General features: G+C 42.6%; 3 protein-coding genes across 10 annotated transcripts; 1 reads left to right on the top strand and 2 right to left on the bottom strand.

Moving 5' to 3' along the window:
- Positions 1–19,361: 19,361 nt before the first annotated feature.
- Positions 19,362–28,992, bottom strand: COQ6 (coenzyme Q6, monooxygenase; the record flags this gene model as incomplete). Of its 4 annotated transcripts, XM_084239572.1 has the most annotated exons (12): positions 19,362–19,391; positions 19,806–19,972; positions 20,142–20,257; positions 20,337–20,539; positions 21,432–21,539; positions 21,750–21,812; positions 21,893–22,000; positions 22,638–22,768; positions 24,665–24,788; positions 25,073–25,131; positions 25,919–26,053; positions 28,701–28,992. In XM_084239572.1, the coding sequence occupies 12 exons, from the start codon at positions 28,858–28,860 to the stop codon at positions 19,362–19,364; spliced, it is 1,404 nt and encodes a 467-aa protein (XP_084095698.1). The 4 variants fall into 4 exon arrangements, with proteins under 4 accessions (XP_084095698.1, XP_084095699.1, XP_084095700.1 ...); XM_084239573.1 differs by lacking the exon at positions 21,432–21,539; XM_084239574.1 differs by lacking the exons at positions 22,638–22,768; positions 24,665–24,788.
- Positions 28,993–29,195: 203 nt separating this feature from the next.
- On the top strand, positions 29,196–40,344 carry FAM161B (FAM161 centrosomal protein B; the record flags this gene model as incomplete). The annotated part of the gene is made up of 9 exons (XM_084241326.1): positions 29,196–29,249; positions 31,594–31,910; positions 32,662–33,212; positions 35,072–35,418; positions 35,864–35,991; positions 37,450–37,614; positions 37,855–37,954; positions 39,298–39,440; positions 40,206–40,344. The coding sequence occupies 9 exons, from the start codon at positions 29,196–29,198 to the stop codon at positions 40,342–40,344; spliced, it is 1,944 nt and encodes a 647-aa protein (XP_084097452.1).
- A 2,238-nt stretch (positions 40,345–42,582) lies between these two features.
- On the bottom strand, positions 42,583–68,740 carry ZNF410 (zinc finger protein 410; the record flags this gene model as incomplete). Of its 5 annotated transcripts, none has more annotated exons than XM_084241042.1 (11): positions 42,583–42,621; positions 48,352–48,479; positions 49,885–50,025; positions 50,733–50,858; positions 52,561–52,650; positions 58,632–58,813; positions 59,286–59,436; positions 62,544–62,735; positions 64,372–64,590; positions 67,977–68,112; positions 68,708–68,740. In XM_084241042.1, the coding sequence occupies 11 exons, from the start codon at positions 68,738–68,740 to the stop codon at positions 42,583–42,585; spliced, it is 1,437 nt and encodes a 478-aa protein (XP_084097168.1). The 5 variants fall into 5 exon arrangements, with proteins under 5 accessions (XP_084097168.1, XP_084097170.1, XP_084097171.1 ...); XM_084241043.1 differs by lacking the exon at positions 42,583–42,621 and adding an exon at positions 42,632–42,643; XM_084241044.1 differs by lacking the exon at positions 49,885–50,025.
- Between the last annotated feature and the right edge of the window lie 2,967 nt (positions 68,741–71,707).

The following is a 71,707-nucleotide window of genomic DNA, read 5'->3' as shown; positions in this document are numbered from 1 at the left end:
CAGGGAGCTACCCACATGGTGCAGCAGACCCCTCCTGATTCGCCAGCGACTCCCCTCAGCAGTGTACTTCACTCAATCTGCCTGTTCTGTTCCCGGCTGTGTCTCTGGTGAATCTTCACCCCCCCCCCCAACCCACTGGCCTGTATCCCAGTTCTTGTATGCATAAATAAATCTTTAAAAAATAAAAAAATATGAAGTCAACTCATGAGGTAGTTTCCAGGTGTGAAATTCCCCTTCCGGGCTCTGAGTGGCCACATCAGCTGTGCGACAGGGAAGTGAGGCCTCAGCCCTCAGATGTGGGCCCAGGCCCAGCAGGGGCAGACCCTCAGACCCCGTGAGAAAAGCAGAGCCCCAGGCCCATGCAGCCCACTGGTCAGAGCCTGCACCCCGGGAGACTGGACACGGCTCGGCCTCCTGCCTGCTGGACCAGGGGCGGGAGGGGGATGGGCCCCAGGAAAGTGGAAAACCCATTCCCCAAACTGCACTGTAGACTGCGGGGATGGAAACGCGCAGGCGGGCGGGGGATGGAGGGCCCAGGAAGGGAGCAGGGGCCGCAGAAGGGAGCAAACGCCTCGGAAAGCAGCGGGGCCACGTGCAGGAGGGAACCGGACCCCTGCGTCCTGCCGGCCCCAAAATGAACCCCCAAAGCCTCAGTTCTCCACATCCAGCCCCGCGCTGGGGCCGCCCCAGCCCTCGCGCCTTCCCACCCTCAGACTCACCCGTCCACTCCAACGCCCCCAGCTCCCCAGGTCAAAGGGCAGTGGCGCCCCCACGGGGTTCCTGAAGGACAAGGCTCACCCCAGCCGGAACCTCACCCAGAGTCGGGGGCCAGCAGTGCCAGGGACAGGGCCTGGGCGAGCGCGCATGCGCGGTGCAGCCAGGTGGGGGGGCGGGGGCAGGAGGCCACGCCCACCCTGCCGCAGGCGATGCTGGGACTGTTCGCAAATAAACAGTGAGAGGCAGACAAAAGTCTCCTCCTCGCCCAAAACACTCTGACCCTAAGTTATCCGCTAGTCACTAAAATGGCAAACAAGGTTGCTTGAATTTCTGGGAAAGATTATTTTTTTAAAATCATTCTTAAAAATCCCCTTACCTGAAGCTGACAAAAAGCATGCCTCGGGGCGCCTTGGTGGTGCAGGGATTAAGCACCGCACTGTGAAGCCATCAGCAGCCTCTGGAGTGCCAGTTCCTTACCCAGCCAGGAAAGGTGACCCACAGGCCCCCTGCAGACCTCTCCTGTCTCCCTGCAGCTCCCCTCAGCAACGGATTTCAGTCAGTCCACTGTTCTGTTCCCCACTCTGTCTCTGGTGAATCCCCTTATCCCCACCGTTTCACCTCTGGCCTGCACCCCAGCTTTTGTAGTCATAAGTAAATAAATCTGTAAAAAAATAAAATAAAATAAAATGAAAGCATGACTAAAATGTCATTTACCTGAAGATCCTGAATGGATCCTATTGCAAACATTAAAAAGCAGCTGTTATTCAAAATACATTATGAGAAAAATGAAGGCTCTCGGCTCCACATATGTTTCCCTCTGCACATCATGGTGCAGTACAATACACTGTGGCCCAGACTTTGACATCACCCAGTCTGTTCTGTGGTTTGGTGGTTAGGGGTTGGAGTCAGGCCAAGCTGCAGAGATTGGGGCTGGATACTCTCCTCTTTTCAGCAGTGATGAATGAATGAGTCAAAAAAAAAAAAAGAAAGAAAGAAAAAAGAACAGACCCCTGCCAAACTGCAATTACAAACATGTCTCAAATTTAGTTTCCTACCTTGGAAGAATTGATGAAGGACAAGAGTGAAAAACCTGGAAAGGGAGTGCCCCGAGACCAGAAACTGACTCACACAAGGGTGTGGGGGTGGAGGGAAGTAACAGGACCATTAACCCCAGGAGAAATCCAGGGTCAGGCGCAGTGCCTTATCACAAGGTATAAGGCCCAAGCAGAATCAGATGCTCTAGGGAGTGGAGCACAGGCCTGAAGGTAAAGATATGGAGATTGGGTCCATTCTGGAACCTGTCGCCCCTTTCTAGTTTTGTCAAGTTATCCAACATCAGCAACAAACAGGCCACTCCACAGAGAAGTGACGCCTCCCAAAGAGAAAAGGACAATACCCATGCAGTCTCTGCCCTGTCAAGGGGCAGCTGTCCCTCTGCCCACCCGTGACTATGCAGGTGCTTCCTGTCACCAACTCTCTCCTTCTGCAGGGCAGCAGTGGAAGTTCAAATTGTAGAGTTATAAATGAAACAATTTCATATACTAGAGGTTTGGTTTGTTATTGTTTTGTTTTGTTTTGTTTTGTTTTTGTCTAGGACAAGGGAAAGGAAAATCAATGAAGGTGCTTGCCTGGGGAACAAAGTTACTTCTTTTAAGGGGAAGAAATAGTGGGTTAGTCTTTTGAAAAACAATTTTATCAAAAAGCAGTCCGTGTATAAACAAAACCACATTTATCTCTGTTAACACAGACCAGGTCAATAACTTTTATTTAGTTAAAAAAAATTATTTATTCATACTTAGAAGAACTGGGGCACAGGCCAGATGTGCGGGAGGGTGAGAGGATTCAGTAGAGAGAGTGGGGAACAGAACAGGTAGACTGACTGAAATACACTGCTGAGGGGAGCAGCAGTGGAGACAGGAGAGGTCTGGGAGACAGGAGAGGTCTGCCGTGCCATGTGGGTATCTCAGCGGCGGGCTGGGATAGAATCCACACTGCAGAGGCTGTGGATAGCTTTAGAGCGCTCCACTCAACTACCTGTGCCACCAGGGAGGCCCTCAATAACTCTTTTTGAAAACTCCAAGCTTTTTTTTTCCTAATTAAACACATTTAAACATATAATAAAATTATTAATTCCCAAAATTATAGATTTAAGACATTTATGCTGTCATTAAACCATTACATTTTTTAAAATTTTTGACTGAAATACACTGCTGAGGGGAGCAGCGGACGAGCCAGGAGAGGCCTGCTGCGCCATGTGGGTTGCTCCCTGGCCTGGGATCAAACTTGAGCTGTAGAGGCTGCAGACAGCTTCATAGGTTGCCTTTCAACCCCTTGCACCACCAGGGAGGCCCCTAATCATTTTAAAACATCTAGAGCCCAAGATTGGAAGCATCTTAAAGACAAGCATAGAAAATTCAAATGGCTTTGCAAAGTTCTGGTTTCTGTTTGACCTCACAGAGGAGGCCTGGTCCTAAGAAAGATAAAAGATACCCTCTACCTGGGGCCAGAGAAGGACAGAAGAGGCATATTAAGATCTTACTTTGCAGTTTGTTTGTTCTTAGACTCTTATCAGAAATTTGACAAGGAATATCATTAACAGAAACCTACTCTGTAGTTTTTGATGACTAAATTGACTATTTTAAATAAGAAACTTAGATTTTTAATGAAACCTGTCACTTTTAATGGCCAATAAGTTTAAACATTTTCCAACCATCTGGCAAGCTTCCTTTATAGCTGACTAGAAAGTAATTTTGATAAAACCAACTGAGGCTGGGCCTCCTCTGGTGGCACAGGAGGTTGAACGCAGCGCTGTGAAGCTGTCTGCAGCCTCTGCAGCACAGGTTCGATCCCAGCCAGCCAGCAAGGGTCCCACATGGCACAGCACCCTCTCCTGTCACTGCTCCCCTCAGCAATGTATTTCGTCAGGCTGCCTGTTCTGTTCCCTGCTCTGTCTCTGGTGAATCCTCTCAGTATCCCATGCATGTAGCCTGCACCACAGTTCTTGTATGCCTAAATAAATAAATCTTTAAAAAAAAAAAAAACCAACTGAGCCTGATCCCAGAAGAGGCCAGTGAATTCAGAGGAAGAAAAGGCCTCCTTCAAGTGGAGAATACTCTCTTCAGCTTCCTTGACTTCCCATTTGCATAGTGACTGGTAGATGCTGAATTTGCTGTCTGACTAAATACACAAAAATAAGAAAAATACCAAACTTTTAATAACCAAGACCCGATGCCAGATACTTGCTTGAATTCCTTACACAGGCACAACATTCAGATTCACAGAGCTATTTGCACAGTGAGGACCGAGTAAGGGAAGTAGAAGCCCCTGTCCAGGCTCACTGCTCCCATGGGGACAACCCAGCCCTTCCAGCCACCTACCAGTGTCCACAGAGTCATGGTTGTCCTAGGTTGCCCACAGCCAAAGTGCCTAAACTTACCCTGGATGTCAGGGGGAGACTGTGGAAGAGGATCGTCACAAGAAACTCATGCCTGAGCCAGCCAGTGTGGAAAAGGAGCACACACTGCCTGGCTTTTGTGTTAGGAAAGCACCTGTCTGTTCCCCACTGTCAGCTGCTCCTGGGCTCCTGCAGGAAAGAGTGACAGGAGCTGCTTCTTAGACATGGGTTGGCAGCTACAGGTCCCCAGCTCAGTTAATACTGTCCCCAAGGGGCTATCAGATGAAACAAATACGGCGCACATCTCACCATTTTAACCACATCCCTGGCTTTCAAAAATGAACAGGAAACTCCAAATACCAGATACCCAATGAAAATACCCAATGTTCCCCAATTCCCACTCACCCAGGCCTGACACACCACAGGAATCCCAAATCGAGGGAGACTCATAGACTCCCTCCCAAACTGAGGGGAACTGGACCTCCTCCCAGACAGGGACTCCATTCCCAGTTTTCCACCCTGGTTGCATCTCCTCCAAGGTGAATCCAGGGAGCAGAGAAGGGCTGGGCCTCTCCTGAGGAGGACTTGGCATGTTCCCTGGAGGAAAAACCCCACAGCTGCTGGGACTCTCCCTCCCCCTGGAGAGAGGGCACTCCCTCTGGGGGGTGGTGTCAGGCAGCCCCCAGGGATGCTCAGGCCATGGGGGTGGCCTGGCATGACACCACTGAGGGCAACTGCTCCATCCCTGGGAAGTCAGAGTTTGAGCTGGCAGAGCCCAAGGGGCAGGGCGGGCAGGAGGCCCGGCCCGGGTGAGGCTCCTGGCCCCGGCGAACCCAGACTCTCCGCGCTCTCTGGGCTGGCGCGGCGCGGGCGGGCCGGGGGCTGGGGATGTGGGGCTGAGGTGGGGTGGGGGTGCTGAAGGGCTGGCAACCCCCCCCCCCCCAGCGCCCGGGGGATCTGGACTCTCTCGGGGCTCCCTCCGGCTTCCCGCGGGGTCTCCTCCTGTCCCGGCCGCTGAGGCCCGCGCCCGCCCGGCCACGGAGACGCCGCCTTATATGCCGCGCCCCGGCGCCCAGGTGTGCGCGCTCGCCCGCCCCGCGCCTCCCGCGCCCAGGGCCCCGGTGATGCCGCAGAGGCCCCGGCGCCCGAGCCCGAGCGGCTGCCTGGACGCCACAGACCCCGCTCTGGCCCTGAGCCCCACCCCGGTGCGCGCCCCGGATCTGCTCGGGGCCGCCCCGCAAAGGATAGCAGCTTCTTGTGTGTTTCAGGAGAGACGCTGGAAAACTAACTGACCCTCCGGTGGCTGCAAACGCGCGGGAGACTTTCTCAGCAGCTCAGGGGCGCCCCATGTCACTCTCGGAACCCGCCTCGTGGCCGAGTTAACCTCACCTGCAGCACTCCGCGGGTTCTCACCACAGGCCTCCATTTTGCATTTAACCAAAATATGCCAGGGACCCAGCACGTCGCCCCCCAAAATAAATCATCTCGGTTCCCATGTGGAATCCAATCCCCTGGCATATTTCAACCGTCAACGCCTGCTCCCCCTGGGTGAGAGCCTCTGCTTCCCTCTGATCGACTTTTCTCTTTGGCAACTGTTCCCGACAAGGCTCCTCCTTTTCACAACCATGACAGTTTTAGTGTTTGCACAGTGGGGTATGTGTGTGGGGAGTGGGGGCAGTTTTTCTTTTTTTTCCCCCAAGAGTTATTTATTGTGTACACAAGCACTGGGGTGTAGACCAGAGGTGGGGGGAGGGGAATCGTAGAGGATGCTCCAGAGAGAGTGGCGGTCAGAACAGGGGGGTCTACTGAAATAACCTGGTGAGGGGAGCAGGGGGTGAGATAGGAGGGGGGTAGAGGGTCCAGGGCAGGTAGAGGGTCCTGACGGGGGGGTAGATGGTTGGGGGGCGGGTAGAGGGTACGGGGGTTAAAGGGTCGGGGGTATAGGTTCGGGAGGGGGTAGAGGGTCGGAGGAGGTTGAGGGTCAGGAGGGGTAGAGGGTCCAGGGGGTAGAGGGTCCAGGGGGCAGAGGGTCCCGGTTGGCCCGCCTTCGCCCTGGTGGGACCTGGCGCCCCCTACCGACGCTTCTGGCGGCGTCAATTTTTGTTTCTGCCCCCGGGAGGAGGGCGGGGCTACTTCCAGCCCCTGGGGCCGCTCCTGGCGGCTTCTCCTTTCAGCTGTCAGGTGAGGGCTTTTTCCCATCAGGGGTGCGGGTTGCCGCGGTAAAGAAAAGGAGAGCCAGGCTACATTTCTCAAAGGGAGGGAAAGTTTATTGCGCCCGGGCGGACCTCACGCACCCAAGGCGGGGGTCAGTGAAGCCGCGCGCGCGTTGTTAGGGGGAAGCAGGGTTTTATAGGGCGAGGAGAGGTCAGGTGGGTAGTTGGGCTCGTATGGCGGCAAAAGTTTGTAGGGCAGGTAGAGGTTCTTTGTCTGAGATGAGACTCATAGGGGAAGGGGGGAGGCTCATTGTCTGAGTCCTCCAGGCAGGTATCCGCATTCCTGCCCCCCAGGTGGGCTTCCGGGTAGGCTTTTGCATTCCGGCCTGCTGCATGGACCTTTCATACCAGCCTTTTGTTGATAGGAAAAGGGGCAACGGTTCTTTCTTTGGCTACTTCCTGCTGAAAAGGGGCGAAGACCAAGGGGGTGGCTCTGGCCTGGTTATGAGGGTCTTCTGCAGGGATGCGAGAATATGGGTGGAGAAGGAGTTGGTTAAAGGTGGTAGGAGACATTTCCCGAATGCGAGCCTGTATGAATTTTAGGAGGCAAGGAGCGAAAAGAAAAAATAAGGTTATTATTAGTATTGGCCCCAAGAGTGGGAGGAGCCATAACACTATAGGATTTTGAAACCATGCGCGCCTGCTGGGGAGTCGGGTGGAGTGATGTGCTCTTCCTGGCAGTGGGCCCTCCCGAGTGCCGCGACCCCGCCTCCGGCCCCGCGCCCTCCCCCCGCAGAGAGCCAGGCTGGGGAAGGCGAGCCTGTGACCGGGGCGCACTGAGGCGGTACCCCCTCGTGTCTGCTCACCCCGTCCTGCTCCAGGGCTGGGGCTTGTAGACAAGGGAGTAATAAAAGGGGGAGAAGGCGAGTGTCGGCCACTCCAGGGGGTGCTAAGAGTTCAGCGAGTCCCGGTGATGCGGCAGCTGGAGATCTGGGGAGGCCGGGCAGGGTGGGTGCTTTTCCCCAAACTCGGTCTCCTTTCACTAGGTCACCTTCCTGGCTGGCTGCGGATGGCTTCACAGTGCGGTGCTTAACCCCTGCGCCACCAGGGTGGCCCCTAGTCTTGCTTTTATGTCAGCTTCAGGTAAGGGGATTTTTGTGAATGATTTAAAAAAATAATGTTTCCCAGAAACTGAAGCAACCTTCTTTGCCTTTTTAATAACTAGCGAATAATTTAGGGTCACAGTATTTTGCGCGAGGATGAGATATAATTGTCCGCATCTCTATTTGCGAACCGTCGGGCCATCGCCTTTGGCCTTGTGGGCGTGGCCTCCGGGAGCCCCTGCGTGTTCCGCAGCCCCACCCAGTCCACCTGGCTGCACCTGCAGACACGCGCGCATGCGCTCTCTCCAAGGCCCGCCCCCTGGCCGTTCTCGCCCCCTTGCTGGAGTGAGGCTTAGGCTGGGGTGAGCCTGGTCTTTCAGGAACCCTGTGAGTGTGCCAGTGCCCTTTGACCTGGGGAGCCGGGGGCGTTGGAGGGGACAGGTGAGGCAGAGGGAGGGAAGGTGCGAGCATCTCCTGGCGGCGGCGACTGCGAGGGCTCAGGGAGGCCCCAGTGCGGCGGGCTGCATGTGGAGAACTGGGGCTTTTGGGGTTCATTTTGGGACCGGCAGGACGCAGGGGTCCAGTTCCCTCCTGCACATGGCCCCGCTGCTTTCCGAGCGTTTGCTCCCGACTGCGGCCCGCGAGGCCGCGTCGGCGGGTTCTGGGCCCTCGGTTCCCCACGCCAGCCTGTACATTTTCATCCCCGCGGGTTTACAGTGTAGTTTGGGGAACAGGTTTTCCGCTTTCCTGGGGCCGACCTCCCCCTCCGCCCCTGGTCCAGCAGGCAGGAGGCCAGCCGTGTCCCAGTCTCCGGGGAATGCAGGTTCTGACCAGTGGGCTGCATGGCACCTGGGACTCTGCATTTCTCACAGGATCTGTGGTGCTGCCCGTGCTGGTCCTGGGCCCACATCTAAGGGCTGAGGCGTCACTTAGCTGTTGCACAGCTGATGTGCCCATTCAGAGCCTGGAAGGGAAAGTTTGACACATGGAAACTGCCTCATGAGGTGACTTCAGACTCTCCCTTGAATAGAATCCAGGCTTTCCTGAGCCTTGAGTGACCAGGAGCCACAGGGCCCCCGCACTCTGGCTGCACATCTCTGGTTTTCTAAAATGGGTTATTATTAACCAACTTAGTGTCATGAGAGCAGTGACCCTCTCTACGTCACTAAAGGACCCACCCGAGAAACACAGCAGGTGAAGATGGGTGCTGTCACCAAGAGGGTGTGGAAAGTTCTTCATGGGGGATAATCTGAGACACTGAACTTCCTGAGCTCTTCAGATCTTTTCTCTATGACACCTGGTGCCAAGAGGATTCATCCTATTTCAGGGGCTGCATAAGCCACAGTGACTCATTCACCTGGGAACTGGGCATTTTGTAGATAATCCACTTTGCCTCTTAACCGTTCTAATGAGTTAAACTTTTGTTACCTCCTTCCTCGCAACCCCCTGTTATAAGTTCGGCTCCTCAGGGAAGGAGAAAGGAATTGCGTTTACTGAGCACCTGCTGGAGGTGACCTGAGGCCCTGCAATGCATGCATGACTGAAGTGAGTGATCTCCATTAATGACACTATAGAGATGTCACTCCTACTCTGTGGTGGAGAACCCTAATGTTGGCGTGTTACGGCTCCTTCACATGGCTCTGGTTATTCCCAGATGTGTTTTTCCTTCCTCATTATTTCATTGGAGTCTTAGCACACAAATAATTGAAGATGCTTCTGGCTTCATAGGGATGGCAAGGCTGCCCAGAAGTCAGCCCACGGCTGCAGTTCCACAAAAGTGGAACTCTATGTTGTTGCCACCATCTTTCTTATTGACTGTGGAATCTCTGCTACCAGCATCAGGATCTGAGCTTTAGGAGGAGACAGAAAATGACAGTGTGCCGTTGGCCGGCCCCTGGGGATGGCTATAAATGTGGGGTGAGTTGATCTGGAACACAGGAATTTCATTCCCTATGTTCCTATTCTTTTTGTGGTTTGTTTTTTTGGTAAAGCCAATGAACTGGGCAGAGGGATGATCTCTCAGTTATTTCAAATCTTGTTTGATGAAACGTCATGGCTCCATTTGTCATTTGGTCTTTTTCCTTCCATAGGTATGTACAGCTTTCAGAACGCTGTACTGGAAAGCTCAAAGGATCTGAACTTTCAATGAGTGTCCTATTGTCTCTCTTTTTTAATCAAAGCAATATAAAGCTTGTGAGTTAAGCAGAATACATTTCTAAATTTAAAATTTTTTTAAAAGGCAAAATGTGTTTGTTTGGATTTACAAATGAGCAGGGGCCTAGATTCGGGCCAGAAACCCAAACCCCCTCACTAATATCAGTGAGGTGACCTTGACATTCACTCCAAGTGAATCTGCTCTGCCCACACCTGCCTGACTGGCAGGAGGGCCATAGTTTCACCCTTAAAGTACTTCTTCTGTGACCACAATAGAATGATTCACTTTGAAAATAATTTGACAGGTTCCTTTCCACCTGCCAAGGGATCAGGGATATAAATGCACAGGTGAGTTTTCATGAACTAGAGTTGACTGGTTCTGATTCTCAGAGAGCTGTGTACATTCTAGGAAATTTCAACCGTAGGTGAAAATAAAATGACCTTTGGCCAATGATGATCTTTCATCCACAGAGAAACACTTTTATGAGTTAGCTGACTTTCTTCCCGGTGATTTCCATTATTTTGAATTGTGACCTAGAACACCCATGTATAAGGGCAGTTCAGATCCATGTAGAGTTTCAGAATCACAACATGGACTCCCATGAACTGGGGGAAGAAACATACCATCACATGTCACCATCTTCCTGAGTTTGCACCAATAGGTGACCTTTACAATAACAATTCCCCATCTCTTCACGACACGTTCTCTCATAATGGTGTATTATGAAATGAAGCATGAAAACATAATTTTCATTTTGTCTGGCATGTGAAATAGAAATCAATCCTCTTCGGCTCATTTTCTATGAAGACTCTTTCAACAAGGTGTGGGCAAGATGATCCCCGGGATTGGCTGCAGCTAGAGCCTCCTGCTGTCACTGCTGTATCGTATTCCACTGGACACCAAGTCCATTCTTGTCCACATGCACACTAGGTAAGTTCCTTCCTGTTTTCTGTCCATGCTGGAATAACACTATCTAGAATTTTATATTCCACTTTCTTAACTGAACACGGTCACATTTGATATATCTGTGAGTTAGAGTGGATTGTTTCCTGGGGTTTTCATTGAGATGGTTTCCAATCATTTCTTCCTGTAAATAAAGAGCTAGGGGACATTTTCATGAATCAAGATTTCTTTTAAAGATTTATTTATATATGTACACAAGAACTGGGATGTAGGGCAGAGGTGTGTGTGAGGTGGGGTAGGGGTAGGCGGATGGTTAGAAGATCCACCAGAGACAGCAGCAGAGTGGGCAGCAGAGCAGGTCACTGAATGAAATACACTGCTGAGGGAAGCAGCCTACGGCTGGAAATTTGGGCTGCATTTTGGAATGGTCTCATAATTGGGAGCCGATGCCTCTACAAAGAGGTCAGTACTGGCTCTGGGATTGATTTTTGATTTCTGAAAAACAATTTTTTCATCTGATGAATCCTGATCACTTTTCCTAGTACTGCAGGCTATTTTTTTTTCTTTTACTTTTGGTTTTGCATCTTTTGTTTTGCCTCCAGCCTGGCAAAAACAACCTATCTGTTCAGGCAATTGTTTTGTTAATACCTGGCTGTCAGCTGAGGATTTTTTGATGTCCTCTAAGGATAAAGAAATACCAGGTGCAGACAGCTGTAATTTTCTTAGTTTTTTATTTATTTTTTCTAATTCAGACCCTTGATCTAGCATATCTTGCAGCACGCCCCACAGTGAAAAGGCACCTATGGGGACCTTCTCAGGTCCATGGAGAGTATAATAGGTTGTCATTTCTTCTCCTACTCTGGCCCAAGTTTTTACATCCAGAGTACCGTCCCTTGGAAACCAACGACAACACATTTTAACAAAATTTAGGAAGCTAGCCAATTGTGCATGAGAGGTCTTAAGGCCTCTCTTAGCAAATGTATACTTAACTATATCAATAAAGAGTCCTCTTTCCCTAGATTCAATATGGCCTACAACTTCTCAATACTAATAAGACACCCACTCACCTTATTAGGTTCTGAATTACTGCTCTTCTTAATCCTGCTTAGTCTTTCCAGGGGGGTATGCTCATTACCCACTAGCAGATCCTAGCCGTCCCCTAAAGGGAAAGAAGGAGTACCTTCCAAGTCCCTGTTCGGGCGCTACTTACCAGGGACCAGCCTCCAGCAAAATGTCGTGTCAGGGGTTCCTGAAAGGATGAGACGGCGTCGGCGAAAACGAAAGGGCTAAAGGGAAGGGGATGAGGTAGTGGGGAGATACTGACACTCGATGAGGTGCAAGTATCTTCTACTGAGGGGCTCAGCAGGTTCTTTATTTATACTTTTTTTTTTAGCAAGCTGTGAGATTACATTATCATGTGCATAGAAACAAAGCAGAAACAATCAGTGTATCCCTTTTCCCATAGACTTTTGGCCACTATGTGCTTTCAGCAAGAAGGCAACCTTCAGGTTAATAAAAAACTAAGCCTTACACTAGAACTCATTGTTTTAGATAAACAATAACCTAAGACAGTAGATAGCCACCAGTACATCCCTATCAGCTAAAGCCTAAGCAAGAAAAGACTTCTCTTATTCACATGGCCTTCAGCCAGAGACCAGCTGCTTCTCAGCTATCAGAACTTTTTCTACCTAGAAACTACTTAACACAGTTAACTTTATTTAAAAACTTTCCCAAGAAACTTCAAGAGAAGGCAAAAGGACCTACTATAACTATTGTGTTGTAATGCTTGTCAGGCATGCTCAATAAATTGTCTCCCATTGTCAGGTAGGCCAAATTGTTTAATACTAATTTCTAAACAGATAATTTTCCGTGCCATTTACTTACAGTATGCTGATACATATAATTCATTGCCTAAAATACTTTCTGATAAATTTTTCTCTTTTTATTACCAAGAACAAAAAACAAAGGGATGTTAGATCTTCAGCCCCACGGTGTGAGGCCCTTTCTCTTAGCTGCTTGTCAGTATCCTATCTGGCTGGGGCAACAAGGCCCCCTGCAGCAGTGGGGAGACAGGCGAGGTCTGCTGCACCATGTGGCTCAGCTCCCTGGCCAGGTATTGCATTCAGCACATGGTGGCTGTGGATAGATTCACAGTGCTGACTGTACCCCTTCTGCCACCAGGAAGGCCCCTCGTTTGTGCTCTTTGGGCAGATCCCTAGGAGTGGAATTGCTAGGTCATGTGGAGGATCCATTTTCAGTCTTTTGAGGAATGTCCACACTTCTTTCCATAGTGTCTGGACTAGTTTACACATCCACTCACTGTGTAAGAGGGTCCTTTTCTCCACATCCTTGCCATCATTTACTGTGTGTTTTTTAACTATGGGCCATTCTCACAGTTGTGAGGTCATGTGTCATTATGGTTTGGTTTTCATTTCCCTGATTATAAATGATAGAATTTTTTCAAGTGCCTGTTGGCCATCTGTATGTCTTCTTTGGCGAAGTGGCTGTTTAGATCCTTTTCCCACTTTTTAAAAAGATTTATTTATTTTTATATAAGAACCACATGCGCAGGAGGGTGAGAGGATTCACCGGAGACAGAGCGGGGAATAGAATAGGCAGACTGACGAAATACACTGCTGAGGGGAGCAGCGGGCAAGACAGGGGAGGTCTGCACGCCATGTGGGGCCCTCACAGGCCAGCCGAGATCAAACCGGTGCTGCAGAGGCTGCGGACAGCTTCACAGTGCAGCACTCAACCGCCTGCGCCACAAGGGAGGTCCCTTTTCCCATTTTTAAAAAAGATTTATGTATACAAGAGCTGGGGGACAGGCCAGAGGTGTCGGGGCTAAGACGATTCACCAGAGAGAGAGTGGGGAGCAGAACAGGCAGATTGACCAAAATACACTACTGAGGGGAGCAGCGGGAGAGTCAGGAGAGGTCTGCTGTGCCATGTGTGTTGCTCCTTGGCTGGGGATCAAACTCGTGCTGCAATGGCTGACAACAGCTTCATGGGTTGCATCTTAACCCCTTGCGCCACCAGGGAGGCCCTTTAGTTGATTTTTGTGCACAGTGAGAGGTAGTGGTAGTTTCATTTTTTTGCATGTGGAGGCCCGGTTTTCCCACACCATTTATTGAACAAACTGTCGATGTTCCATTGCATATCCTTTGCTCCTCTGTCAAAGATTAGCTGTCCATATAAGTGTGGCTTTATTTCTGGGCTTTATTCGGTTCCACTTGTCTGCATGTCTGTTTTTGTTCCAATACCAAACTGTTTTTATTATTATGGCTTTATAGTATAATTTGAAGTTTGGACGTGTGATACCTCCTTTCTCTTTTGTTTTCATCAGTAGGGCTTTGGCTAGTCACGTTTTTGTTTTTTGTTTTTTTTTTTTCTTTGTGGTTCCATATGAATTTCATCAGTATTTGTTCTATTTCCTTGAAGAATGTCATTGAGATTTTTACTGGAATAGCATTGAATCTGTATATTGCTTTTGGTAGTCTGGCCATTTTAATAATGTTAATTCTTCCAATCCATGAGCAGGGCATGTCTTTCCATTTCTTTGTATCTTCTATTTCTTTTACCAGTGTTTTATAATTTTCTTTGTATAGGCCCTTCACCTCTTTTGTTAGGTTTATTCCCAAGTATTTCATTTTTTTTGTTTCAATTATAAAAGGGATGGGTCTCTTGATTTCTTCTTCAGACTGACTGTGTATAGGAAGGCTACTGATTTTTTTGTGTGTTGATTTTGTATACTGCTACTTTACTAAATTGGTTGATTATTTTGATAGTTTTTCTGTGGGGCTTTTAGGGTTCTCTATGTATATTATATCTTCTAAAAAGTCATAGTTTTACTTCTTCTTTCCCTATTTGGATTCCTTATGTCTTTCTCTTGTCTTATGGCTCTGGCTAGGACCTCCAGTATTATATTGAAGAGCAGTGGTAAGAGACGACATCCTTGTCTTGTTTCTATCTCAAAGGAAAGGCCTTCAGCTTTTTACCATTGAGAATATTGGCTGTGGGTCTGCCATATATGGCTTTTATCATGTTAAGGTATGTTTCTTCTATCCCAAGAATTTCAAGGGCGTTCATCATAAATGGATGTTGGACTTTGTCAAATGCTTTCTCAGGATCTATTGCTATGATCATATGGCTTTTATTTTTCTTTTTGTTGATGTGTTGGATTACACTGATCTATTTTTGTCTGTTGAACCATTCCTGTGCCCCTGGGATGAATCCCACTTGATCATAGTATATTATCCCTTTGATGCATTGTTAGATTCTGTTAGCAAGGATTTTGTTGAGGATTTTTGCATCAGTGTTCTTTAGGGAGATTGGCCTTTAATTTTCTTTGTGCTGTCTTTGGTTTTGGTATTAGTGTAATGTTGGCTTTGTAGAACGTATCTGGTAGTATTCCTTCAATTTTTTGAAGAAGTTTGTGTAGGTCACTGCTGAACATTTGGTAGAATTCATTTGTGAAGCCTTCTAGGCCTGGGCTTTTATTTTTGGGGAGTGCGTTGATTACTGCCTCAATTTCACTGCTTGTATGGTATATTTAGTTGTTTTATTTTTTTAAAAAAAGATGTAGTTTCTATGTTTGCTTACTTTTTTTTTTTTAAAGATTTATTTATTTATACAAGCACTGGGTACAGTCAGAAGCACAAAAGGGTGAGAGAATTCACCAGAGCGGGGAACAGAACAGACAGACCAACAAAATACATTACTAAGGGGAGCAGCGGGCGCAGCAGGAGAGGTCTGCACGCCATGTGGGACCCTCGCTGGCGGCCCGGCATCGAACCGGTGCTGCAGAGGCTGTAGGCAGCTTTGCAGCCCAGCACTCAACCACTGCCCCACCAGGGGAGGCCCTATTTCTTCTTTATCCAGCTTTGGATGATTATATCTCTCTAGGAATTTGTCTATCTCTTCTAGATTGAATGTTTGCATATAAATGTTCATAGTAATCTCTGATTATTCTTTTGATTTTTACTGAGTTGGTCGTGATTTCTCCTCTTCCATTTATAATCCTATTTATGTGTGTTTTCTCCCGTTCTTTCTTTGTGAGCCTGGCTAGAGGTTTGTCTACTTGGTTATTTTTTCAAAGTACCAACTTTTGGTTTCTGTGATCTTTTGGATTTTTTATTTTAATTTCTATTTTGTTTATTTCTGCTTTGATTTTTTTTTTTAATTTCCTTTCTTCTACTGGCTTTAGGGGTTATTTTTTTGTTGTTGTTATTCTTTTTCTAGCTCTTTGAGATGCGAGATTAGGTTGTTTCTTTGAGTTCTTTCTTGTTTCTTGTTGTGAGCCTGTATTGCTATATATTTTCCTCTTATTACTGCTTTTGCTGCATCCCATACATTCTGGAAAGTGGTGTGCTTCTTGTCATTCAACTAAGATTCCTTTATTTAGGCATACAAGAGCTGGGGTACAGGCCAGAGATGCGGGGGGTGAGATGACTCACCAGAGACAGTGGGGAACAGAACAGGCAGACTAAGTACAATGCTGAGGGGAGCAGTGGGCAAGTCAGGAGAGGCATGCTGTGCCATGTGGGCTGCTCCCTGGCCAACCAGGGATCAAACTCATGCTGCAGAGGCTGTGGATTGCTTCATAGTGCAGTGTTTAATCCCTTGTGCCGCCAGGGAGGCCCAACTCAAAGTATTTTTTTTTAAATATTTCTTTTTTTGTTTGTTTAAGATTATTTATTTATACAAGCACTGGGTACAGTCAGAAGCGCAGGAGGGTGAGAGAATTCACCAGAGCCAGAGAGGAGAGCAGAACAGGCAGAGTGATGAAGTACACTGCTGAGGGGAGCAGCGGGCGGCAGGAGAGGTCTGCACGCCATGTGGGACTCTCCTCCGGTGTCTGGGGAGCTGCCGGGGATCGAACCGGCACTGCAAAGACTGCGGGCAGCTTCGCAACCCAGCGCTCAACCGCTGCGCCACAGGGGAGGCCCTCAAAGTGTTTTTTAATTTCTTCTTTGATCTCATTAGTCGAGTGGTCTTCCAGTAGTATGGATTTCAATCTCCATGAAGTGGGAGGGTTCCTTGTTTTCTTTTCATGGTTTATTTCTAGTTTGATGCCTTTATGATCAGATAGTTGAAATGATTTTGGTCTTCATGTATCTGTTGATGTTTGTCTTGTGACCCATTATGTGATTTATTCTGGAGAATGATCTGTGTGCACTTGAGAAAAATGTGTACTCAGAATTTCTTGGGTGCAGTGTCCTATAGATATGTTAAGTCCATGAATTCTATGTCATTATTTAGGGCTCTAGTATCTTTATTTTTTTGTCTTGTTGATCTGTCCATTGGTAAGAGTGGAGTGTTGAAGTCTCCCACTATATATGTATTTTCCTTAATGTCCATTTTCAGAACTGATAATTGTCTAATATATTTTGGTGCTCCTTCATTTGGTGAGTATATGTTGATGAGTGTTACATCTTCCTGATGTATGTCTACTTGACCATGTCGTGTCCACCTATGTCTCTTTACTTTTTAAATTTTATTAAACATGTAGTGGGGACCCATTTTTTAAAAATTTATTTACATAATCACTGGGGTATAGACCAGAGGTGCAGGAGGGTGAGCGAATTCACCAAAGACAGAGCAGGGAGCAGAACAGGCAGAAGGACCAAAGTACACTGCTGAGGAGAGCAGCAGGCGAGACAGGAGAGGTTTGCCTCACTATGTGGGAATCTCCCTGGCCGGCTGGGAATCGAACCTGCGCTGCAGAGAATGCAGACAGCTTCACAGCACTGCGCTCAACCCACTGTGCCACCAAGGAGGCCCTCTTTTTACCTTTTTTAATTTGAAGTCTATTTCATCTGATATAACTGTTCCTGCCTTCTTTTTTGGTCTATATACTTGTAGGATTGTTTTCCAACCTTTTACTATCTTTTGTGTTTAAATGTGTTCCCTGGAGACAGCAGAAGGTTGGATTTTGTTTTTTAATCTTGCCTACTATGGTCTTTTTATTAGTAAGTTTAATCCATTTAGAGTTAATATTGATAGGTTGGCATCTGTATTTGCCATTTTGCTTGTCTTTTTTGTGATTTTATTCCTCACTTTATTCTGTTCTTCTTGATCATTCCTGTTGGTTTTTTGGAGTGGGGAGTTAGTTATAATGAATGTCTGGAATTTTTGTCTGTCTGAGGTGGTCATTTTTGCTTCATAAAGGAGAATTTTGCAGGGTATTCTTGGTTGCCATTTGCTGTCTTAAAGTTTGTAGAATATGTTCCTCCATTCTCTTCTTGCCCGTAGTGTTTCTTTGAGAAGTCTGAGGCTAACCTGATTGATTTTCCCTTATAAGTTATCTGTTTCTTCCCCCTTGCCAGTTTCATTATTTTTCCTTGTCTTGGACTCTTGCAAGCTTTACTATTATGTGTCTTGCTGTAGTTTTCCTTTTTCTAACAGAGGCCAATGTCCTTCAGCAGACTCTTGTCATCCCAAATATGTTCAGAGCTCTTGAGTAGGTACATTATAACACCAGAAATATATCCATATATTCTAGTAACCTTGACTAGAACATCTGAAGAATGAACTACTTTAGGAGAAATCTGGAATGAGAATTTTTCTTAGAAAAAAAGATGACTTTCTGTCCCCCTTTGTGTTCCTTTTGGGTCTCATATTAAGGGGGCCTACGAAGTCTGAGAATTTTAAGTTTCCTTTCTGTTAATATGTCTATGTACTTCAAATACTTGTGATCACAAAATGGATGTTGAGTGTGTTATATGAAAAACATTCTGGTTATGGAGGTCCTTGCAAGGTGTGCCTTAAAATTCTTCATGTTTAGGCCTGATTTTGTTTGCATACTTTTGAGGGTCCATACCTTTGTTTGCATACTTTTGTTTGCACACTCTTTACCTGGGCTACCTTTCCAATTTTGGATGAAAGATGACATTGTTTTCCCCTACAGTAACTTTCTGGACTGTGCTGGTAGTCAACACAGCTTTTGTCATTAGCTGCCATCCTTGATTCTAGGCACATTTTCCCAAAAATCCAGGAAGGTTTATAACACTGTCACTTTTTTATTCTGGTATCATAAATTTTCCACATTTTCTCTAAAAGCTCCCCTGTGGTAACAAATAATTTTCTTCAAAAATTATTCCCCAAAATAGCTTAGCTTGATGCAGAAAGACTGTTTCTTCTCGTTTTATCTTTAAATCAGATTTTTGGCAAGATGTGTAAAAAAAAACAAGATGTCTCTTAAAGACATATCTCTGGTATTGTGAAGTGAGCTCTTTTAAAAAACCCACACCAAACCACCACCACCAGGGAGCCACCAGACATGAACAAATTTGCTGCTAATCAGATTTCCCCCTTTAACCTGGTTCCTGAGTGTTTTAAAACTGTGCAATGAAATTATTTATTGTTTTATTACCAGACAGTAGTATCCCAGAGAGGAACCATAAGTAAAACTGAAATCTGGTGCTATGACGAGAAACAACTAGCATTAATAAGATCTGATTTTCTTTTCAGTAAATCCAGTGTACCTGTAACAAAAGTTTATGCTATTTATGCTTAATTTGCAGTTTGTTATTAATTTTAAAATAATAATTGATGACATTGTTATAATTGCTAATTCTTTATCAAAATATCTGTGTAAGTTTATGACCAGCTTAAAAAAAAATTATATACATCTTCTCTTTAGAAAGGGTTAACAAGTGAAAAAGCAAAAAGCGAATGAGACAGTACCCCAGTGACTTTTGTTTTAGTAATAAAAAGCTCTTTTCAACCAAATCATGATTATGCTCCTTTGGAGTTTCTTCCTGGCTTGGTTGATTCCCCCTCTTAAGTTACTATTTATTATTTGGGCTCCAAAGGCATGTTAAAGATTATAATAGAAAAGTCTAATATAAATTTATTAAATTAAATCTGGAAAATATGTGATGGTCTTAGGAAAGGATGTTCTCTTTTCATCAACATAACCACCAGAGGAGCACTCATTTGCTTGCAAAGGCCATAATCTGTTCCTAGAGAAAAACAAAACAGAGTAAGTGATATTCTGACACTTTAAGGTGTGAGGGCAAGTGAAGAAGAAAATACTTTGATTAAAGCAAAAGCTTAGCAGAAGTCTCAGATATTCTGCCCAGGAGTCGCTCCAAAGTGTTTTTAAAAGGAAATTTCTCAGGAAAGAGCTGGCCAACCAACAAAAGGAGGTTAAGCACATCTTCAAAAGTCCCTATACACTATTTTAAGCTCTTTCTTATATAAAGTTATTGCATAGAAGTGGGTTCTAGAACCAATAAGCCTAGCAAGGACTTTTTTCCTTAAAACCCCTGGGGAAGGTAGACAAGATAATTTTATAGCCAAGAAAATTCAAAGAAATTAAGAGTCACAGGCAGGTCGTTCCTCAGTAAGCAAAAAAAGAGCCGTAAGTGTCTTACTTTGAGTGGTGATACTGCATTTGTGGCCTGCAAGCCCCATGTCCTGAGCAGCACAAGTGGAGTGGCCCTGGTGGAATAGAGCCTTTTGAGGAGGTCAGTAGCAGCCAGAAGAGCAATGTTGTGACGCTGTCTGTCTGTTTCATAACCTGTGAGGTGGCTCATGGAACCTGGAGTAAAGAGGAATGTTACATCCTTAATCCAACAGTAATGCTCCTCTCCTAGCAAAAAGGGTACATTTATGTTCACCACATCTGGCTATTAAGGGTCATTTCAGGGTCCTGATCTTCACTAACTACATGAGTTCTGGACACCTCTCTAAGGTACCTCAATCCTTACCCAAGTCCTTCCCACTGAAGGCTGCAGTACTGAGGTGCTGAAGCAAACTGGAGACATCCCCAAAGCCCATGTTGACACCTTGTCCTGCAAGTGGATGGACTCTGTGGGCTGCATCCCTAAGAACAGAGCACAGTTCAGGTGTGGCTTCCAGCAGCAAGAGAAGAGGGGAGCGGCCTCGCTCTCTTCTTAACTTACCCAATGAGAGCCAGGCGAGGCCGCACGTACTCAGCAGCATGTCCCAACCCGAGAGGAAACAACACTCGGCTTTTGGCATCGACCCTGGCCACACTTGGGGGCAGCTGGCGAGCTGAGACCTTAGTAGGCTTCAGAAAGTCAAAGGCATATTGCAGCATGGAGCCAGCTGAGTCGATGAAGTCCGTGTGGTTAGCATCACTCCACTGAGGAGCACCAGCCACAAAATAACACAAAGTAAACTTTCATCAGTGACTAGCAGGGAGTTAAAGTTCAACAAGGAAACACATGATAACCAAAGCCAAGGGTAATGCTACCTGACATGTCTAAACTGATGGAGGACAAGTGACAAGCCCTTCAAACAAATGCAACTTCCCATCAGGTTTTAGCATCAAGCCAAAATGCCCTGGCCTAACCTACAGGATTCACCTTTTACTGTCCCACCCTCAATAACATGCATCAGTCACAGTGAGCTATTATTGTACAACGTTCTCTAGACTCCAGGACTCACTTCTGCTTACAATGTCTCTCACTTCCAGTTCATCAGGACAACCCATCAGAGCATTCAGAAACCGTCACCTCTTTTTGTATACTTTCCTCCAAACCCTCATGTGTGCATTGTCCTGCTTTATGCTCCCACAGCATCCCAGGCATACTTCTACCACTGCACTGAAATTGTCATTTATGTGTCTTTCTCACTCAACTGACTGTGAGTTTCCTGAACTGTCATTTGTCTATGTCCAGAGCCATCTACATACACATAGTTATTGCTGAGTAGATGCACTATAAAGGCCCATGCCATGAATATATGCAAAATGCCCACTGATCTTTGCAGTCACTGTACTATGTTCAGTTCCTTGATTATTCTTGGTTCCTACAGAGCAGTGGACTATAAGCACTTCAGTATACACCAGGGTGAAATCATTAGTGAGGTGGTAGAAGTTGATAGTTACAAGCAGAGATGCGAATTAAAAATACACATGTAACTGTGAGCTATAGTTACAGAGGGGCAGCCGTTTGGTTATTTTTCTTTAGTCAAAACCCCCTTTCTGTATCTATCCCCACAACCAATCACCAGCTGGACAAGCTGATACTCACAAAGGCAGAGTTGATGGCATCCACAAACTCTTCCTCATCCATGCTCACCAACTCTGCTGCATGTTTGTGGGACGTGGACCAAACCAAGGAACTTAAGGTGTCTGAGAGCTGTGTCAAAACAAGGACATTAACACCGAGGGCAAAAACTTTTGCTCTTGGGAGTTCTTCAGCATAAATTAGGAAGATAAGGGGAAACAAAGCTAGCCTGGACATACTTCCCTGAAACCAGAGAAAGACTAAGAAAGTGATGTCCTAAGTGAGGAGGGATGGACGTTTAAGCAGAATAGCCAGAAGGATTTCTTACGAAGGATTTCTTACCGGGAGCAAAGCAATGGGCCCAGAGGGAAGAAATCGCTGCCAAGCAACATTGTTTTCTGTGGCCTATGGTAGAGAAGAATGCTTGTGAGTTACCTACTACTGATTAAACATAAGCACGGTCCCCAGTGGGCTCAGGATCTTACCTCTGATAAATGCAGAGTAGCTACCACAGCAGACTGGTCATAGTTCCAGCTAACATTCTGGATCCCAGCAGCCTGTCGTACTCTGGAGTTGTGACCATCTGCACCAATCTGCATGGAGACAAGAACCTGTTCAGTTGTATAACTGCTTAAAAAATGAAACTTTTCCAGAAGTCTGCCTTTTCCTGTAGTTCCAACTGCTAGCAAACCTATCTGTGGCAGGCAACTCCAAGTCCCCAGAGGTAGCCCTATGTGAGCCCAGCCTTAGTTAACAGGTTAAAGTTAGACATCTGAATCAAAAGCTGGCAGCCATTGGTTAAACTCAAATTCTCTTACTATCTGAAGTAGAAAACATTAAAGAAAGTTTGGATATGAGGCAGGCAGTGGAGTTGAATAATCCTGATTTAAGGTTAGGAATGGCTGCCATGGAGAGAGAAAACAGATGAGCAAAGAGAGAAAAAAATGGGAGATGCAAGGGGATGAGTGACCACAGGACTCCCGACAGGAAAAGCAGCCTCGATTTGACATGGTTCCTGCCCTTCTGGGTCCAGCAATCCTTTGCTTCCTGTACAAGATTTACAAGCCCATTTAAGACCACTGAGCTGACTTGAAGGGTACTGGTCCTTATACCAAGTGCCTTGCCTAAAATTAACTTCAACAGTAACTTAGATCTGAAACTAGAAGCCCTAGAATCCAGGATAAGATGTGAATATGCAAAACCCCTGGCAAAATAAGAATCTTCAACTACCAACAATTTGGTCTGGAGGGTGCTGCCATCACCTAGGGTAATGTGAACCCAAGGGCTGGAGTCTGCCATGGGGAATGGATAAGGCCAGGTATAGCCGACTGCTTTGCTCTTGTAGAGAACTGTCACTCGGTCTGGAGAGGTCAGAAAAGAAAAAGCAGAACATTAGAAAGGCGGCTCACACAGGCTGAGAAATATTTTGTCACTAAACCTGAGGTTTCAGGACAGCTCTCTCTTGTCATCCACTCCTAAACAAGAAAGTAAGAGCTAAAACATAACTCTAGTAATCGATGCTATGGTATGAGAGCTGACATATCAGAGAGCTGTAGGGATGAATCAGTGTAAAGAAATCCAAATATTTAAGCTCTCACTAAACTTATCAGCTGCACCAGGCACTATGTCACTCTCTCTTTCTATCCTCAAGCTCCCGCTTCTCCAGTTTCACTTATGAGCCCACGTGTGCTTCCAGAGTAGTGGGTGGGGACACCGTGGGCTCAAAAAAATTCTAGATTTCATATGATTTTTCCTCCCACTGAAAATCATTTTACTTTTCTGATCATAAAAATGGTACATTCAAAATATGAACAACAAAGAAAGGTTTAAAAGCTGGGAATTGTCACCTTTAATCATACCACTCAGAGACAACAGGTAAAGCCTTATTGCACAGCCTTCCTAAGTGTTTATATGCATACTTCTGCCCCCACACACAAGTGGGGTCACAAATATTAGGGACATGTTTCTAAGTGACTAAATCTAAATTATTTTTATAAAAGCTGCATGGACATTCATTACCTGGATTAACTATCTCACATCAAAGAACACTTAAGATGCTTCCAATTTTTCTTTCTAGAACAACCCCGAGTTATTTGCAAATCATGTATCTAATAAAGAATACATCTGCAGAATATATAAAGAATTCTGATATTTCAAAAAAAAAAAAAAGAAAAAATCTAATTTTAAAATGGGCAAAAGATTTTGAATACGTATTTCCCCAATGAAGATATACAAATAGTCAACAAGCACATGAAAAGATGTTCAATGTTATTGGTCATTAGGGAAATACAATCAAAGCTGTAAGATGAGACTATTTCATGCTATTAGGATGGCTGCAATATTTTTAAAAAGGAAATGACACAGGGCCTCCCCTGGTGGCGCAGCGGTTGAGCGCTGGGCTGCAAGGCTGCCCACAGCCTCTGCAACGCCGGTTCAATCCCCGGCCACCGGCGAGGGTCCCACAAAAAAAAAAAAAAAAAAAAAGGGAAATGACACATGTTGGTGAGGATGTGGAGAAATTAGAACCTTCATATTGTTGGTGAAAAGTGAAAGAGTGCCGTTTCGCTGGAAAGCAGCTTGGCAATTTCCGAAAATGTTAAACACAGAATTACTCTATGACCCAGCAATCCCACTCCTAAATATCAACCCACGAGAAAAGAAAACATGTCCACACAAGAACTTGTACATAAATGTTCAGAGCATCATTCACAATTATCCAAAAGCAGAAACCCAAATGTCCATCAACTGATGAGTGGATAAGGACAAAAGGGTGTGTTCACATAAGGAAACACAAGGCAGCAGTAATGAAGAATGGAGTATTGATCAGATCACTACATGAAGGACTCTCAAAAATATGTTCAGTGAGAGAAGTCAGATACAAATGAATATGTATTGCACAATCTCTCTATAATGGTAAGACCCAATATACAGAAACAACAGGGTTGAGGGTGGGGAAAGGGAAAGTTTCCTTTTGAAGTGATGGAAATGTTCTAAAATGATACCGTGATGGTAATAATGATGCAACTCTATATATATATTAACAAAAGTGTACTTAAATGGGTGAATTTTATGGTATATAAAATTGTGCCTGAATAAAGTTGCACACAAGACAAAACAAAACCACACTGCGATAACCATCAGAGGGTTTCTTTGTGGTGGACAGTCAAGATCTGTAAAAGGGATCCCTTCTTCCAATAAGTCCTAGGATAATTTTAAAGCAAGTCTCCTCAAGCGTGTGAAAGAAATGGATGCCTCACCTGACATGGCGTCCAGCTGCTTAGTGAGAGCATGCATGATGACATCGTTCTCCACGATATAGCCCATGTCATCTAAGTTATCCTTATCAAACATTATCAGGGCCTCTGAGCAGGCATCCCATACCTGGAAACACAAAAGGAAAGTTTGTGTCACCCAAGGAACAGGAAGCATTACTCCAGTGAGAAGCTGACTAATGCTCTCCCAAGTGATGGATCAGAAAATCTGTCAGCCACTCTGGTAAGAGACATACAGTGAGAAGAAAATTCTCAGGAATGCTTCCCCCCCGACTACCTTATACTGAGTATGAACTTTGCCAGTTCGTCCCATATTCACAGAAAACTCGGAGAATGTGCACTTCAGTATCTTAATGTAACCAAAATATCTCGCCAAAAGTGATAAGGAAGCACCTGCATTCGCCGAAATGCTCTGTATCTCATGTTGCAGATGTGGTTCCAGGCACCAAAACCTATAAAAGAAAGGATCTGTAGACCAGAGTGACCTCATGGAACCTACATCCCCCTCCTAGGCTGCCCTCCCTTCACTGTGTTTAAGTTAGAGGTAGTGTCAGTCTTCCCCCAATAATAAACAAATACCTTTCACTTCTGCCCTGTTTAGTGGTAGGAGTCAAACTACTCTTTCTCTGGTTCTAGATTACATAGCATGAAAAAAGATCCAGCTTTCATGATTAAAAGCTCAAATCACATTAAAATAGTGGAAATAAAAAAATGAAAACAAACCCAAATTATCCTTCATTTTTTCTCAAGCTACTGAAGTTACAAACTCTCTAGATACTATTTTTATTATTTTTTTGTCTTGTAACTCCTCTTGGCACTGAACAGATACATTATGTGCCAAATATATTTTGAGCATAAAGTGGGAAACCAAACAAAGTCCCTATCCTGCTGTTTGTATGATAGTTGGGAAAATAGGCAATAAAAAAACATATATAATATATGTCCGGTAGTAGTTGCAGAGCTTGATTATACAGTTTCTGTTCCACAAATTCATAATGACCCAACATCACAAACAAAAATCTGCATTCTGGACCCATATGACCCAAAAATGTCTTCCTCTGACTAGGACCTGACACATTTCAGGGATCATCTTCAACTATGTACCAGACTAGCAACCCCACCCCCACTCCTCATCCTCTGTAGGCTCCTTTCCCATGAGGAGCTCTATTGACTGCCCTGTGGACACACTGGAAAGTCAAGAGATAGGAGACAGGTTCTATGAGTAGATCTTCAACTCACTGCTGAGAAGGGTTGCAGAGCCAGGGGATATGGAGCTGACTCTGTTGCTGTAAGTTTCTGGCAATTTCTCCAATACTTTCCTTGGACCTGCCTCTAGCAACAGGATTTTCTTGTCATGAAAGTGAATATCATAGCCTTAAAAAAAAAAAAAAAAAAGGCTATATTATATATCATTAGGAAAGGTCAGAATTTGTTCCCTTTCTCATTTCTAAGAGAAACAACAAATTACCTAATTCCTTCATCCTTAGGGTACAAATTTCTCACAAGGCACCCAAAAAGGAAACACCACATAGAGTCCTAAGCAATAACATACCACCACTGCAGCCAGGCAACCCGCCCCACACACAAAAGTGAGGCTTCTCCAGACTGCCCAACACCTGCCATGGACAATAACGAGCCAATAAAATGTCCTACAAAAGCAAGCATGATGTTTAAAAGGAAGGCTGTAATCACTACACACCAGATATTTTCAATCTTCAAAGTATTAAGTCACTAAAAGTTATAAATCCTGTTCAACAAAAAATGGATTTAATAAGCAAAATTCCTGAGGCCTCAAGACTAAATCAAGGATAAAAAATTAATACATAAAACAAAAGGGGGGTCAAGAAACACATCAATTATGCCGACCCATCTAGACTTAAGGCATCTGCAGAGAGAAGGAGAAAGGGGACTTGGGTGACTACAGAGTAGATGCAGTCCCTCAGTGTCTGAAGTCACAGGAGAAAGATAAGTGGTGAGTTGTGGCCACCACCAAAAGAAGGAAAATGTGTTAGGATTACAAAAGAATTGACAGTATAGGATTTACCTAGTGATGGTGAAAGAAAACCCACAAACCTTTATGCTCTTTTTCTTCATATTTTGGACTCTAAATGAAAAGAGGCACCAAAGAGTGTGAAAAGCAGCCCCCCCCCAGAGCACCTGCACTAAGTGGCATCAGGGCAGGCCCACACTCGTTGCACAGGACAGCAGCCACCCGACGCCAACACCCACCTGTCCCCTCCATGGAAGGGGCTACCTGCTCAAGCCTCACCTCCCAGCCGTTGAGACCACCGCAGTTCTCCCTCCAGGACAGGACAGTTGGCTTGTTCCTCTAGAGGAGCTTTCGCTTTGTCCTTCCTTTTATTTACAAATCCTTCTCCTTTGCTAGATTCTAAATTCCTTGGGGGCAGAGATCATTTCTTATATCCCTAGCAACAAATGTTATAGCTCCTCAATCCATAAAATATGTCTTAATGTCTTAACAGAGAGACCAAGAAACTAACAGAATTAGATTTCCAAACATTATAAAAATATAGCCAGGTTCAGTATCATTTTTAGTTACTTAATGTAACATTTTGTAAAACTCATTCCAGGAAAAAATACTAGAGAATACAATTTACAGATAACAACATGAGAGGAAAACATAGATGTTTCAAGCCTGAAATGCAAACTAGTTATGCATGAAAAAGAGAAGAATCAAGGAAAACATAAATTGACTTATGGGGAAATATAAAGAGCCCACTGGAAAGTCCTCACTTTTAAAGTGGCTGCTTAAGTGGATGCTGAAATGAAAAAGGTCCATCGCATATAAACTATTGACAATGAATATCCTTTGAGTTGCATGCTGTGCCAACCAAGAACAAGCATTGTACTTGATGCAACAGTAGAAAACAGCCCTGCACCAGTCCTGCCGAGAGAAAGCTGAGAGGATTCCACCCAAGTACAAAGTCTCCATCCATATTGTTCCGTCTCAGTAATTTTACAGGAAAACAGCAGTGGCTTGCTCACTGGATAGGTTGTCTGAAAGATTCCCCAGCCCTCCAGATTGTCACTTTCATACTATTTTTTTTTTATTTTCATACTTTGACATTCAGTATTTTCTCTGACCATTTTTAGGAAATGAGCCAGCATGTGAATGCTGAGATTTAGTAGAGCAGTGATTCTCAAAACCCGGGGTGCCCTTGACCCATGACTTTGCTTTTGCAAATTTCAACAGTGAATTCTATATTGTAACTGTCTGTTTAAAGTCAATTCTGACTTAAGAATTTGTACTTCCATGGAGGACACAGGATAATAAGCACCTGTAATTTGGAATTTGCAATATAAGAGAAAGCACTGCTGCTTTCCCCTCTTGGTGGGGTTGGGGGAAGAGGGTGAGAAAAAGAACAAAATAAGAAGGAAATCAAGTAATGCAAAGAGGGTAACAAAACACCAAACACGGAAGTTTTACTAAGACTGGCAAACCTTTCGGATAGTATCATAAGGGATTGCCTTAAAAGCTAACAGGTGAAGTCAAGACAAAGCAATTAAGCTCTTCTCAGGATTTCTCATTCTCAAAGCAGGTCGCCAGATCTTGCGCACCCAGGGCCAGAAGTATTTATTCAAAATTTAGGCTCCTGGGTGCTACCTGGACAATCAGTCAGTCACCTGGAATCTTCTTTTTAAAAGTATGTCCCATAAACTGGCACAATGATTACCTTTGCGAATTGCATAGCTAAACTGTATGCTTTAAAATGTAGCATGCAAATTATCTCAAAAAGTAGTTTTAAAACCTCTTATCCCTAAGACGCAATGCTTTCTAAGTGTGCCCATAATTAACCCTGGGAAGGTCTGTTTCCCACAGCGCTGGTATGACTCCTAAGGCCCCTCCCACTTTTGACCCCTTTGAACCCCAAAGACTCAAACGCTCCCTCTGGGGCAGCTGTGGGCAGGAATGGACCACGTGGTCCGCAGCTGGGGTACTGGGGGTGTCCCTCGGTCCTCATAACTCTCCACTGCCCAGCTCCCCTGGGTATGCGCTTACCCAAGGCACAGGCCATGGCAGCTCCGACCAGGCCTCCGCCCGACACCACCACATCATAGACGGTGTCTGCCGAGTGGTCGGACCACCGCCGGCGGGAGCCCAGAGGAGTTCTGCGAGAAGCTGCAGCACCGTACCGGCTCCCAAGCAGCCAGGCCGCCATGCTGCCGACCCGCGCCTAGCCTGGAGGCGCGCAGGGCAGACCTTGGGAAGCACTTCCGGAGCACGGCCCGCCAATCACTGCTACCGGAAGTCCCGGCCCCGGAGCCGGAAATAGAACGCCAGAGGAAATAGACCAATAAGAAAAAGGTTCTTGGGCGGGACGGGCTAGAGGGTGCACGGGGAATGGGTCATGAATCGGCCTGGGAGCCAACCAGAAACCCAAACTGCAAAGGGGCGGTGCCCGGCCCGACAGCGAGCTCCGCCGCCGCAGCGCCTGCCGCTGTCCCCAGCCCCTGCAGCTGTCCGCGCCGCCTCCGGCTCTGTCCCGCCGAGAAGATGACAGTGGGGAGGCCTGCGGGAGCCTCTGGCAGCTCTCAGTGTAGCCATCCGGTAAGGAGAGAAAGGAAAGGGGAGGGATCGGGACTGCGGCACGGGAAAGGCGAGCCCAAGAAAAATGTTTGACGTTGCCTTGGAGACAGACGGCAGGGGCGTGTCTTGGAGGGGCGTGGAACTAAAACCCGCTGCTTTTCGGAACCACTCCTTGAGCCTGACGTCAGGCTCTTCATAGAATCGTAGCAGTGGGCTTCAGTTTTCGCTTATCCCCTCAACTCCTCTAGGGCTAATAGTACGATTGTTGTCTCCATTTTGTAGAAGAGAAACTGAGGCACCGAGAGATACTAAATTTGCCCCCAAATCCATGCCGACAGATTGGTGGTTGCTTAGGGCTGGTGGAGTTAGAGGGTGTGCTGGGGGAGAGTTGAAAGGGTGAAGGAAATAAGGAGTGACTGCTGGAGGGTGTGGGGCTTTTTGGGGGGGATGATTAAAATGATCCAAAATTGATTGTGGTGCACAATTGTATGGTTGCACAATTCTGCGGCTACCCTAGAACCTAATGAATTGGATACTTGTTAAATGGATTGTATGACTTGTGTGTGGATTCAATCTCGTATCATTTTTTAAAAGAAATTTCCCCAAGGGCCTCCCCTGGTCGCGCAGCGGTTGAGCGCTGGGCTGCGAAGCTGCCCACAGCCTCTGCAGCACCCGTTCCATCCCCGGTTCCATCCCCGGCCACCGGCGAGGGTCCCACATGGCGCGCAGACCTCTCCTGCCGCGCCCGCTGCTTCCCTCAGCAGTGTACTTCATCGGTCTGTCTGTTCAGTTCCCCACTCTGGCTCTGGTGAATTCTCTCACCCTCCCGCGCTTCTGACTGTACCCAGTGCTTATATAAATAAATAAATAAAAATCTTTAAAAAAAAAAAAAAAAAAAGAAATTTCCCCAAGATCACACATGCACAGTAGCAGAGTCAGAGCTAGAGCACATGCATACCTCTGACTCAGAATCCAGCGTTCTTTCTAGCATTAGAACTGGACCTCGGAGAACCCAGTAAAACCATTACCAAGTGTCACTGCTTCCCAACTGGTTTCCAGCTAGTCACTCATCGTCCGCAGTGTCATCCTGGCCCCACACCTGTGTAAGGCAATCTTGTGACACTGTGCTCCAGCCAGAGACTCACCAAGAGTCAAATTCGTTCCTGCTTCAAGGCCTTTGCATTTGCTGTTCCTTGAACCAGAAACCTTCTTACCCCTGATCTTTAGCAAGGCTGACATTTCATCAGTCAGAATTCCTCCAACCCTGAGAAAGCACAAATCAGCTCAGACCTGAGAAAGTGTAATTCAGACTGTAACAGGTAAAACCAGCAGTAGGATCAGCAAAGTGTTTCTTACAAGGCCACACTGTACCTGCAAAATTACTCCAGACCCCTCTAATACTTGCTTATCAATTACTGGTGGAGCCCCACTTTGTTCTTGTAACCTTTTGAATAAAAATTGCTCACTCACTAAACTGCTATTAGTGGTAGCATTCACCCAGAATTGATTCTGCTTCCCTAGCCTCTCTCAGAATCATTCATGACAAATCAACCCTAGAAAAAGGCCCCCTCTATCCCCCACCCTGCCAACTTTTCCTACATTTTCCATAGCGGACTGTAGCAAATTAATAAACCTAAATATGATTATAAGCACATTCCTAATGGTGTTTATTTGATGGGCTTTTAGCAAAGGAAAAGTTTCCCATAGCCACTCCCATCACTATATAGTCAATTTTATGACTTTGAGTTAATTTGTTATCATCTTATATTGTCTGTCTCCCTTCACTAGAATGGAAGCTTCACGAGAGTAGGTACCTTGTCTTATTCTCAGTCTAATGCTCAGTATGCATTAGGCACACAATAAATAGTGAATGAAGTGTTAAATTCAGTCGAGTTTCTCACTTTCTAGACATTGCCCTTTCAGCCAGACCACATTTTCTTTTCTGTTATCCATTCCTAATGACGAAGTGGAAATTAGCTAGACTCTGAGGAAAGCAGTGGATGCAGGGAAAGGACAACTGGCAATAAGCAGGTAAAACCATACAGGGCAGGGCCCAGAATGTGGCTAGGGCCATGGGAAAGGTTCCTGGAGTGCCAGGGGAAGAATGATTGGGCCAGAGTAGGTGCTCTGTAAAAGTTCACCACACTGCATGCACCAACTTTAGCTCTTTGCTTCCCTGTCCTGCCCTTCAACAAAGCACACTCCATTTGCCAATTTGTGAAATTTCTTCAGAGCAAGAAACACATTTTCCTTGTCCTCCATATCCCCTAATATTCTAAAGTTTATTCAGGGTGAAATTAATAGTTATGTTTTGAATAAATTTGAAATTATAGTTTGATCCATAGTCTACTGTATTTTGTCTTAGATATTTCCCCCCAAATCCTCCTCAGACACGGAGGCAGAAGAGGAGCTATCTGGAGATGGACTGGTGTTGCCTCGGGCTGGCAAACTTGATGAGTTCCTCAGCCTGGAGGAGACAGATTCTGTTTCTGACTCAGTTGGGAGCTTTTTCGAGACCCTGCAGGTACTACAGCAGAAGGGCCAGTGGTCCCTGTTGGAATCCCTCTACCTGTCTGATCCAGACAGTGATGAAAACCTCTCTGAAGATGATGAGGACCTGGAGAGTTTCTTCCAAGACAAAGGCAGGGGGAAGCCACGGGTCCAGTCCCTCGCGTCTCTGAGGTAAAACACTGCAGCTCAGTTGCTGCCTCACTGCATCATTCTGGCCAAGTCACATCCTAACTCTGGGCCTCTTCTTCTGTAAGGCAAAGACCACTTCTGCAAGTTGCCACTCACCCAGATTCCAGCTAAGAATCAGCTTTCCCATCCACACATGTGTTCTGATTCCCACCCAGCAGTCCTAAGTCACTCTGAGTAATGCTTAGTCACCTAAACACTGGGACCGATTAAGGGATGTTTCCTGAACACACCGCCTCCTGACAGCCAGGTATAGCTACCCTGGCTAAACCCAGTTATGTGCATGTACATTTAATATTTACTTTCTTCTCCCAATACCCTGAAAGCAGATACGACTTTCACTATTCTACACATGAAAAAGTTGAGGTTCTGAGAGAACCTTGCCCAAGATCACACAGCTGGTAACTACATGAAGTAAGATTTCAATCTGGGTCTGATGCTAAAGCTCTGCTCTGCACTACATTTCCTCCCCTTTTAAAAAATTAAGAGTGCAAAGTGCAGTGCTTGGATACATTCTGAGAAGAGACTTCCCAGCAGAAGATGCAGCTAGGATGACCTGCAGGAAGGAGGGAGGCCTGGTGGAGAAAGGTATAGGCTTAGAGGCCTTTGGGACTATGATGTGAGGTTGAGAAGATGCTGTGATCTGCTAGAGGGAGGACTGGGGGTGAGTGGAGGACAGGAGCTGGGCCTCCTGGCTGCCCCATCCCCCATGCACAGACCTGCTTTCTCTCCCCAGGTATGGCTCCACGAGGCGCTGCAGCTCCCTGAGCAGCCTTCCTTCTGACACTCCCAAGATTCATTCCCAGCCATACTCAGGTTCCAGGCCTCCATCCCAGCGTAGAAGTGTCAGCTCCTGGGCATCATCCATCACTGTCCCACAGCCTTTCCGCATGACACTAAGAGAGGCCCGGAAGAAGGCCCAGTGGTTGGCCTCACCTGCCTCCTTTGAGCATGAGAGGCAGCAGGCCCAGAAACAGGGCCAGGAGGAGGCCGAGTGCCACCGGCAATTCCGGGCACAACCTGTGCCGGCCCATGTCTACCTCCCCCTCTACCAGGAGATCATGGAGCGCAAGGAGGCCCGCAGGCAGGCAGGGATCCAGAAAAGGAAAGAAGTACTCCTCTCTTCCTTGAAGCCCTTCAGCTTCCTGGAGAAGGATGAGCAAAGAAAAGAAGCTGCCCAACAGAGGGCGTTGACTGCCACAGCTAAGGCCAAGATCCCGAAGCAGAAGGCCACCAGAAAGATCCCCAAGTCCATTCTGGAGCCAGCCCTTGGGGACAAACTCCAGGGTAAAGACGTCTTTTCCACCTCAGTGCTTCCTGCCTGGGCGTATCAAGGTGCTGTGGGAATTTAGTCAGGCTCAAGGGGCAGCCTGGCTTGGAGTTGAGCTCTTGGGATAGACCTGCTAGAGGACACACTTAGGGCAGGCCACAGGGTAGTTTTGGGTCTATATACGCAATAGGAGAGTCTTGTAAGGAGTGAGGTGTGGGAGATCTGGCAGCACCCCTCACATTTGTCCCGTTCACCTCTTAGTAAGTGGATGCGAAGGTCTCTGCAGCAGTATAGGCAAGAGCAGAGAACTGATGAGATATCCTAGGACTAGTTGGGTAGTGCCACCACTAGGAAAGCTGCGACCCATCCCTCATCCTTGTGAGGGAGACATTTCAAGAACTGTAGCTCCATGAAAGGGACTGAGGCTTTACTGGCTTATTCAGTAACTGCCAGGCCCCTACCGTGTTCTAAGGTAAACAGGGAATTTGTGGACTTGGGAGTAAGACAGACAAATAATCACAAATGTAATGAGTCATTTGCAGGAGTTTAAGGGAAAAACTTGGGGACCTATGGAGCATACAGCAGAGGAAACTATCTTAGGGTGTGGTAAATGGGTGGAAAGGTCCCCAGAGAAAGTAAGCACTAAGCCTGATCCTGAAGGATCAACCATGGCTAATTTAATGAAGAGAAAGAGTGTACCAGCCAGAGCTATGGCATGGCATGGAGGTAAAGAGGAAGCTGAGCACATTCAAGGGATGGAAAAGTAGAGGATAGAGAGAAGAATGAGAAGTCACAGGCCAGACCCAGGGGAGATTTCCCTCCATATGAGAGAATCTGGACTTCATCCCAAAGGCATTGAGAAGCCACTGAAGAGTTTTAAGTAGGGTGGATCTTGACCAGACATGCAATTCAGAATATCACTCTAATTGCTGTATAGATAGTAAAAAGGAAAGAAGCAAGACAGGAGAATATTCATCATACTGGAAGCTGTTTCAACAATTCTGTTAAGAAATTATGAAACTAGGGCCACCCCTGGTGGCGCAGGCGGTTGAGCGCAGTGCTGTGAAGCTGTCTGCAGCCTCTGCAGCGCCGGTTCGATCCCGGCCAGCCGGAGAGGGTCCCACATGGCACGGCAAACCTCTCCTGTCTCACCAGCTGCTCCCCTCAGCAGTGTATTTCCTCAGGCTGCCTGTTCTCTTCCCCGCTCTGTCTCTGGTGAATCTTCTCACCCACCTGCACATTTGGCAAGTACCCCCGTTCTTGTATAAATAAATAAATAAATAAATCTTTAAAAAAAAAAAAGAAATTATGAAACTAGTAGCAGGGCAGGTGAAAAGAGGCTGTACTAGAAATTCAGTAGAAGGCAGAACTTGTGAATGATGAGTTGAGAGAGGGAGGAGTCAAGAATGGTTTGGGCAATGGATTTAGTTCAGTGGGGTGAATGGTGGGGCCGTCCTCTAAGTTAGGAAGAGCTGGGAGAGTGGGTACCTGGACCACTCTCCTGCTCCGTATCTGCCCCACATCTGAAGAAGGAACTGAAGAAAGCTAGTGAGCTAGTATAAATGGAATCTGCTTCTGCATGCTGATCAGGTCAAGGCGGTAGTATCCTGGTCAAGGCTTATTAGTGAGCTATACAGACAAAAAAAGAAAAAGCAGCAAGCTGATTTGTTGCATTTGCCTTTTTTAATGGTATGGATAATCCTATTATGCCAATTTCAGCCTTCCCACATGCCATTAACTGGCTCATAAAATTCCTGAAAAATTAACAGTTGGCTCCAACACACTATTGTTAGTATTTAAAAGAGGAAAAATTCTCCTATTTTGGCATAAAGCTTGGTCCCCTCTCACCCATCACACCTTGACTTTTTCTCCACAGAAGCAGAGCTCTTCAGGAAAATTCGCATCCAGATGAGAGCTCTGGACATGCTCCAGATGGCTTCGTCCCCCCTCACCTCCTCCAGAAGCCGGGCTGACACACAGCCCCGCACAGCCTCTCGAACCCAAGAGAAGCAGCTTGGCTTTCTGCACACTGACTTTGGATTCCAGCCTCGGGTGAATCCTTCTGTCCCCGACTATGAGGGTCTTTACAAGGCCTTCCAGAGGAGAGCTGCCAAGAGACGGGACACCAGAGAGGTGACTCGTAACAAGCCCTTCTCACTGAGAACCACCAGCCTGCGTCGCATTCAGCGGCCCTGCGATGCCACTGCCTCTGGAGAGAGGAGGGTGAGAGCCCAGGGAGCTGCAGAAGGGTCAGGTCTCAGTGGAAGGCACTTCTCCTAACATTTTTCTGACTTTCTTATAAATACCAGCTCGGTTATAAGCAAATCCACAATGCTTATAAACTTTTAAGCCCAAAAGAACGCTTCCTTTCCTTCCCTTTCTAGAGAGATTTTGTAGAACTACATCCAAGCAGGTCAGGAAGGCAGGCATTGGGATCAATTGCTGTGTCCCTATACCAGTTTGACAGAACTCTTCTCATTTGATTAAAAACTTTAGGATTGATATCCAAGTCTTGATCTGGTTACTAAACTTGAGATCACATTAACCTTGCCTAATACCAGTAGAAAAAATTAAGACTCAGTCTGACTAGCCCTACATTGAAATTGAATCCTAGTTAAAACAGAAACTAACCACCCATGCAGCAAAACCAGCCTTTGTTTCTTCTTAGGAGCCTCCACAGCTGCCTGCTACACCCCTGCCAAGGAGTCGTTCCCTGAGTGGCCTTGCTTCCCTCTCTGCCAACACCCTTCCTGTGCACATCACAGATGCCACCAGGAAGAGGGAATCTGCAGTCAGGTGAGTGGTCAGGCTGCATAAGACCTATAATGCTCAGGTTATGGTCCAAATGATGGAAACCACTCTGCTGCTGGGCCTGCTCTTCTGCATCAGAGACCTAAAGGGGAGAAGGGAATTCTCTGATCCTGACAGGAATGCCTTTGGCCCTCTGTGTGCTGGAGAACACAGCCGTCATTTGGCAAATGTCCATGGGGGACTTACTCTGTGCCAGGCCTAATGTGAATCCTGGAGATACCTGATGGAGCCCATAGTTTAACATCTAGTCAGAAATACAGAAATGCAATGAAGCAACTACCACATTTTGTAAGTACTGCAATGATGGGGGACTTAGGGTCTGTGAGGGTACTGGGCAGAACAGGGCTGCGGTCTCATAATAAATGTCTAAGGTGAAACCTGGAATAAGGAGTTAGTCAAATGCTAGAGGGAAATGTTCCAAACAGAAGAGAATGATACAGGTTATAGATGAAAGAGGAAGGAAACCATTAGGAACAGGAATTCAGAGGAGCCCGACAGCAGGTGGTAGACCTGCCACTGAGAAGATGTATTTCTTGCACAGATCTGAGATTCTCTGAGACTCACCATGGGGCACTATCTATCAACAGCAGGAGCCTTCTCATTTTTAACTTTCCCTGACCAGACTCTGTCGTCGTTGTTCTCATTGAACTGGAGTTCTGCTAAGTCTCTGAGCTTAAGTCAGTAGAAGAGACTGTGGTCTAACGAGCAACCTAGCACTGGGAGACAACTCCACACTTTCTGTGGAGCTCAGAGGAATACTTAGAACATACTTGGCTCTTTAAAATCACAACAGATATTTAAAAAATATATTTAGGATCCAAGGGATATTTCCTTTTTCCTCAAATTACACAGAACTACTAAATCAGTATCATAGAGGCCTCAGGAAGCAGAGGCTGGCCCATCTATAAAGGATCTCCACATCTGCCCACTCTCAAGAGTGGGACTTTGGGTGTCAGACATCCTGGTTCTAATCTTGGCTTTTCCGGTGGTCTGCTGGGTATTGAGCATCCTCTCTAAGGGGGTTTATACTCCTGACTACACAGGGAAATTATGAAGATTACACCTGATAATGAATATAAAACACTTGCCGGCTGCTGCACTTGGTTTAGGGTAGGAAGTGCGGCAAATGGTAGATATTAGTAAAATTTTGTTTCCAGATAGGCAAGAACTCTAAGTATTTGGCTATTTAAGTAAGAATACCTTAACTCACATGTTTTCCAGTTCAAGTAATGAACTTTTCCTTGGATAGAAAATCACTGTGTTTGCAGTGCTGGGTAGGCGGCATCTGCCAGGCATTTAATCCTAGAATCTTAATCTTTCTGAAATGGTAAATTATCCACCCCATTTGTAGAAAATGCTAAATTAATTTCTAAAGAAGTTACTAAGAATGCTGTTAAGTATGAACTCAAGTTTGTCATCTATATTCTTTTTTGCCTCCTTTAGAAATTCACTTGAAAAAAAAGACAAAGCAGATCAGAGTGCTCAGTGGTTGGAGATGCACAAAAAGAAGTGTCAAGCTATGTCTAAATCGGTGACCTTGCGAGCAAAAGCCATGGATCCTCACAAAAGCCTGGAGGAGGTATTCAAAGCAAAGCTGAAAGAGAATCGGTCAGTGTCCTCCATATGTCAAAGGGGGCCTGTTTTGGGATCCCACAGATCATTGGCCTTGAAAGCAGCAAAATAGTTATTAGGATAGACTCCTGTAATTGCCCAGAGTCAGGGGTTTTACCAGGCGTTTCTTACATTAGGAATTTATAATGTCCATGGGAATTATGCTGCTTAATTGAAATAAAGGATATTCTCAATTGCAAAAAGAAAATTCATTTTTTAAAATCTCATTAATTCTAGGAACAATGACCGTAAAAGAACAAAAGAGTATAAGAAAGAACTGGAGGAAATGAAGAAGAGAATACAAACAAGACCCTATCTCTTTGAACAAGTCACCACGGTAGAAACTACACCATTATTCATTCATTTTCTGTCTTGGAGAGGAAAATAAAGGGGAGGGTTTTTTTTTTTTAAATTATGGAAGTTTAATATCTGGGTATTAAACATTGAGACTCCGAAAGATTTTAAATTGGGCCCATTTCATTTCATGGGGTTTTCAATATAGTCTAGCTTTCAGTCAAATTAGAGTCAGAGTTAGATCCCAGACACAGTGAAAGAGTTTGGCTATGTTAGAAAGAGTATTTTTAACTTACTGCTATGACTGAAATCGTCTTCTGTCCGGAGTCACTGTATTGCTGGGATGATCTGTCTCCTGCAGGCCTGGTTATCTGGGCATCCACAGCCACTAGCACTGTGGCCACTGACATTACCAAGGCTTGGAATGCTCACAAAGCACTCCAAAAGGACTTTCCAGATTTAAGTGCCTTTCAGGCTTAAGAATCATTTTAAAATGTTCTCTAGATTTAAGGAACTTGGATTCAGTTAAGATCTCCCTAAGGAGACTCTGGAGTACTTGAACAGCCTAAGCAATACCACCATCCCAGGCAATATTTTATCCCTTTCCTCTCCAGTTTCAGACAAAAATTAGGGTTCCCTATGCCCTGGTTCCAATTCTGGGTGTTATTTCTGTCTTATAGCAAGGTGTTATCTCAGCATTTCCTAGGTGTACACTTCCAACTCCCTGACATATTGCACACATATCACATGCCTTAGAATGTCTTGGATTTACTTACCAAGCTGCACTGGTTGAAATTTCTCATGTTGACCTTTCCGTAATTTTTTCAAGCATGCTCACTCTCAAATCTCCACAGATGGGAAAAATACAAAGCATTCCATATTGACTGTACTCTTGAACATTTACGACAAAGTATGTTTTTCTGGTCCACATGAGGACTGTCTATTGTTAAGTGTTACAGTGCAGCTTATTGTCTATTTGTTACATTTTAGTGTTCCTTATGATGGTTTGGTTGCTTTATTCCATCTTTCTTTATCTTTCTTCATCTGGGCTTCACCTGGTCTTCCAAAATCTAAGTCCTTGCTTCTCAATTCCCAAATTAACAGTTGGCATCTCTGGGGAGTGTCAGAAATACAGAATTGCAGGCCCCATCTGAGTCCTACCAAATAAGAACCTGCATTTTTAACAAGATCTTCAGAAAGCGCCTATGCACTGTAAGGCTTAAAAACAAGGTTCTAAGTAATTTTCCTGCAAATCTGTATGCAACACTAATGGGTGGCCTGCAGTGAGCAAGAATGTAAGGATATGGACTAAGCAAATACATACAGATTAAGCAAGTAACTTAGAAATATCTGGAAGTTCAGCCACAGCAGATTTCCTTTTTACAGGACCTTGCCAAGAAAGAAGCAGAGCAACGGTATCGAGACACCCTGAAGCAGGCTGGGCTTGATGAAGACTTTGTGAGAACCAAGGGTCAGGGCACCCGGGCTGTGCAATGGAAGGATCAGTCAGTAGTTGATGATTGTCACAGGTAATAAGATGCTGCTATCATTATGCAGCTAATTTGCCATACCCAGTAATGCCACTGGGAAGAAACTTTAGACCAGCTGCTCATATTTTGAGGTCATAATCCTGTATTTATAGACTACTAATCCAGGGATCTCCAAGTAATACACTGGAATGTGGAAGGACCAGTGTGAATAAAGTGTAACTTTGTGTATCAGGTTTAGATTCCTTTCCTAAAATTTGAAACATCATTTTTCCAATTCCAGCAGTTATTTCCTTCAGTTTTAAAGAAAAGTCATGTATATTTTTACTTCCTATAAAACTTTCTCTAGCACTCTTCAAAAAAATAACTCCTTAGCACCATCTCCTCCACTGGTATTAAAACAAAAAGTGAGGGCCTCCCTGGTGGCACAGTGGTTGAGCACTGGGTTGCGAAGCTGCCAGCAGCCTCTGCAGCGCCAGTTGGATCCCCGGCCGCCGGGCGAGGGTCCCAGACCTCTCCTGCCGCCCACTGCTCCCCTCAGCAGTGTATCATCAGTCTGTTCCCCGCTCTGGCTCTGATGAATTCTCTCACCCTCCCGCGCTTCTGACTGTACCCAGTGCTTGTATAAATAAATAAATAAATCTTTAAAAAAAAAAAAGTGAGAAAAGCATCTATTATTCTAAATTTTAAGTGCTAGTGGCCCCTTCCTCTAATTTCTATCCCAGTTTTCCCCGCACAAAATAATGAAAATGTTAGTATTTTCTTTCATTAAAAATGTATTTCATAATGCTTTAATTTATTCTGCAGCACCCATGAAACTACAAAATTTGGCATCAGAAATCCACAGAAGGATTTAGAAGACTCTCTAGAACTGCCTACAGACCCCAAGAAAGAACTGGGGGAGCTGCCGTATGAACTGCTAGATAATCTCAAACCTCTTGCTTAATATACTTAAAATTGCTGCTTTTCAATAATAGTAAGCAGCTAACTTGGGGTTGAGTTAAGTCAGGAGGCAAAACTTGGATTTTGAGTCATGGTCTGTTGGAGAATGGGGAAATGAAAAGTTAGCAGGTAGCTGGAATGGTCTGAATAAATCAAAGTGGAGCAGCAAGGGTGGAGTGATCAAATCAAGTTCAAAGTTCTTGCCTTGTGTCTCACATTTAAGAGTAAAAAACAGGGCACATACCCAATGTGGAAACTAGTGGATCTAAGAGATAGTAGGGACTGGCGTTATAAACCCTGCTGAGTACAAGCCCAAAACTGCCAGGTCAACTGCTTTTTCAACAGAAGCCAGAAATTTGCATGCTGGTGACTAATTTAAAAACTACAAGAAAATACTGTGTGACCAAAACACCTATAGGATGACAGGATGACAGGTTTGCAACTTCTAGTTCAGTGTTTCTTTATATATATATATATATATATATATTTTTTTTTTTTTTTTTTTTTGGTATAGTGCTTAACCTCTGCACTACTGAAATTTTTGGCCAGATATCTTTGTTGGGTGTTGGGAGAAGGAACTGGCTGGTACATTGTAGGATGTTTAGCAGCATCCCTGGCCTCCACCTCATGCCAGTAAGCACCTTTTCCCCCAGTTATGACAACCAAAATTATCTCCAGATATTGCCAGGTATCCTGAGGGGAGAGGAAGAGTGGCAAAAAATGCCTTGTGTTGAAAAGTACTGCTCTCATATAAAAGGTTACAGGAAGTAAAAACTGGCATTTTAAGAATACAATTGAGGGCCTCCCCTGGTGGCCCAGAGGTTACGCGCTGGGCTACGAGGCTGCCTGCAGGATCATTCCCTGGCCGCTGGTGAGGATACCACCAAAAAAAAAAAAAAAAAAAAAAAATACAATTGACATGAGCTCGCTCTACATAGCATAGGTTGACTATGCACATCATTAACAAATTAAGACCTATAATTACTTTATTTAAAACAGCAGTTAATTATTTCCTGTTATCTGTTTAGAATGTGCCATTGTGTGTGTCAACATGAAGTTCATTTTAAACAAATTTAAAACTTCTCTGTCATGATTTTCTACTAGTAAGATCCTTGGAATACTTTCCTTCTCACCCACAATTACATAATCTCCCTCAGTAGCTGTAGAGATAGAAAAGCAATAGTGCCTGCTCTAACAAAAGTGCCTTTCTCATGTTTTTAAAATGATTTTTCTGGAAAGATCCGAAAGTAGCTGTTGTCATCACCATTTCCCCAGACTCATACACTGTCCTTTCTAGTGATAACAGAGTGATTATGTTAGTAACTATCACCTGGGTTTGCTTGTTAGAGCTATAGATGCTCACATCATGTTCCCAGACTCCTGAGCTGCATGGAATTCTAAGGGTAATTCTAAGGGTCCTATCTGAAAGGGAAAGACTAAGCTATTTTTCCTTAGTCTTCGCTTTAAGAAAATTAATTTTGTCCAAAACAAGGAGCCAAAGAACTGACTGGGCTATTCTGTTTATTTAAAGGGAAAACAATTGAAGCACTGAATCGTGATTTTTAACTTAAAAAAAAAAGACCCTTTCACATGCTACCATATGTTCAGAAACAAAGAAAGCAAAGTAGCCAATTAGAGGTGTATAGGACAAGATAGTACCTCAGCCTGGGTCAAGTAGGGATTCAAGTAATTTATTTTTTTTTTGCAGCCCAGTGGCAGAGACTCTCTTACTCAGGTTGCTAAAGGGAGAATGTCACAACAAAATTGATATCACTCCCTTCTCAAAGCAACAAGGCATCTTGAAAGCTCAACTTCTTGATGAAGTTTCATGGTTGGTGGCAGGACTTAATTCATCCATGTGAAAAGACAGCTGAGTCCGGAATGAAAAAATCTTCAAAGGAAAACCTCCTCTCAGTAGTCATACTGAGAAATGTCAGCCAACTCATCATCAAATTCTCTTTTGGGAGAAGTCCATCCCAAAATTTTGCAGTGGTTAGAGAGGTAGGTATAGTTACCCAGCCCACATTCACTGCTTTCCTCCTTGTCTGGATCCAATGGTAGTTTGAAGAGAAGCTCTCCTATATCCATCTTCTATACCAGGAAAGATGTACAGAGGCAAAGTGGGACTTGTCCTTCCAGATTCATTTTGGTTCTGGCAGATGGTGAGCAACATGCATCGTTTTCCCACCACAAGCACTCTGGGATTAGAAAGAGCTGCTCTTCCAGGAGTTAGCACCCACATTCATGTACGTCTTTCTGTTAAATCTCCTTGGTTTAGTAACTGTAAAAGATTAAAACCAAATCTGGAGTAGATTACCAGATAATAGGAAAAATAATTCATGGTAAGTAAAAGATTTACAAGCGGGAGCAAGGAACGCAGGGGTGAGTCAAGGATATCTACTTCCAAAAGGAAGCACAGACTGAGATCTCAATTTATATACTGGCCTTGGGATAGCACTCCGGCCACTTCAAGATGCTGGCATTTCATTATGGCAATAAAATATACTGAGTCTATAAGCCAAACTTGTTTGTGCAGTCACATACTCAGTAATCAGAGATAGAGGAATCTGTTAGTTACAGGGAAATCAGAAATAATACAAACAAAATCTTACATTGGTCAGTGCTAGCCCAAGTCTAGGCTAAAGACTCAAAGCAGAAGAAAAAGGAATGGGAGGTTACTCCCAATGAATTCTATATGACAGCTCAATTCCACTGAGTGAAGAAAAAAAAAAAAAAAATTGACGGATTACCTAGGCTTAAAATACCTTTCCTATGGGAAGGCAGACAAACCTGGGAGACTACTACAAGGTGCAACTAACACATATTCTCTACTGTTGAAAGGGAGTTTTATAGAATAGTTGATGAATTTTGCTTCTATTTTATTATGGAAACAAGATGGAAATAGTACATTCAATTTCAGAATAAAGAGTTGGTAACTTCTTGAGCTACAAGATATATTTACTTCGTGATCTTAATTTGGGTGAAGGTAATTTATATAGAATTTGATAAGGAACTTAAAGAAAAATTTTAAAAATTAAACCGGGCCTCCCTGGTGGCACAAGGGGTTAAGATGCAACCTATGAGGCTGGCTGCAGCCACTGCAACATGAGTTCGATTCCCAACCAGGGAGCTTCCCACATGGTGCAGCAGACTTCTCCTGACTCGCCCTCTGCTCCCCTCAGCAGTGTATTTCAGTCAATCTGCCTGTTCTGTTCCCCACTCTGTCTCTGGTAAATCCTCTCACCCCCCACACCTCTGGCCTGTATCCCAGTTCTTGTATGCATAAATAAATACATCTTATAAAAATACATAAGGGGACCTCCCTGGTGGTGTAAGGGGTTAAGCACCGCACTATGAAGCAATCCACAGCCTCTGTAGCATGAGTTCGATCCCCAGCCAGCCAGGGAGCAACCCACATGGCGCAACAGACCTCTCCTGACTTACCCGCTGCTCTTCTCAGCAGTGTACTTCAGTTAATCTGCCTGTTCTGTTCCCCCTCTGTCTCTGATGAATCCTCTCAACCCCCGCATCTCTGGCCTGTACCCCAGCTCTTGTATGCATAAATAAATCTTTAAAAAAATACATAATTAAACCACAGATTTCATTTGATGCTCTGTAGTAGGAATATAAGAATGGCATGTTTTAATCTAGGCCAAGATCCAGATGTTTGCACTCAAACTTAGCAATGGCTCTTAAATGTTAAAGAATTTATAATTTCTCTTTGTTTTATTTGGGAAACACTGTAAGATAAAGTCAAAGCGAGCTGGCAATCACTTATATGGTCTTTAAGTCAACAACGTGACCTCAAATGTGACTATGGGATGCCATTTAGGGTGAACTTTATTTGGCAGCACTGAGGTCTCAATTGGGTCTGTACAATGAGTTCTCTATGTAATTCTTGGAGACCTGGCATTAATGAGGGAAAATATAAATCATCTGATCTGAAATGCCCAAATGAGAGTTAACTTGTAATTCCGCTGTATTTTCCATAGTAATTTCTGATACCTGACTTGTTGTTATCTGAAATTCTAATGCTATTTTTATTTTTGGAGCATATTTACAGGCATCCAGCTGTAAGTACATAAGTAGTTTCTTACAGGTCTGATCTACAATGATCTACTTACAGGTCTGATCTCCAAAAACAACTTGGAATGGGCATGTATTATTTTAAGAATTGCGAATAGCCTTCTCCTCTGGCATCTGAGAAAATGGTTAGTTTGGATGATGAAGAGGACTAAGCCTGGAGTCCTGAGAGGACTGCAGTTTGATAAAAGTAAAGGCATTGGGGGATGTAATAAGCCATATCCTGAGAAGGAAGGGAGATGAGCAGTGGAAATGCCTTTGATAAAAGGAAGATAGTAATGGTACTAGTGAAGGAAACACAAAAGAAGTGAGGTTCAGACAGAAGATGTTTGAAAAGTGACAATACAGGATTTTCTATTTTTGTGTTTTCCCCTTTGTAGTAACAATTTTTTAATAAGTGTCTGAAGCGTCCATTATGAAATTAGGTACTTAGGGCCCAGAGATCCTTAGTGTCCACTGGAAGTTTTCTTTTGTTTTTTATGAAGTCTGGGCTATTGGGTCTTTGGCTGTGAGTGGGCACCGCTGAGAGAATGATACTCTGAAGTCAATTCCAAGACTCATGTACCTGGCTTCAAGAGAAATGTGCTATTACTAGACTTTCTGCATCTCCAAATCTGACCATGTCATATGCTGCTGAAAACCAGGAGTGGTTCCCCATTTTCCCCCGGACAAAAATCATTTCCTCTAAGAACCAGTTTACCTTTCCTGCTCTCACTTTTCTATTGTACACCCATCTTCCCATTCCATGTCCCATCATACTCAACCCTTATAGCTCCACAGTTGTGCTCTGCTTCTTCCTCTTACCTTTTGCCTTTGTACACATTACTACCTTTCCTCTAATCTCTCCCAGTTCTCCATCAAGTGATTGCTAGTCATTCCTCAGGTCTCAACTTAAACCCATATTCTGACTTTCCTCAAAACCAGCATATAAAAAGCACCAGTTACTCTCTCCATTCTAATCTCTCTGTACAGCACAACTCCAGGAGCACAATTTATAGCTACAGTTACAAGAGGTAGAGATGTTAATGCCAACTGTAAGCTATCTAAGGCAGAGACTATATTTCACTTACTAATTTATAGCTATTGCCCAGCAGAGTGTCTCACACACATTAAATACGTAATTTCTATCAGATGAATTAAGTGTTTATAAACCTGCCATTTATTTGGTGTAACCCAGAGTGCTTCAATTTTTTTTTTTTAAAAAAGGTACTTATCAGTATAGAAAAGAAAAGCTCCAAGGTTTCAAATATTAAAAAAAAAAACCCAAAAGATTGATTGTTGTGGTTTGGTTTGTCAGTATGATAATCTGAGCTAGGTAAAAGAGGAGACAATTTTCCTGAACTATTTCAGAGTAATTCAACAGTTGATGACAGTGTTTCTTTTGTAAAAAGAAGATTCTTATCACAGTTAATAAAAGCAGAGAGAAAAAAAAGGTCTGGATATTACCTATTAATATATGAAAAATACTAATTTAAAAAAAAATGTAGGCCAAGATCAATGATAGTTGCCAAAACCATTGGTCATCTTAGGTTCACTAAGACAAGTGACTATTACGCATCTCCTGATGAGCTGTGGTAGGAAGCAAGCATACCAAGTACGAAATGTTCTTGCCAAGGGAAAAACAATCGCGATTCTACTCAAGCCTCTACTGTAAATACTAGTTTTTAGAAAATCTGTGGCTCAAGAAGTATATTAAACTGCAAAAGGAGTCAGTCAGTCAAAATCAGCACGTGGGAAATTCTACTGGTGGAATTATCCAATTCCTTTAATAAATAACCATACTGGAAAAAAGAGGGGCACACTATTATAAAGAGAATTATTAACCAAATACAATGTATAGGTCTTGTTTGAATCCTAATTCAAACTAACCATAAAAAAGACATTTTGAGAAGTTAAAAAAAAAAGATTATTAGAGGATATAAAAATAATTAAATTATTAATTTTGTTGAGTGAGATTAAGATATTAGTTATGAAAAAATCCTTCTCTGTTAGAGTATATACTGAAATATGAATAGATGAAATGATATGTCCATGATTTGCTTTTAAACATTCCAGCAGGGCCTCCCTGGTGGTGCAGGGGTTAAAGACAGCGCTCTGAAGCTATCCCCAGCCACTGCAGATTGAGTTCAATCCCCTAGCCAGCCAGGGATCACCCCACATGGCACAGCAGACCTCTCCTGCTCACCTGCTGTTCCTCCTCAGCAGTGTATTTCAGTAGATCTGCCTGTTCTGTTCCCTACTCTGTCTTTGTGAATCCTCTAACCCCCATGCCTCTGGCTTACACCCTAGTTCTTGTATGCATAAATAAATCTTTAAAAAAAAAATAAACATTCCAGCACATGAACTTAATGTTGAATACACATATGTTCATTCTCAATGATGAAACTCTATGTTAAAATGTGATGTTACTTCAATAAAAAAATAAAAAATAAATAAATATACCAAGACAGACATTAACAAAGACAAAAAGTAGGAGCAAGGAGATAAATTAACTGTAGAAAGTTGTTGAAGTTGGGTGAGGTACATTGGTTCATGTACTATTCTTTCTCACTATACTCTTTGAAAACATCAGTAATTTTTTTTTAAATAAAGAGGGGGAAAAAAATAGAGGTGAGATTAGGTGAGATTTCCAAAAAAGTAACCAGGAGAAGAATCGATGATACCCTAAGAAAAAAAAAAATTTCAATATAGGGCCTCCCCGGTGGCACAGCGGTTGAGCGCTGTGTTGCGAAGCTGCCTGATGCCTCTGCGTGCCGGTTCGATCTCCAGCTGCTCCCTAGCCACCAGAGGAGGGTTCCACATGGCATGCAGACCTCTCCTGCCGCCCGCTGCTCTCCTCAGCAGTGTACTTCAGTCCTTCTGCCTGCTCTGCTCCCCGCTCTGGCTCTGGTGAATTCTCTTACCCTCCAGCGCTTCTCACTGTACCCAGTGCTTGTATAAATAAATAAACAAATCTTTTAAAAAAAAAAAAAACTGCCATTCAAATAAAGAGCATGTTTCCATACTGCAATTTCAATATGTAAAAAAAAAAAAAAATTTTTTTTCAATATAACAGACAAACAAGACTCAACAATGGGTTACAATCATGCATACAAGAAAAGGTCCTGGCAAGAACATTAACATGCATACCCAAAGTCCTGTGGTCCCAGGAATACCACTGAATCATTGAGAATATTCAATATAGAATGCAGTCATGTGAATGTTTTAACAGCTGATTGTTATATAAAGGTTATAGTGAGGTAAGGTAGGGAGATGAGAAGGTACTAAAATACTAAAAGAATCTAGAATACATAAGTTTTGGCAAAAGCTTATGCACATGAAATGAATTCATGAAGTCATCTACTCCTAAGACACAAAGCCAATATAACATGCTAAGACTCTAGAACTGTAAGTTTTCATTCTGTTTTCTGTGTAGAGCCAAGACCAGAGCTGGGAGTACTTAGAATTAGCTATTAAAACCCTTCTTTGATTTAGATGATGGTTCTAATTCAACAAGTAAGGGAACACATTCCTATGTGTCCAGTTGTTTCACACATATGACTCTTAAAAAAAGAACAATGATTATTCTTAATATTTTGTCACTATCACTTTTGCTGAAGGACCACTTTGTCCCAGGATGTTATTTTAGCAAATGCCTATGAAATAAGGATACTGTATTTACTTTATAAAACAGCTGATGTAGATAGTATTCATTAAGACGTGTGCACAAAGGAAACTAAAGCTGAGAGTCTCCACTGTGAATGACCAATCTCCCAATCCAGAGACCCTAACACTTATAACAATTAGGCTTAACTTAAAGGAAGATGTTTTAGTCAAAGTTTCCAGGATATGGAAACTGGAGAATTTTTCAGATCCTCTCAGCTGGGTTCCCAACCACTCTCCACATATCTCCACAAACTAAAGTTAAAGGCAGGAGAGAGAGTTTTACCTCCTGTGGATTTACGGCAGTTAAGACAGAAACCTCATATGACTGCCTCCCTGACTGCATGGTCACCAAGTGATGTGTCACATCAGGCACTGAAGACAGGGGGCGCGGGGATCTTTCAGCAAGCACCTCTGTAAAACAGCAGAAAAATGCTTCAATGAACAGTGAATCTACAGATATACCTACCTGCATTATCACATCTCTCATTAAGAGCTCTAAAAACTGTTCCCTGAAAAACTGAATCCCACATGCCTGTATTTCTTCCAAATTAATTTCTGTCTGATAATCATTATCAGCAAAATTGAAAATTATTACTAAGTGGGGGAAGGGAAAAAGTGACAAGAAATCCTGATATGTATCAATTCATATCAACCATTTTTCAATATAACAATTTAGAGTAATATGACTTTAATGCTGTTAAAAGGATTAAAGTTGTATATAAAACAGGGCAAAAGCTGACAAATCAGGGAACTGGACCCAACTGTTAAAACAGTCACCAATGATACAAATGTTCACAGGTCAAGAACTTTAAATTAAACCCAGATTCAAAGTTGCTACTCAATGTTCCTCCCTCCCTTGAGACCTTTCCTTAAGGCTAGAAAACAAACTTCATGCAATTTCTGTGCTCATGCTTCAGTTACCCAGTGGTATGGTTCAGCAAACAGAGGTCGCTAACCGTGGAAGCACACTCTGGGCCTTTGAGGCTCTACATATAAGTTACATAAACAAAGCCACTTATACCCAAAAATGAACTAAAACAAAGGCTTACTAAATGTTTATATGTGGGATCATCATGAAAATCTTCTGGATATAGTTTATACATGAACCATTTAGCTCTCAAATAAATGGGAAGTTTCTTCTAGGGACTTTATAGCTCTTCCAAGTTATACCATATAATTTAACATTTGTTTAAATAATATCTTATGTTTAAAGTTGTATCCCATATATAAGTTTTGACTTCTCAACTAGATTTTAATGTCCCTGTCTTCTACTTATATCTTTCCCATGGTGCCAGGTACACAGTAGGCACTGAATAAATGCATGCTGACCTCACCTGTTAAGTTTTTCACAGAAGAGGGCCTGGCCTGTGTAACTTGGGTGAAATTTCTATACCAGAGAGGAGCAACTGTTTCCTAGAGAGCCCTTTCTTTTCTCCAGAAGATATGGCTTTTGAAGGTATGGAGAAATTGCTTTATATCTCCTCTGTAAAACCTGGTTATGTTCTGTTTAAATGTTTTAAAATTTAAGTTCTTCCATAACTGCAATAGGAAAGATAGAAATAGTTGGGCTAGGATGCTAGGATTATGGATAATTTATTCTTAAAAATTTCTTCTCTTTATTCTTTTGTTACATCATCTTTTCAATGAAAAAGAAAAATTTTTAAAAAGATTCATTTATTCACCCCAGAGACAAAGAATACAACTGCTACTCTCAAGAAATGAAATTAATAAAAACTTCCATTCTAGAGAAAACCCCATTCCTTACTCCCTAGTTGCAATCCATTTTTCCCAAATAAAGGAGAGTTGAAAGTCTTACCATCATTAACTCCTAGGATAGAATTGGTATTTGGTAGGTTCAAGGACTCTCCACCAAGGCTGGGCTGGGAATTCATAGACACCAGGTTTTTACTGGTTACTGGAGCCTCTTCAAGCAAACTACTGCCCATCAGTGGCTCAGCTGCACAGAGAATAGGATGTGAGAGACATACAGCAGTCAAGGCTGTTCCTGGTCCACATTTTCCTTCATAGGAAGCTGGTCTTTTCATCCAGAACTACAAAGTTAACCTGTTTTTAGATACTACCCCCTACTTCACTTCTGGGGAGTAAGAATAAACCTAATAGAGAAGGGTTGAGCCTCATTGATAAAGATCCTTGGCTTGTGATTAGCATCTGGATATGAAAAGGAATGGAAGGATCCTTAGAAGGGAGTATTTGAGATGAAATAATTAAGGAAACACATGAAAAAGGAATAATAAAAAATTATTTAAGTTAGGGTAAAAAGGGAGCTATGACTGATAGTAAAAAATGCTTAAGCTCTTACCATACAGAAATCTTTATCACAGTGATACTCAAAGGCTGATTCATGGATCAGTACTAATTACCATCAAATTCACTCTGGGAGCCTCTACAGATTTTGGGGTCTTATTCTCAAATAATCTCCTTTATCAGGTTGTTCTGTTTTGTTTTGGGAGAGGTATGGATAAGCAATATGACTATATATGGTCTAAAAGTTTGCAGATGATTTTACTGTATATTTTGAAAACCACTAGTCCATCAAATGAGACCAGGTTTGTCTTCCCAAAACAGAAATCAGAAAATTTCCAGAGAACCAGAGAGGCTAGTTATTTGATTTTTTGACCCCTCCACTATCTCCTCTTTCCTCACCAGTTTGCTCCTGCTCTTGATTCCCAGCTGCACCCATCTGTAAGTGATGCTTTCTCATGTGCACATTCCTGCTTCCACTCTGAGAGAAGGTCTTCCCACAGACTTGACACTGATGAGGCTTCTCTCCTGAAATAGGAACCAGGTTAAGACAGGCGAGTCAGGCCTCCCTGGTGGTGCAAGGGGTTAAGACGCAACCTATGAAGCTGTCCGCAGCCACTGCAGCACAAGTTCGATCCTGGCTGGCCAGGGAGCAACCCACATGGCACAGCAGACCTCTCCTGACTCGCCCACTGCTTCCCTCAGCAGTGTACTTTGGTCAATTTGCCTGTTCTGTTCCCCACTCTATGTCTGGTAAATCCTCTCATCCCCCACATCTCTGGCCTGTACCCCAGCACTTGTATGCATAAATAGATAAATCTTAAGGGGCCTCCCTGGTGGCGCAAGGGGTTAAGATGCAACCTAAGAAGCTGTCCGCAGCCTCTGCAGCACCAGTTCAATTCCTTGGCTGGCCAGGGAGCAACCCACATGGCGCAGCAGACCTCTCCTGACTCGCCCACTGCTTCCCTCAGCAGTGTACTTCAGTCAATCTTCCTGTTCTGTTCCCCACTCTGTCTCTGGTGAATCCTCTCACTCCCCACACCTATGGCTGTATCCCACCTCTTGTATGCATAAATAAATCTTTAAGAAAAAAAAAAATTTTTTTAAATAAATCATAAAAAAAAAAAAAAAGAGGTGAGTCAAAAATACAAGGCACATGGGCCTCCCCGGTGGCGCAGCAGTTGAGCGCTGGGCTGCGAAGCTGCCCACAGCCTCTGCAGCGCAGGTTCGATCACCGGCCACCGGCAAGGGTCCCACATGGCGCTCAGACCTCTCCTGCCGCACCCACTGCTCCCCTCAGCAATGTATTTCGTCAGTCTGCCTGATCTGTTCCCCGCTCTGGTGAATTCTCTCACCCTCCTGTGCTTCTAACTGTACCCAGTGCTTGTATAAATAAATAAATAAATCTTTTTTTAAAAAAAGTGAATATATACAGAAACCTATGAATTCACACAAATACTAATTAGACATAAAGCAATGAAAATGCAGCTTATCTGACAATATTAGAAGTAGCCAAAAGGGTCTCAAAAAAGCTCCCAATTAAATCACGAAGCAGAATCCATCTCCTCCTCTAGGCTGAGGAACTCATGGAGTTTGCAGCCCTGGGCAACACCAGCCCATCTCAGGTTTGCCAACTCTGCATAGAACTTACCATATAAATAACAGTTCCACCCTTAAGATCTTAACTCTCAAATTCACATCCTTGAGTAGACCTCTCTACTTCCCTTGCACACAGTGAATTGCTTTGCTATCCTCTTAAATAACTTCCACCTCCTTCTCTCCCCTCCTACTCTTTTGGTTTCTCTTTGCTTCCCATGGCCAGTAATTTCAACAATTATCTGATTCCATTCTAGAATCTCTCCTCACTCTGAGTTCAAGTCTACCTTGGCAAGTCTGCTCTGAATAACCTTCATGGCCGACATCTCTGAGATAGCATAAAATACCCAGCATAGTGCCAAATAAATTTCCTGATCTCCTAGATAAAGGTCTGGATTAAAAATCAGTTGAGTACTGCTCAGTTAAAATTAATAGCAATTAGAGTTTTTCCCCCTTGATTGTATGATACTCTAAATGCAATTATCAAGGGTCCTGATTTCTGTTCTGTCATGATAAGGAAGAAACATTATGCAGTTTGCTGCTTTGCAGATTTCTTTATTATCATTCCCCCACCTTTTCACCCTTTGGGCTGTCTGCCTTTCCTAAAATCTATGAATGGCACATATTCTAGTACCTGAGTGGACCACCAAATGTTTTCGGAGGCTAGAATACTCAGCAAAGGAACGGCCACATCCTTGGGCTTCACAAAGGAAAGGCTTCTCTCCTAGAGACAGAAAATAAGACAAAGACTCAACAAGTTAACTATGAGACTTAACATGAGACTCATGAGACTATGAATTGATATGAGAATCAAAAATTGACTAGTTTTCTTACCATCTAACCTTATTCTGTTCCTAGTGACATACTCTGATTTCTTAAATTCACACTGTGTAACTTCAACCTGACCATTTACTAAGTGCCACCTCTCACTCCTAGTATTCAGTCCACCAGACAGCTTAACTTTGTCTTTGGAGCGGCTGCCTCTGAGCCAACTTTCGCCTCCCTCCTGGCACAAGTGCTGAGCCCCAGCTGCACTGACACACCTTCTTCAGTGAGCCCATCCCCTCTGAGGTCAAGATTAATGTATGTGCTATCAGGATTTTTACCTTACATCAATTTTCTTTAAGAATCTGTTTCTAGAGCCACTTAAAAGTAGAGTTTTAAAGGTTATAAAATAGGTATTATATGGTCCCATTTTATAAAGCAAATAAAAACATGTTTATTCAGAGATGCACAGAAAAATTTGTTGAAAGTAGTTATATCCTGGGGCCTCCTTGGTGGCACAAAGGGTTAAGCACCGCACTATGAAGCCATCAGTAGCCTCTGCAGCAGTTCAATATCCGGCCGGCCAGGGAGCAACCAACATGGCACAGCAGATCTCTCCTGTCTCACCCCCTGCTCCCCTCAGCAGTGTATTTCAGTTAGTCTGCCTGTTCTGTTCCCCACTCTGTCTCTGGTGAATCCTCTCACCCTCCACCCCACCCCCCCCAACCCCCCCACCCGCATCTCTGGCCTATATCCCAGCTCTTGTATGCATAAATAAATAAATCTTTAAAAAAAAAAGTAGCTACATCCTGATAGTAATATACTGATTTAATTTTCTTTGTGCTTTTCTATTGGTGGGAATTAAGCTGGTGTAGCCCCTGTAGAAAATGCTATGGAGATTTCTTAAGAAAATAAAAATTGAAATTACGTATGATCTGCCAATACCTCTATTAGGTATTTATTCACATAATATGAAACCTCTAATATAAAAAGACTCATCCACACCTCTGTACATAGCGGCACGGTCCACAATTGCCAAGTCATGGAACCAACCTAAGTGCCCTTCAAAGAACAAATGGATACAGAAATTGTAGAATACATATACTCAAGGGAATACTTACACAGCTGTGAAAAAAAAGATGAAATAGTGGCATTTGGGACAAATGGATAGAACTTCAGGTGATAATGTTAAGTGAAATAAGTAAAAAAGTGACATATCATATGGTTTCACTCATCTGTGGAATATAAATAACCAAAAACTATATATAGGCAAAATACAGTAGCAATAAATCTTCAACTCAGTGAAAGAACATAATGGTTACCAGAGGGAATGGAGAGGGCAGGAAGAAGAGGGAGTCAGATGGGGTATTCGATGGAGAGTAAATGGGGCATGTGTATACATGGGAGAGCAAAAATGTAACCCCCAAAATTAAGATTTTTTTAAATTATTAACAAATATGAAAATAAATTTCCATTTTCTATAATATCACTTTGTTATTTTAAAAATTTCATATGGCAAAAACTGAGTAAGGTAGGTAAACTGACAGTATGCTAACTTTTTGGTTTTAATATTGCACTATGACTATGTAAGATACAACTGTTGGGGAAAGCTGGGTGAAGTTGTGTATTATTTTTGCAACTTTGCGTAAGTACAATTATTTCAAAATAAAAAGTGAAAATAATCAGAGATGCAATCTATCTCCCAAAGGTCACAAACTAGTGTTAGAAAGAGCATTCATGAATACCTTCAATACAAATATCTGCACAAAAAATTGGGAAATGAGCATTTAGAAAGTAAATTATGTGATTTTTTTAAAAGATGCTGAATTCGGGCCTCCCCGGTGGCGCAGCAGGTTGAGCACCGCACCATGAAGCTGTCTGCAGCCTCTGCAGTGACGGTTCAATCCGGGCCGGCTGGCGAGAATCCCACATGGTGTGGCAGACCTCTCCTGTCGTGCCCACTGCTCCCCTCAGCAGTGTATTTCTGTCATCTGCCTGTTCTGCTCCCTGCTCTGTCTCTGGTGAATCCTCTCACCCTCATGCCTCTGGCTTGTACCCCAGCTCTTGTATAAAAATAAATAAATCTTAAAAAAAAAAAAAAAAGATGCTGAATTCACGCTGATCTTAAATGATGACATGGATGGAAGGAAACCTGAGGCACAAGAATAGTGTATGCAGACTCTTCAAACTGAGAGTGCCCAGAGCAAGTTCAGAAACTGACAAGTGTGAAATAGTATATACATACACTGGTCTTTCCTGACACAGAACTTCTAAAATGCTTGAAAACAGGGGTGCTACAAAAACCTTTAGTTCAAAACTTTAGTCTTTGATCCTAGTTCCTGATGTTGGATTCCTAAAACCTTGTAAAATTTCTTATGTGAGAAGTACACTGGCAGCATCTTTTGTTTTAATATTTGGTCCTTGGTGATATTTCCCAGGTGGTAATAGTGTCTTTCATTTCAATGAGATGTCTCATTAAAATAACATGAACCATCATTCCTGGATGGGAGCTGGTCACTACAAACACCAAGTTCTGATTAGGAGCTTGGAATTTTTAGCTCTTGGAAATGGGGTTAATGATCAAGCACGCCTACATGATGAAGCCTCCATAAAAATCCCCAAAGTACAGAATTCAAAGAGTTTCTAGGTTGGTGAACACATCTATATGCCAGGTGGTTGGCATAACCCAATTCCATAGGGATAGAAGCGCTTATGCTTAGCACCCTCCAGATCTTGCCTTATATATCTCTCTGCCTGGCTGTTTGTTCAACTTTATCCCTTATCACATCCTTTTTTATGTAATAAACTGGTAAACATGTAAGGGTCCCTGAGTTTGTGAGTTGTTCTAGCACATAATCAAACCCAAAGGGGAAAATAATGAACTTCTGATGTGTAGTCAAGTCAGTCAGAAGTTTTGAGTAATCTGGGGACCTACTACTTGCTGCTGGCACCTGAAATGGGGGGCAGTGTTGTGGGACCATGTTCTGAATCTGTGGGATCTAATGCTTCTCCAGGTAATGGTGTCAGAATAGAGTTAAACTGTAAGATTCCCAGCTGGTGCTGCCAAGAATTGCTTGGTGTGTGGGAAAAAAAAACCACACATCTGTTGTGTCAGTGTTGTGAGTGTGGTTGTAGTATGAAAACAAAGGAGAAACACTGGAAGAGTGAGCTTGTCCTACTCAGCAAGTAAGGTTGGCATGGTGACAACATAGGAGCTAGGCTGTGAAGGAGGGCACAGCACTGCTCTAGATTATTCTGTTCTTTCAAACATATAGCTTAATGTTTGTGGTGTTCCAGCGGTCTGTAAATTTTCTCAATGTGTTTTTGTAAACTCACAGCTACCCTAAAATGCTGGGCACTAAAAAAGGTGCCACACGAACAAGATACTCATATATATGACAGATCAAATGTCAGAAAAACTGAAAATTCTAGTAACAAATAAGGTTAAACACTTAATGAGAGGAATCTTAAGAAAAAGAGGATTTAGGAAGATTCATCAAAATCTAGTAGCATGAATCTCTGCATCAAGCTGGCCTAGGCAATATTCCTATTTGGAAAGAGGATGAAGAGAAAAGGATACAAGAGAAGCAGAGTGGAAAGAGGTAATGCTTCATAATGGTTAAAAGCAAAGTCCACTTATCCCTGAGTTAAATTCCTTGACAATCAGTTTTTTATCAACAGAATGAACATTAATCTTAAAAAATTATTTTGAGGATTAAATGATAAATACATGTTAAATATTCAGCAGTGTCTGCCACAATGTAAGCCCTCATAAGTCACTAAAATTGGTAGCTTTAATTACTATTACTACCAATAATAAAAGACCTGAGATCAGTTTTCTTTTTTTTTTAATCCTAGATTTTGCTTCTCAATCGGACATGAGATAAAAATTGAGCTGTCGATATTTGAAGACAAAATTCTTAGAAGAGCTTTGGAATCAGATCAGAATTCAAACCCCGCTCTGCCATTTCCTGACTGTATTTTTTTTTTTTTAAAGATTTATTTATGTATGCAAGAACTGGGGTACAGGCCAGAGGTGTTGGGGGTGAGAGGATTCACCAGTGACAGAGTGGGGAACAGAATAGGCAGACTGACTGAAATACACTGCTGCAGGGAGCAGCGGGTGAGTCAGGAGAGGTCTGCTGTGCCATGTGGGTAGCTCCCTGGCCAGGGATTGAACTCGTGCTGCAGTGACTGCAGATAGTTTCATAGGGTGCGTCTTAACCCCTTGTGCCACCAGGGAGGCCCTCCTGACTGTAATTTTGAGCAAGTTACTTAACCCTCTAATTTACTACTTCTTCATCAAATACAGTATCTGATGCTTAAAGTTACTTGAAGACTAAATGAGATGATGTTGTATATGTGCTGGGTACATATTAAATTGTCTCAGTAAATACTAACTTTTATTATTATTAGTTATTGAGACTCAGATTTGTGAGGCATCCAGGGGGAAATGATTAAATTGAGGCCTGAGATTGCCATGAAAGCACACCAAGTGACTTGGGAGACATGTGAAATTTTGAAATGGGTGAGCAATTAGGAGATTAGTAAGAGAGTGTTAGCCAAAGTTAGAATGAAAGAAAATCAGGTCATACTCTGCAGTAAAAGAAAACATTATGATGTTTACTGTTATCAAATACTACAAAATTGATGAGCATTTTAAGAATGAAGAGGGTACTGAATTAAACAATAAGGCATAGTGAACTCTACTTCTTATCTAGATATTCTTTTATTTTTTTTTTAAAGATTTATTGATTTATTGATTGATTTATACATACATACAAGCACTGGGTACAGTCAGAAGCGCGGGAGGGTGAGAGGATTCACCAGAGCCAGAGCGGGGAGCAGAGCAGGCAGAAGGACCGAAGTACACTGCTGAGGGGAGCAGCGGGCGGCAGGAGAGGTCTGCGCGCCATGTGGGACCCTCCTCCAGTGGCCGGGGAGCAGCCGGGGATCGAACCGGCGCCGCGGAGGCTGCAGGCAGTTTCGCAACCCAGCGCTCAACCGCTGCGCCACCGGGGAGGCCCCTAGATATTCTTTTATTATACTACTTTATTGGAGCAAGTATAGTCTACTCTCTCAAGAAAGAGTTGAAATGAGAGCTATTCTACCTCAAAATCTAACCAGTGGCAAAGTGAATCTGGAGGTAATGGACAGTGGCAAAGTGAATCTGGAGGTAATGGAAGGGTCATGCCTGGAACACACGTAGCACTAGCATAGGTTTCATTTTTTAATGTTTTTTCATTGCACCTGCTGTCATTTTAGCAATGCAAAATGAACAGAGACTGAGTGGCAGGAATAAGTTACATATTCTAAGATAGTAGTCTGGGTTCAGTGATTGAAATCTGGCAAGAGACATAGTGCAAGCTGGGAAGTCACCCTTAGACTAAGAGTCAGGGTATCTTTTTTTTGCTCCTTGAATATTAACATGCTGTTTGACCTAGAACAAGTAATTTCTCTATCCTGTTTCTCGCGCTGTCAAGCTGTACTAAGAAAGAAAACTCCTCAAAGTCAGGGATTATATCTTAGCTTTAGTATTTCACTCACCTAACTCCATTCACAGAATATGTTCTGTGTGGTTTGTGTAACTCAATATAATTACTTCCCCAAATTATGACTATGTAACATTCAAAGATATTTGGACTTAGTTTTGTTCACATTTCATTACTGTTAGAGAAGATCTTATATCCCTTTATCCAGCATCCTAGAGGCAGAAACAAACACTCTCTGTTCCTCACACACAGGTGAACGCTCAATAAATGCTACTGAATGTATTAAAAAGTGTCATGAGACATTTCTAAAAAGAAATTCCACCTTTGAAGTTCTAGCAACAATCCTAGACCTTCATTTCTACTTCCATCTCAGAGCTTTTTGAAGGGTCAACAACCACGCAAAGCCAAGTAGCGGATTGCCCTCTGGGAATGTGGGTGCTGTACACACCTGTGTGGATGCGCAGGTGGTTCTTTAGGTTTCCAGCTGTAGTGAACTGCTTGCCACAGCTAGACTCTGGGCACATAAAGGGCTTCTCGCCATTGTGGGTCCTCATATGAACCTTCAGCCTCTGCAGCACATAGAAGCTTTTCCCACAGCCTTCTGCAGGGCAGATAAAGGAGCGGTCATTTCTGGAAGGAAAAAAATCACAAGCAACAGTAACTAAAGATGTTCCTTGCTAAGAGAAGGAAGACAAATTAAAGCTCCTATTTATTCTCAAAGCAGACAGTAAATCACAAATCTGGATACATCACCGTAGTCTGTTAAAACTACAGAACCCCAGGCCTTGCCTCTCAAATTACTGATATCACCGGGTAAGGCTGGGGCCTGAGCTTACGAATTTTTTTTTTTTAAGCTCTCTAAGAAATTATGTAAGATTTCAGAATTTGTGCTCTAAGACACGTAGGTGCCAAATGTCTTATTAAATATCTGTCAAGAATGAGGTAAATGGAACAATGAAAGTCTTTCTGTTAAAGAACAAAAATTAATATTAACCACAAGTGAGCCTGAACCCCTGCTTTCCTTTGTCAACTGGGAGGGAACAAGTTTCTCTAGAACATCAACATTCATGGGCTCCAAGTATGGAATCTCAGATTTACTCACCGATGAGTTTTGAGGTGGTACTTGAAGTGAGCTGGATATACAAACGTCCGATCACAGCCTTCAACTGTGCATTTGAGCTTCTTTTCCACTTGAGGAAGGGGCCCAGAATCTTTGGGTTGCCCATCACCAGAACCAAGATGGACGTTTTCTCCTGTAACAGTCACATATTTGTAATCCAGTAAAGGAACCTGCTCTGATACCTTGCTTCAAAAAATAAACATTCCTGCATTTTTACCCCTAGTGATCACTAATCAGATACTAGCTTCATCATGTGAAGTTCTGGGCATGCTTCAAGTGTTCCACACTGAGTATAGCTGTGTAGGTGTCTGATGCAATGGAGCAGTGTCCTGTCCAATGCTGGTTCCTGCCTTGCCCTCTGAGCTGCCAGACAGGCATCAGTCCTCCAAGACCCTAAATAGCAGTAAGTGGGTTGGAAAATAAATGAAAGAATATAAATTATTATGTAGCATTAGAAGTATCTTGAGTCTTTATTTAGAAATTTGGTGATGTTTTGTGAAAAGAAATATGACATATGGTCTTAACTCTTGTTTCTATCAATTAAACTGTGGTAAAACTGGTTTTGTTATGTTTTGCCTAAAGTTGCAGTTTCCAAGCACTGTCAATGACATTAAGAGAGGACTTATTGTACTCTGATAAACTGTGCTAGAAGAGTCACAAATGGCTTCAATTATGTTTAAAATACGTAATTGAAATACTGAGTAAAATATCAAGTAAAATCATTATATGTTAGTGGATGAAAAGCAATATTAATTTCATATGATTTTAAATGTATGTGTGGGGCCAAAAATAATAAAATTTTTAAGAAGTAATTTGCAATGTTTAATCTTATCTAAATGTCTAAAGGTTTATTATATACTAAGCTAGTCCAAAAAAAGGCTTTTAGGGATTCATTTCACTGAGGAAATGGAACACTGTCATGTATTTGTATTCACTTTACATTCACACATATAAGGTAGTTGTTTAGTAGTAAGGTAATATATTTTGAGAGTAAAAAAACATCTATACATTGCTCTACTGATTTTTTTTAAAGATGTATTTATGCATACAAGAACCCCAGTACAGGCCAGAGGCATGGGGGTACAGTGAGAGGATTCACCAGAGACAGAGTGGGGAACAGAACAGGTGGATTGACTGAAACACACTACTGAGGGAAGCAGTGGGCGAGCCAGGAGAGGTCTGATGGGGGGTAGCTCCCTGGCTGGCCAGGGATAGAACTCATGCTGCAATGGCTACGGACAGCTTCACAGGTTGTGTCTTAACCCCTTGTGCCACCAGGGAGGCCCGCTATACTGATTTTAAAGCATTTCTCAGAGAAAATCTTATTTAATTTTTATTAACAATCCGCTCAGGAAAGCTACATGATTTCTACATTCTGAACATAAGAAAACTGAAGCCAGGAGTGGGGTTAAATTCCCCAGACAGGACACTAGTATATGGGATCAATCTGGACCCCAGGCCCTCAAATTCCTAAATCTCCAGTTATCTCCCTACAACTGCTTCTCACTGGCAAACACAACAGTACTTCCTCAATGCAATGTCAAGATGCTGAAGGTTTCAGGATCCAGAGATTAGTAAAAGCATCTCAGAATCTGAACGTCAGAGTTTTCTCAAAATGGTAAAATGAGTCACTCTAAGCAGCACTATGGTAGTGACAGTAGAACTAATTATTTTGAAAACTAATAGATATTTAGAGTTCTCTGTGTAGGAAAAACTTCAGTTAATATTTCTAAAACTGGGATATTCTAAAATATTCTCAGGGATCCCTGAGTTCTGTTTTATTTTCATTTCCATGGTAATTAAAAATAATCATAAGCATATTTAGATTATTACCATGAGCTCTAAACAGCTACAATGACATAGATTTCAGTGCTTAAGCTTGGTTTCTGATAGGTGTTGTACCTCTAAAAATTTGTGGCATTACCTCAACTGTCACAGGTATTAAGAAATATAGAGGCATAGCTAAAGTAGTAGGATTGGGCCTCCCTGGTGGTGCAAGGGGTTAAGACACAACCAATGAAGCTATCCACAGCCACTGCAGCACAAGTTTGATCCCCGGCCAGCCAGGGAGCTACCCACATGGCGTAACAGACCTCTCCTGGCTCACCCACTGCTCCCCTCTGCAGTGTACTTTGGCCAATCCTCCTGTTATGTTCCCCACCTTGTCTCTGGTGAATCCTCTCACCCCTCATACCTCTGGACTGTACCCCAGTTCTTGTGTGCATAAATAAATAAATCTTAAAAAAAAAAAAAAAAACAAATAAAGAAGTAGTATTAGAGCATGCTACATAAGCAAAGATTTGTAGTGGTTTAAGAGTGTTTGAATACAGCTATGGTCCTCAACCTTTTACAGGCATCAAATCCACCATAAGGATTTACTAAAAGATTGTCAGTTTCTGAGTTAGTAAGATGAGGTCTGAGAATTAGCATTTTTAAGATCTTAGGTGATGCTGGTAATCCAGGGACCACACTTTGAAAATTACAGGGTAAAGGAAAATAGCAGAGTAAGTAAAACAGGAACTCAACTGCATGACAGCCATCATAGCTAACTGCTAAAATGCTACAGCCAACTTCATTTAAGCAAAACATCACCTATACACTAACAATTTTTAATGGTATTGTAATTTTATTTCTATTAGTTGATAAAACTGTTTTCATAATGATATTTAAAACTCAAAGTGTGTTGGGGGCCTCCCTGGTGGCGTAGAGGTTAAGTTTCAGTGCTACCAAACTCTCACCACTGAGGCCTGAGTTGGATCCCTGGCCAGGGAGCTAACCTACATATGACACAGCAAACCTCTTCTCTCTCGCCGGCTGCTCACTTTAGCAGTGTATTTCAGTAGATCCGCCTGTTTAGCTCCCCACTCTGTCTCTGGGAACCCTCTCACCCCTGCACCTCTAGTCTATACCCCAATTTTTTATGCATAAATAAATAAATCTTTAAAAACTAAAAGTATAAAGAACATTAGAAAGAAACAACTCAAGATAACACCAGGATTTATGAATATTTTTCCTTTAAAAGAGGCTCTGTCAAAGCTAAAAATTGAGAATAGTAGTTTAGTTGATTCTGCCCAAGAATATGGCATAGTTCAGTTACTTTATAGAATATAAAACAATTTACAAGTCTCTAGTCTTCTGCCCTCACCAATAAACTAACTTGGAATATATGCAACTCAAAACACAGCCATTGCATCACCAAAATCTCTACACTAACTAATGGAAAATGCCACAAGGTCTTACCATTGCTGCTGGTTTTTGCATTCTTTGCTAGTTGTGCACGAGTAGCAGCAATCAAACTGTCATGGGCCAATTCCTGAACCCGGAGGAACCATGGAATGCTGCTGTCAGTGCTCTCACTAGAAAGGAAATCATTCCCTGAATCCTCTGCTTCATCTTGTACAAATACTAAGTGCTCGGCTGAAGAGCCCAGGCCTATAAGAAACAAGAAGATATATGAAAGTTAGCTAACAAGTAATCCTTTTATTTGTCCCAGCTCAGAAATTGTCCTGAATCAGCTATTCTAGATTTCACTCAAGCTTCTGTTCTCATGTAAGACAAGATTATCATCTTTCCACTCATAGTCTACAAGCTTGTCTTTATCTTCCTTCATCCTGTTTCTGAGGCAAAGTTCTCAGGCTAACCCTCACCTCTAGAATCCCAATTCCATCCATCAGTTATTTCCTCTTTACCATCTGCAAACCATTCTTCTCTCTTGGTCAGCTTACAGTCAAGCTCACAGTCTTTTAATCTGTCCAGGCTCAAGTCTCTCCCATGTTTATTTTTTAAAGAATAGAAAATCACAAATACCTCTCTAGCTGTCATCTTTTCAACTGTTCCTTCAAAGTCAAAATTCTTTTTTTTTTTTTATAAATTTTATTGTTATATTCCCCATACAATTGCAGCCCCCCCATTCTGACCCCAATCCCTCCCCTCCCGCCCCGCCCCCCCTAAAAGTGTCTCTGGTTCATAGTTTTTTGTTGATTTTGATTTTCACTTTCTTATATTCAGGAAAATGAATATAACAAAGTCAAAATTCTTGAACAAATGAAAGTTGTAACTTGCACATTCACTTTCTCATCTGCCATTCACTCCCCATCTCTTTAGTCTGACCTCTACCTCTACTAACTCAATAATAATTATCCTGCTAAGGTAACCAGGTACACATTTCTTAGTCCTCATCTCACAGTCCATCCTGTAGTGTTTGGCATGATTCAGTACCTTTTTTTTAAATTGTTTTCCTCCTTTGGTGTCCCTCACACCATTCTCATTCTTTTTCCTTTATCCCTCTCTACCTGCTCTTTCCCATTATGTTACCCACTTAAATGGCTTTTTTAAAATTGCCTTCTTGTCTGTTTATGCACCAGAATCAAAGAATTCAAGCTCATTGTGGGCCTCCCCGGTGGCGCAGCAGTTGAGCGCTGGGTTGCGAAGCTGCCCGCAGCCTCTGCAGCGCTGGTTCGATTCCCGGCTGCTCCCCGGCCACCGGTGGAGGGTCCCACATGGTGCACAAACCTCTCCTGCCGCCCACTGCTCCCCTCAGCAGTGTACTTCAATCCTTCTGCCTGCTCTCCTCCCTGCTTTGGCTCTGGTGAATTCTCTTGCCCTCCCGCTTGTATAAATAAATAAATAAATCTTTAAAAAAAAAACTTAAAAAATAAAATTAAAAAAAAAAAAAGAATTCAATCTCATTGTTCCATACATTTCCAACACCAACTATTTATTTCACACCAGATCTCTCTGGATTCCTATTTCTAACTCTCCAAAGGATCCTCTAAAATCTCAGTATCAATAGGCGTAACTTGAACTAATCATCTTCCCCATGCTCTGTTCTTCTTGTGCTATCTCAGTGAATGGCACCACATAATTTCCAAAATAAGAAACTTTTAAGTTATCCCAGACTCCACTCTTTCCCTCTATACATTCAACTGATCACTGGATTACACCAATTTTTCAAAGCAATGAAATAGTAAAAATTCTTTCCATTTCAAGTATAACTGAGTTTAATGTGCTCCACCCCCATTTTATCCTTAAGCCTGAGCAGAGTTCATAAAAGTTTATTGAAGAATACCTGCTCTTGTTAGATTAAGAAGAATAAAAGAAGTGCTATCACTTGGCTGTAGATCTTGCAACAAGCTAGGAGACTCTGGAGTGGACAGAAACTCCGGGGACTTCTGTACAGTCTGAGCCCTTGTCTCCTCTCCATCTGGGCCCACATTCACCTGAAGGCTTCTCAATACAGCCGAGGAAGGAACCTCCTTGGAGGAGTTAGTATGATTTGGAGTATCATCTGGTAAAGGAAAAAATACCACAGCTTTACAAAGCACTTATCTCCAAGGAGTTCACCATTTTGACACATAGCACCTAATATCCTTATAACATCTCTTAGTAAGAGTAGACAGCATTTTCATTTTATAGATACAATATTTATCTCAGAAAAGAACAGAGAGATAGATGGTTTTAAGTTCTTTCGGGAGTCAGTCAAAACATGAGGGACTGGTTTTTACTTCGTAGTAACAAATAACAAATCATCTGAACATTATCGACCTTTGTCTTTGGGGAGCCAGAAATCAGCACTTTTCTTTTGAAAAACACAGTTGTACAGTGAATACTAACTTAAGAATAGGAATTTCAGCTTAAATCATTTTTCTCAGGAAGAAATTCAACCTTCAGCTTTTGTAGTATGTATGAGACAGTTCTGGTGACTCATTAGGGGAAAATAATCACTGTCTGGGAAATAACTGAAATGTTAGAGAATCATCAATGTTTCATTATAGTTTTGGGTTTACAATGGAAATAAAAAAATAACTCAGAAAACTTGCTCTCTAGAACTTTATTCTAAGGGAGAGGATGAATTTCCAAGTTTTGGATGCAGTCTAATGAGGAATTGCACAATAGCACTAAAGCAGTCAATGTTTTGGGGTATTTCATTCATCTTTATAAAAAGCAAATAATATTTCTTTCTCTCTTAATCAGATAACACCTAAGATTATAGGAACAAAAGTAGAAATCTAGGGATAGTACTGATATTTCAAAACCTAGTGAAGATGCACAACAGTATAAATATAATGAATGCCACAGAACTGGTTAAATGGTAATTTTATCTTTGTATATTTTACCACCAATTTTTTTTTAAATAAAGATTATAAGTAGCAGTTTGTCATAATGTAACATTGGAAAATAATAAGAAATTTGTGGTACACTCATATAACAAAATACTATACAGCAATGAAACTAAACCAAACTATACAAGGATAAATTTTACAAATATAGAGTAGTAAGAGAAGATACAATAATACGCTCATATGATTCCATTCATTTAAACTCTGTAAACAGCTAAAACTAAATTATACTGCTCACAGACGCATAAATGGGTAGTTCACTTTGAAAAAAAAAAATAATAGCTCACAAAAGTGAGGATGGCAGTGACCTACAGAAGAATGAAGATTAGTCATTATCAAGGAGGAACGCACAGAGGGCTCAGGAGCAGGCAATGTTCTACTTCTTGTGTGGTAGGTTTATCCTTTACATTAATTCTTCAAATGTATATCTATGATTTTGTACTTTTCTGTACACTATATCCCAACTGAAAGAAAATATGAAGGTCATGCATGAAATGACACATACATATTTAGGAGGAAGAAGAATGAGGTTTGGGAGATAGGTGCATATACATTTGTATCTGTAATATGTATCATGAGCTGGAAGGTAAATACATAGGTTTTCATTAATATTACCTATAATTGGTTATCTAAAATATTTTAGGGCCTCCCCGGTGGCGCAGCGGTTGAGCGCTGGGTTGCGAAGCTGCCCGCGGCCTCTGCAGCGCCGGTTCAATCCCCGGCTGCTCCCTGGCCACCAGAGGAGGGTCCCACATGGCGCGCAGACCTCTCCTGCCGCCCGCTGCTCCCCTCAGCAGTGTACTTCGCTTCTGCCTGCTCTGCTCCTCGCTCTGGTGAATTCTCTCACCCTCCCGCGCTTCTGACTGTACCCTTCTGACTGTACCCAGTGCATGTATAAACAAGCAAACAAATAAATAAATAAATAAAACATGCCTCTATAAAAAAAATTAAAAAAAATAAAATAAAATAAAATATTTTAAATCAAAATTAAAACTAAAAATAGTGCAGGGCCTGCCCTGGTGGCGCAGCAGTTGAGCGCTGGGCTGCGAAGCTGCCCGCAGCCTCTGCAGCACCAGTTCAATCTCCGGCCGTGGGCGAAGGTCCCACATGGTACGACAGACTTCTCCCGCCACGCCCACTGCTCCCCTCAGCAGTGTATTTAGTCACTCTGCCTGTTCTGTTCCCCGCTCTGGCTCTGGTGAATTCTCTCACCCTCCCGTGCTTCTGATTGTACCCAGTGCTTGTATAAATAAATAAATAAATCTTTAAAAAAAAAAAAACTAAAAGTAGTGCAGAAAAGAAAATTGATGTTCTTGTTCCTGTTTTCACCTACTTTATTATTGCTAAAGCATTTATGCAATAAATTAAAATTACGTGGCAGAAATTTGGAAAAATCTAATGAAAATCAAAATTTATCAGCACATGGAAATTTTTACATATGAAAATCCTTAAGTATTTGCAAAGATTCCCAACATACCAATAGAAAAATAAAAGTTGAAAAATGAAATGTGAAAAAACTAGGAGGTAGATTGGTAAATCTTAAGTCAACATCGATTGGTTGAATATATCCACCCTTTGGGAATCTTTAAACACTGAAAAAGATTTTAATGTCACTTCAAAAATGAAAAAAAGAACATCACCACAAGATGGTAACCAGAAGACTTTATAACAGACAAGTTGTCACTAGATTAATTTTGCCCCTCCTGATTTAACATTAGTATTTCAAATTTTAAAACAAAGATAATAAAGACTTCTTTGCATCCCAAAATAATGTTCTCCTTGCTAACAATCAAGTGATAGGATTTCTCTCTTCACATACAAAGCAAATCTCACTGCCAGTGCTCAGCATTCTATGTCCTTTTCTCTCTCCTGGAGCCATTCTGTCTGCAACTTCTCTAATTGGCTCTTACCTCTTAGCGTCAACACAACCCTGAAATATTTCTGATCTTAAAAGAATTCTTCTGTCTACCTTACTTTTCCTTTCCATAGCAGGAGAGCCTACAGAAAACATATTAGAATATATTAGCCATTAGGAAATATAAAATATTTCTCAACTATCCTTACTTTGCATTGACTTAAATTTAAACCCACTGCACCTTGGTTTTCTACTGTCAGGAAAAGATTCTACCAGGTCAACAATGGCATTATTGACCCTGTATCACTGTGATGGTCCCCAAAAATCAGATCTCCTAGGAACATTTGACATACTATTCCCTTGGGCTCCATGCCTGCCATGCCTATACGCTATGCCAACATTCTTTCTACTATTATAGCCTTTCCTTCTTCCCTCCTTCACAGGCTCTCCTGCCTTATCCAGTACTCTGAATAGCGAGTTTAGAGCTGCCTTGGCCTTCTTTTCTTCTCACTCACACTCTATGGGTTTTTATTCTTAAGGCTTATGCTATCAAAGTCCTGATAATTCCCCTGTGCTTTTTCTCCCTGATTCTTAATTTTTAGAGCTTCCAACAAAGAAAGTCAGTTACCCCATTTACCAGTATGACAGAGTAGGAAAAACACTTAGGATTCATTTATCTTTAGTGACTTCAATTTTTACCTGGTAACATTAGCCGACTGCATTCTGAGGCCTCAGTCACTGGAAGGAGGGACAAGCAAGTAATGTCTTTAGCTTCTGATTCTACGAGCCCCTGTCCCAAAGGGATGGATGTATTCTGAACAAACTGTACCAGGAGCTGGAAGGAAAAGGGGGGCAGAGAGAGTAAAGCAACACTGAAATTACAGGTTGTTAGGAATGGCTCTAAACCTCTGAATTCACCAAAACATGATGATGTCATTTAATTAAGGCTTCCATTGTTCACTAGTTTCAGCCACATTTATGGAAAAACTAGATTAATTACAAAATAATATTTAGAGATTTTTAATCCTCACTGTAACTCAGTATGATTAAAAATGCATTGTCTAAGGTCACGTGGCTCATTAGGCGGCATCTCAGTCTTCCATCTTAAATAATCTGATTCTATTACTTTTCCACTACCCAACAAAGATGTACTGAAATTAAAATAAGAAAAATGAATAAAAGTGTTAAATTCCTAAATACATTTAGAAAGAAAATCAGATATATATAAAATAACTTGTGTTAGTAAATGTTTACACATATATACATACAATAAAATCTGTCATTATGAAATTGCCTAGAAGTGTAATTTTTACAAAGCCTAAATATTTACTATCTGACCCATTACGAAAAAATGTGCAGCCAGCCAAACTAAGGACAAACTTGGAATACAAACCTACCAAAAGAAAAGGCAACAAGCTGATTGGGCTCACCTCTGGTTTGGATTCTAACTCATCTGATAACATTGATTCAGCTTCCAAATCTTGTAGCTGTTCCAGGTACAGGTTAAAAATTTAATTCAGAGTCAGTAACACCTTCCTGTTACGCTCATATTCCTCTAGGAAATGCTATGGCTTTCCTAAAAGATGTTTGCTTGGCGGGTAATCAATTTAGCCTAAAATAGGAAAAAAAGAGAATTAAGAGCAGAGAAAAAAATGTAGCTAAACAAAGCCATTTCTGTACATATCTAAAAATCACAACAAGCAAGCAAATGAAGATTCAGCCCAAAACATTTGTTTTAAAAATAGAACAAGCCCTATAGGTATCAAAACTCATAAAAAGTTATACTTTGATACAGATTTTCTACTTTTAGTAATCTAAGAATTTATTTTTTTAATTATAAATTTTATTTTTATATTCCCCACACAATTGCGACCCCCTAATTTTGACCCCAATCCCTCCCCTCCCCGCTCCCCACCCCCCACAGAGTGTCTCTGGTTCATAGTTGTTTGTTGATTTTGATTTTTACTTTCTTATAGTTATTCTTTTTCCTGGTCCCTTATTTAAGTTTTCTAGATTCCTGCTATGAGTGAGACCATCCGGTATTTTTCTTTTTTCTTTCTGGCTTATTTCGCTGAGCATGATACCTTCCAGCTCCATCCATGTTGGTGCAAATTGCATGTGTTTATCTTTTTTGAATGCTGAGTAATATTCCATGGTGTATATGAATCACATCTTCTTGATCCAGTCATCTATTTTTGGGCATTTGGGTTGTTTCCAAAGCTTAGCTATTGTAAACAGTGCTGCTATAAACATAGGGGTGCAGGTGCTCTTTGGAAATGATGTTTCTGTATCCTTTGGGTAAATACCTAGTAGTGGAATTGCTGGATCATATGGAAGCTCTGGCCCAATAATCTAAGAATTTAAATGTGGAAAACATAGTAGGTCCAAAGAACTTCATCTATCATCTGTGATGACAAATAAAAGCAAGCAACATATAAATATACATATATATATATATATGCAACAACTAGGGAACTGTTGATTAAATTGTGGCATTGTCACTTTGAGATCTACATATGAAAACAATGCGTAACAAAGAAAACTATAAATGGCATGTTAAATGACAAAAACTAAGTATAAATTTATAAACTTGTTAGTATTAAAACTAGTCAATGTCGATGGTAAAAAATTATTTTAATAAAAATAGCTAAGGTATGCATAGGAAAAGGCAAGTGGAAATTCACACAGCTATGATAGTATCAATCTTAAATGGCAGACTGATATGACCTCTTTTTCATTTCTCAATTTCCTAAATTTTCTACAGAGTAGTTATACAGTTAGTAAAAATGTCAAGTGTTTCCTGAAGTAGTATTCTCAGAACCCCTGAGATCTACTTATGCAGCTGTTTTTCCCACATAATTTAAATTCTTACTTTCTTAGAGCTTCCCCCCACCCCCAGATTTCTGAGGAGTCCACTTTATCTTGCACAATTGTTGTTAAAATTGGTGCATTATTTTATACAAAGTAATCATACAGTGTAAAATGAACCCAAGACGGGAGTTTTCAATTAATATCAAGATAGAGTGGGAATCAAACTAAGATATACTTACTCTATAAAAAGAGTATTTAGAAGTACCCCAATAAATGTTTATTGTCCTGTTGGTTCCTTCCTCTTACTACTTTGGGAATAATTTACAAGATGTAAATGAAAGTGCTACTTTTACGTTTCCCACATAACTTATCATAAATTCATTCTAATGTTTTGTTTCACATTATTTTCTTATTCAAGCACTATAATAACTCAATGTAGTTTATCCATTCTTCATTTACAGAGAAAGGAACCAAGGATCAGTAATAACTTGCCCAAGTTATGAAGTTGCAAAGTCAGGACTCCCACCCATAGGACTCCCACCTAGGTTGGCATAAAAAGCTGGTATGAACAGTTGCCAGGAAGAGTGATTAAGTGTCTCAAAATTTGATCCTGAATCACCAGTTAAAGATTCTCTTTTCCCCAATTCCAGCTCACCTCAAGAAACTAAGAAAATGCCTGCTGCTCCCCTCAGCAGTGTCTTCCATCCATCTGCCTATTCTGCTCCCCACTCTGTCTCTGGTGAATTCTCTCACCCTCCCATGCCTCTGGCCTGTACCCCAGTTCTTGTATAAATAAATAAATCTTAAAAAAATATGAAGGTTTGAAAAAAAGGAAAGAAAGAAACTAGACAACTATAGCATCCTGTGACTGTAAAGCTGGGGAGATCCCAACTGGTCTGAGGTCACGGGATTTCATCTTAGTCCCCCTTTCAAAGATACCCTGAAAAACCTCAATAAAATGGTTCAATTTCCTGGCCCCTCCCCCCAAAAAAGAAGAAAAAACAAATTAGACAACAATTTACTGTCCTTTACATTTGTTATATTTCTTAGAAATTAATGGTGCTGGCTCCAGGGATAAATGTCTGTTATCCATACCTAATAAAAAATGGAAAAAAAGGAACCATTTGAATATGTACACTAAAAAGTGAAAAAATCAGATATATAAGATCTCAGATATTTTTGCAAAGCTGTAATAACAACTTAGAGGTGAATGTGTCATCTCTCTTCTAATTTAAGAGCTACCTCTAGATCACCATTTCTCAAGTATTAGTGGTTATCATCTATGACATCTTTTAAAATATTTTAATGTTTTTATTTCAGTGATAACCTTAAAATCAATATAAGCATTTTCTGGAATAAATGAGAATCTATATTATCGCTGAATATGGCAATTCAAGTTTGGTACCCAACTTATGTGCTATATGAACAAGAAGAGTAAGATGCAGAATAGGCAGGCTGGTATCAAAAGACTACTGAGGCACATTCAGTACTATATCAAGTGTGCTGTGTAGATCTCATTTTTAACACTGGACAGAAGTATGATGACAAATTTGCAATTAAATTTGTTTGTATTCAAATTCCAGTGACCCATTTAACAGATTTCAAAAACTGTAATGTAA

Source organism: Talpa europaea (genome assembly GCF_964194135.1).
Source record: "Talpa europaea genome assembly, chromosome: 8".
In the NCBI taxonomy this organism is placed as follows: domain Eukaryota; kingdom Metazoa; phylum Chordata; class Mammalia; order Eulipotyphla; family Talpidae; genus Talpa; species Talpa europaea.
This window is presented reverse-complemented; position numbering and strand designations above follow the sequence as displayed.